A 72,089-nucleotide genomic window follows, 5' to 3' on the forward strand; every position below is an offset into this window, starting at 1 on the left:
AGGGAAATTGGAAGGGGAGGTGAACCATGAGAGACTATGGACTCTGAAAAGCAACCTGAGGGTCTTGAAGGGGCAGGGGTGGGAGGTTGGGGGAACAAGGTGGTGGGTATTAGGGAGGGCACGTATTGCATGGAGCACTGGATGTGGTGCAAAAACAACGAATACTGTTACGCTGAAAAGAAATAAAATAAATAAATAAAATCTTTTTTAAAAAAATAAAAAACAAATGAATCTCTGTATATTCAGTGAACAAAGAAAAAAATGGTAACCGTTTTTATTTGGCCTTTGATTACTACAAATGTGTGACTTTCATTGCTTCCCCAACATCCACTCTTGACCTTTGTGATTGATACACAAATGTTTGTTTTGTTTTGTTTTGTTTTGTTTTTCCCTGTTACCCATTTTCTACCACAGTGAGCATTTTTCCCCTACTAATTGGTACCTTTCCAAATGTAACAGCAAAAAATGTCTCATGAGGTTTTCACTTGTTGAGTTTCTAAAAAGGATGTGACTGAATTCTTTTTGACCAAATTAGCTGAGTGCAATGGTACCAGGGGGAAAAGCAAGGAGATTATCAGAATGCAAGTCTTACGAGCAATTTGGGGATAATATCTGAAGTGAAAACCTGAAATGTGAGATCTTTGAAGATCCCAAAGACAGAATTCCAAAATTCAACAGTAACTATCTATAATGATCATCCTCCAGACCCTGCCTGGGCTAAGGGTACTAACAGGAAGGTTTGTTATAACCCATTTGGCAATCCTACTGGGTAGGCACTGTACAGAACGATTTCACAGATGAGGAACTTGAGGCTTGGGGAGAAAACAATAAATTCCCTCAGTTAACACAGTCCATCAGCAGTGAACAGGGGCTCAGGTTCAGATCTGAATCACCTCCTTCTTGGCTCCATGTTGTTCTGGCACCATGATCACAGCCCCTACTCTCCACAAACTCAAGTGAAACTCTGGATTAGGGAAGACCGTGGGGATGTCCACATGGTGGTCTCACACTTCACATGCCTTAAAACATGTTTTATGCTTATGAAAAGGCCTCATGCTTATGAAAAAACCAGGAGCTCCTGAACAGATGTGAACTTGCATGCCCAAGCTTCAGGGCTGAGGAAGGAGAAGCTGCTGTGTTTTCTGCTAAAGAAGGATTTTTTTTTCCTCCCCTTCTCTGTATAAACAGCAGGTTGTTTTCCTAGTTCTTAGCTGAATACCAAGCCTCAATAAAAAATGTTTAAAAATTTAAATTCTTGTGTAGAACATTAAGAATTCAGCAAATGGATCTCAAAAACACAAGAGTGGGGTGCCTGGGTGGCTTAGTCCTTAAGCATCTGCCTTTGGCTCAGGTCATGATTCCAGGGTCCTGGTATCCAGCCCTGCATCAGGCTCCCTGCTCAGCAGGAAACCTGCTTCTCCCTCTCCCACTCCCCCTGCTTGTGTTCCCTTTCTGTGTCTCTTTCTGACAAATAAATAAATAAAATCTTCAACAACAACAATAACAAAAACACAAGTGTGTTCAGGTCCCGTGTATATACCCCCAGCATTCCAGTTACTTACTTAAGCCTTGCCTTCCAACGGTGTTTAAAAGCTGGTGGTTATATAAGGTTTTGCATTTGATTAGCTCTCTGCTTTTGATCCTGCTAGAAACAAAGCTAAAATGACCTGCTCACAACACTGTGTTTATCTGCTCTCCTTTCACAGAGGTCTCCAGACCCAGGGCAAAGTCTGAAAGCAGGAACTGAACTATCTACATGATTGAAGCCAAAATCAGAGGACATATGGCTTTCTTAGCTTTTCAGTTTACTATTTACATACAGATATTAAAATAAAACATCAAATATCTATACCTTTTCCTACTTCCCACATTCCCTTCAGGATGCAGACAACTGGACAGAAGTTTAAGAAGAAAATACATTTATTCACTCTTCTCATTCATTTTGGGTTTACTAACAATCCAGAAGTGTCTCCTGACTCCATACCTAATGTTTGCTTAACACAATGATTATCAATATCTTAATGAGAATCTGGAAGTAAGATGCTGAAATGACTTCCAAGCCATTAAAGATACCATTGTAAATAATGTAAAAACTATATTTTGTTGTGATTATTTAAAAATTGGTAGCCCTGCAAAACTTGACAGTAAATTCCTCCCATCTGGGTAGTCATGGCCCTTTGCAAAGTCAATTTGCTGTTGTCCCATAAAGAAGTGGATACTCTAGAGTCTTTTATTATCTCTGGAGTCTTGTTTGTTCTTGTGACTTGCTTTGACCAACAAAAGGCTAGGGAAATGACATTATCCAACTTTCAAGACTATACCTTGAAAGACCTTGCAGCTTTTACTCTGTCCTTCTTGGACTGCTATCCTGGGATGGCAAGAGTAACCAAAGAAGTTGCTCTAGCTTACTGGATAAGAAAATGCCATATGGAGCAGACAGACCCGTGGAGCCCCAGTCAAAAGTCAGTACCAACTACCAGCCACATGAGTGAGGCCACCTTGGGCCTTCCAGGCCAGCCAACCTTCAACCAAATAAAGCTGCATAAGTGAACTCCAGGGAAACCAGCTGAGGAACCACCCAGCTAACCCACAGAATCATGAGAAATAATAAATCATCGTTTTAAGCCATTATGTGTTGGAACACTTTGTTACACAGCAATGGCTAGCTGACACATCTGTGATAATGTTCCAAATGTCATGTACAGATAATAATTCTGCATTGCCTTGGAACCAATCCCAAATGTAGGGACTTTCTAAATGTAACATCATATAAACATTAGAAACAGGTAAGACCTAAAGGGCAGAGACTCTCCACTTGGGTTCAGGGAGAAGAAAGAATGGAATCACTGAAGGCTTACCAGAATCTCTTGGTTTTGTAGGGATTAAGCACAGGCTCTGAGGCCAAAGTGTATGGACTTGAGTACTAGATCTGCATTATTAGTTGAATAACCTCAGCCAAGTCATGTTACCTCTCTGTTCCTTAATATCTTCATCTCCCAATGGGGATAGAAACAGCATCTCCCCCGAGGTCTGTGAGTATTGAATTAGAAAATATTCATAAGCTATTTTGAAACATACATGGCACCTATTAAAAGCATAGTATTAGCCTTTATTATCGAGGATGGAGGAAGCCTATGTACTTTTTAAGAGTGAATTTAATAATGTAAGGTGATAGCTAATGTTCATGGACCCTGTTCTCCTACACCCTGGCTTTGAAAACCCTAGCCTCTACATTAAGTATCATTCATGAGGTATCTTTCTATCTCTGTTAGGAAAGTTTGGGACAAACAAGAGATTCCACTTCTCCATCTATATTGGGGCAGTGAGAATGGGTCTTTCAAGATTAGAACTTTTTCTCCTATATTCTTTTTTTTTTTTTAAGCCATAATACTTTTTCGGAAACAATACTATTTTACACATATGAAGGTATGAAAACTTCATTTTTATCCAAGGGATCCTGAGTTAAAAGGCTCTACATTGATCAAAACAGATGGAAGTCAACTAAACCATTTATTATTTTCATGTGTCTTAAACTCTTAAAAGAAATCTCTTACTGAACCAATGGTTACCACTTTTAACAGCAATTGCTAACATCACAGTGGAAAGTGAAGCTTGCAAGAAAAAAAAAGTGTCTATGTTAATTTGTTTTCATTTAACTAAATGGAATGAAATTCTTGCAGCCAAAATTTCTTCTGATGCTGAGCCTAGTACAACCTGAATAATTCTCTAAGGCTATGTTATCATGACAACTGAAATTAAAAACGTTGGCTACATTCTTGACTGGACTGTAGATCTTTCACCGATTCTGAACACAACTTAGATACAAATGTTATTTTACATTCTTGACAGAATCCATTCCATGTGACCACAGGGGCTGAACATTGCTCCCCTTCCACTTCTTTTCCTCTCTCATGCCTCTTCCACTTCAATGTAAACATCATGAAGCCTCAACTATTTGACTCCACTGTGGGTGCTAGCCAAACTTAAATGACAGTGATAGTGTGCTGAGCATAGCAACCTGGAAGTTTGTGCAAGAAGAAAGAAGTCTGGCTATAAACTGTAGAATGTGCTTTAAAACAGAAATTCAAATTGCAAGGGCCACTCTGGAGTGTCTTTAAAAAAAGACTCTGGGGGGTAATAGTAATCATTATCCCATAGTTCAAATGACATCATAGAATGAAGGAGTCTGCTCCGTTATGAATATATTATGCACCTCTGATTGTTTTTAAAGTCTAATGTGAACTAAAAACACATTGTAGCCAGCACATTTTCTTTTAATTTTTAAATTCATGCATATCCTAAGAGAAATGAGATCCATATGCTTATAAAAATTCATTTACACTTTGCACTTCACGCTATGTGACAGAGTCTTTTTATACGTGTCTTAATGTCTTTGTTTACTTTTGAAAGCATCCGTTCTGTGAGAATAAATTCCAAATAATTTGGAGTCAGAACCCAACTGCCATATTCAATCAGTAGGCACCTTTCACATACAACTGATAAGGCTACAAACATTTGGGAAAAAACCCATAGACTCCCTCTGGAGCAAAGAAGCATTGTTAAATAAAAAGATCTAGAAGGATGTGTAAGAATGTTACTAAAATAGTAAAATCTAAAACTACACTTTAAATATTCTTTTGCCACACAAATTTGAGCATGTGTGGATTTCTTCTACTTAAACTTCAACAACGTATGAAGATCTCACCTACACTTCAAGTTCCAAAATGGACACCTAAGGGGTCCATTTCCTCTCCTGATGTCCTGAAAAGTCTCTTAGGAAATTCCTGAAGTTACTGAGGTGAAGACTTCTGTGTTCTTTGTGTCCCCATTGCAGCCAACCAGAGGGAGAAAGCAGGAATGGGGGTGGCTTTATCTTTATAAAACTCATTAATTCAGAAAAGAGCAGGAAGACAAAGGCCAAAATCCAACATGGCTGCCAATAATCAGCATGCTACAGTCAGCAGGAAATGCAACAGGCCTTTTGGCCCCCTTGAAAGAAAGAGAGTAGGACAAGGTCTCTGTTTCTGGTCTGTTGACCTGACAGGAAGCATGGTCACATGACATTGATCTAAGCACACTTGGCACACAGTAATGATGGCAACTTGGCTGGTCATTAGTCCTCACTGGTTTAGCTATAAAATCATCAAGTACTCTTAAGGTTTTGGTGAATGTCCCAGGGTTACCAGCTTTAATTAGTAGCTGACAGTGGCACTCCCTTTGATGCTCTTGAAAGTTTCAGGAAATTCCAAGACCAGCATTAGCAGTCTTGACTGCCTCTGTATTTTTCACAAATCTGATATATAGAAAATACAGTCTCCAGGACTGTGACATGAATGAATTCACTATAAAATATTGATGGGAATGAAGAAAGGACAAGAGAAGAAAGCCACAATAAAACTAATCACAACCAACTGACCCAAAGCAAGTCTCTACTCTTTACATATAATTGAATTTAATCCATAGAAGTGCCCCGGAAGTCCCATTAAACAGACAAGGAAACTGAGGCTGTTAAGTTTTGTCTAAACTTGCTCAAAGCACCACAGCTTCCAGGTGGTACAACTCAGATTTGAACCTAGCTAGCTCTGCCAACTTTTAGCCAGCATGTACCCCATCTCTTCCCAGACTACTTTCGGCAGATGGAGTGATCCACAGCTGGTAGGATGAGTTCAATATATGTAAAAGTTCAGGTTAGAAGTGACTAGAGAGGAAAAAATAATTAGAGAGGCTCCCCCTCCTTTTTTTAGGATTTTATCCTAAAATAAAAAGAAAAGTAAGAAAATAAAAGTCTTTTTCCTTGCTGTCTGCTGCCTCTCTGCAACACAGTGACCATTACTGTAAATGTGAATTGTGACTTGACCTGATTAAGAACCTCAAAAATCACTAAAAATGGGTATGTTGCTTAAAAATTCAGGTTCAAACCCAAATTAATCAAATCAAAAAAATCAAATCAAAAAAATTGGACAAATACAGATAAAAATCCATTGTATTTCTTAAAAATGTCAGTTTCGAATAGGTTACTTTTTCCAATTCATACTTATTTGTTCTGGATTCAGAGAATTGGATATATGTATCTACCAGAGTCAAGTCAGAAGTGAAACTTATTTATAAAGGGCACTTGACTTCTCAGCTAACTTATTTGATAATTCCCATGTGGGTGAGCCAAAAAATCTATTTTCACCACACGCCCAACTGCTCCTCTTTGTTCAGAATCAAAGCGTCTGGTCACCAATTACAACAATCATATCAACAACAAAAGCACTCTTCTTGTAAACAGATGTTGTTCACAACCTGGAGAGGTTCACCAAAATGATGAATTTTTTTTTTTTTTTTTTTTTTTTTTTTTTGTAGACAGAGTGTTAGCTTTGTTTTCCTCTTTATCTTCATGGAACAATGTGTGCTCCCCCTGGTGGCCAGAATGATACTTTTGGCTTCTTAGATCATCACACTAATCTTTTTACACCTTGCTTTCTTTTGCTTTCTTTTCTCTTTTCCTTTCCTTTTCTTTCTTTTTTTTTTTTCTTTTTAACGTTTCATGGGGTTCCAGGTTCTAATTCAACTCTTCAAAAAAAATCTACTTCTTTCAATTCATTCAAATATCTCACTTATTTTTTCCTCCAAGAGATTTCTTGTTAAATCCAAACCAACTAGTTAAAGAATTTTCACTCTGTTGTGTGTTGTTTGGGGTAAAAGAAAACCTTAGGAAGCTAAAACCACATCCACCAGCGACCAGGAGAACTCCCAAAAGTGAACATTATGTGGCTGGTCTAAGAAACTGGAGATAATCCATTGGTCAATATATATCACCAGAGAAAAAGGAAATAAAATGGTACAGGATGGAAATGTAATTTAAGAGCTGAATGAACACTCGATCAGCTTATTTCAACCTTAAGAAGAAAAAAGACAGTGGAGGCAGCCCAGGTGGTTCAACCGTAGTGCAGCTGAAATTCCATCAGCCATGAAAACTGTAATTGGGATTCCACTTTTGGATTTGGCCAGCCCAGAAACAGATGTGTGTTCCAACCAAGATCACAGACTGCTTCTCCTGGAGAAGAGCTCTTTAGAGTGAAACAGGGGTTTCAACCAGTTTCAACTCCAAAGAAGAGACTTTCCTAAATTGAGTATAATTGTTCCAAGTGTTTAGAATTCCCGAGTTGGATTCTGACTAAATGTGTGGTTCTTGTTGTAATGCCTTGAAAAAGAAGCACTGTGATTACTCCTTGCTCTGGCCTTAAAAAAGAAAAAGCAAAGAAGAATCCAAAAACAGAAGTTTTGTTTTGTTTTGTTTTGTTTTGTTTTTTCTAAGTGGAAATCCAATCGTTTGGCTTGAACTATCTCGACCATGGGACATTTCTTCAGTGAATGAAGCTGTAGTTCAGACAGCAAGGTCAAGGTGAAGACCAAATACCATTTTGCGCATAATTCCTGCCTATTAAAAGAAGAGAATCAAGTGTTTCTCATTATGTAGCCTGTCTGGATGCACAGTCCTTTCAACTGAGCTCCTCAGGCACATTTTGGCAAGATTCTAAATTCATATTATCCAGCATAACATGGAGCAGGTAGAGTTTCTTTTGAAAAGAAACTGAGGCCAATGTAATTCTAGCTAGAGTGCTTTAACAGAGTGCTTTAATCCAAACCACCATTCAATTAAATAAATCCCATCCTCTTTAACAGGAGTCAAGAAACAAGCAAATGGGGAAACACAGTTGTCTACAAGTGAGGTTCATCTGTCAGGAAGCTAATTCCACGGGGATTCCACGTGAATTGGGACAGGTAAGAAGCAAGGTTGTGCCAGGATTGGATATTTACATTTTGTTACTATCCAATATTTTTTTCCCACCCCTTTTGCTTCTGTCTCTCTTTCCTGACCTAGAGAAACAGATTCCTTTCAAAGGAAAGGAAAATTTCATTTGCCAGCCCCTCCGAGCTTTGAATCCCTTCTGTGATCTGGAAAACAATCAGAATATCTTTAAGAAGGACAAAACTCGGTGTCTCTTGTCTCTATGTCTCCTTCCCTTTGGTTTGCTTCCTTCCCTCCTTGCCGAAAAGCAGCCACCTTTCCCAGAGAAGTTATTACAATCCACTTGAAGCACTTCCTCCAAAAATGAATGCAACAAAATCCTGCCTTTATTCATTTAAAGCTCGAAGCTGGCCCCCTTTACAAATACTGTTTTCAATAAACCCTGTTGATATGCATCCTTTCAGAAGAATAAAGTGAATACAGTGGAACTGAAGCTGCTGGTATGCAAAGATCAGATCTCCAGACCCTGTCTCTGTGTATACAGTACAGATCCTTGGTGTGCACTGTTAAATAGCACACATACAGAAACAGATTCTGCTGCCTGCATTTTTTTTTTTCTGGGAAAGATTCATAAAAGACTGTAACAGTGTTCACCTTTAAGGACAGAGAAGAAGACAGGAAAAACTTTCGCTTTCCTTTTCAATGTTCCCGTACTGTTAGAATTTTCTAACAATGTACATATATTACTTTCATTCTTTAAAAAAAAAAAAAAAGCAAAGGGTTACTTGAATGATTACATCTTTTTTATTTCCTCTTTAGTGCTTCTCTAAATTAAAAAGAAATATTATTCTTAAATTAAAAAAATAAAAGGCAAGAAGAAAAAGAAATTGCTTTTGGGAATGATTTTTTTCTTAAATTATTCTACCTAGCCTGGTATTACCTAATTTTATCCTATGTCCCCACTATCTCCACAGATCCATAAGCACAGACACCAAAATTGTAATATTCTGATGGGATCTTCTGAGAAAAAAAGTTTAAAATTCTGGGTCCCCCATCAACGGTTAAAATGACTGTCCTATCCTTTGTTAACAGCAAAATCATCTCCAAAGGGATGAAGCAACACCAGTATCAGCTTTCCTCAAGGCCAGGTCACCATGGGTGTCACTGCATTGGATGGTACATTTCATAGACAAGACTGTGGAGGCTCAGAGGTCACAGCTTCCTTCATTCACACTACAGCGGAGCGGGGATTTAACCCAAGCTCCCTGGGACTTCCCATGGCCTGAGACCTCAAGGGAGAAGGGATATCCCTGCATATCCCACATGCAATGTCAAAGCCTTCCAGTTAGCTCTCAGACTGGATGCAGCTCAGGACCCATGAAAGCTCACCCCAAGGCCAAGGAACTCTGAAAGGTTCATCTCCAGCCACAGGACACGGGGAACCATCGGCAACAGATTTAGAACATGCCACCCTTTGCAGGTAGCTTTTACCATGTAGGTGTCTTCCATCCTTCCTGGGTGGCTTTTCCCAGCTTTTTTACCTTAAACTCCCAGAGCACAAACACAAAAGTGGGAAATGTCAGGGAAATAGGGATGATGGCAACTCGGAGACAGGCTAACCACAGAGTCTTCTCCTTTCTTCAGAAAGCAGAGGGATGCCTTCTTCCTAGCCCAGGCAAACCCATCCCCTCCAGGCAGCAAGCGAGGACTCATGAAAATCATGAGCATGTAAAGCTTATTTAAGTACATGAGGACAGACCGAGAGGACTTATAACTTGAAAACATGCTTCCTTTTCATACATTATTCCTATTACCTTTTTGACTAGTTTCTCTGTAGGAAATGCTGGCACAGAAAATTAAGGACCCCAGACTCAAAGTTCAAGCCCCAGTCCTGGCTCTCTGATGAGATGGTGCCGTGTAGTTTTTGTGCCCAAACCCTGCAATTTGCAGTTAGCTGTATGGTTCAGAGAAAGGAAACCAAATAGCTAGTCCTCAATGTTCCTACCTATAAAATGGAACTTTTTTAAGGCCAGATCCTTTGAAAACCTGGAAACAAAAGTTTCTATATGAAAAAAAGCAGATATCATTTTGTAATTAATACCTTCAGTGGGTATGATTGCAATGAGATATAATAATTTCCCCCACTGGTTCCCTCCATTAGTCTGAATAGGCCACTCCACTTACAAGCAAAACCTTCAATTCAAAAATGCCTTCTATCAGTTTGAAAAAGCCAAACATGAAAAGGAAAAACAAAACAATTAGCCAAAGACCCCTGTGTAGTTAGAAATCCCTAGATGATTTGGCAGCCTGGCATAATTTTCTTTTGCTTTCAGAATGTGAGAAATGTTCTGGGAAAGTCCCCACTGTTGCTCCCTGTCTTTTGCCCACTTTATTCTTCTAAGAATCAGCCTCCTGTTAGTATGATTTCTGCACAGTTCGTCTCTTCCCTGGAGTGCCCTGGGACAGAGCCCTGAAAGCATGCCTCCTTCACCTTCTCCTCCACCTTCTGCCCAACCCGGGCTGCAAGTGCTTGTGAATAAACCAATCAAATAATTTCATCTTAATAGTGTTCACACTGGGAACTGAGGGGCTAGAGTCAGTGAGGCAGACTTACACCACACTGCGAAGTGGACACAGACTTGCTCACCCTTACAAAGCGTTCTCCACATGCTTTCCTTTATTCAAAGGCAGCCACATTAAACAGGTGATGTCACACTCTCACCAGTGACATTTTTATGACTACAAACATTGCAGTTTACGTCCAGGGTCCCGCCACCAGTACGCCTGAACTCGGAAGCAGTGAACAGCTCTCGTGTCCAGCTCTAGAAGACACTTTCTGACCCTCATCCCCTTGCAAACCAGAAACCAGATTGCACCTTTGTACCGGGAAGCAGTTTGTGGTTTAAATTAACAAATGTGCTGACCCCTGAAAACCAAAAACAGTGCTGATGCATTTACCTTGTGTCAGATTCCCTCCTATTAGGTATGGAGGGGTGGGAAGGAGCACCTCCAGGGCGGGCAGTTCTCTAAGCAGAGAAAATACCTATGACCCCAATGCTCCCTACTCTTACCCCAGTCTTCTTTGGAGTGACATCATCTCAGAGAAAGCAAAGAGAAGCTCAGCCACTAGGCACTGAGAACACAGATTATCAGATCATATCCTGGGGGAGAGAGAGAGAACAGGGTAGTTCATCCCTGTTTTACTTGGATTCATTAATATAAAAAATATTAAAGGCCATGGCCTCTCTGTCCATTTCCTAGGTTCCAGACCTCTCCGTTAGGGCTGGGGGGCTCCAAGAGGTGGAAACTAAAGAGTCCCAGCAGCAGAGCGAGGACTGTCGTGAAGCCCAGTCTGGGGCTCTCCTGGGAAGTCAGACAGGTCAGGGGAACAGTAGGAATGAAGAGAAACGGAGTCATTTACTGTAAAAGACGTTAGAGAGAGAAGGGGGCAGGACCCCAGGAAAGGAAGCACGGTGCTGCAACATGGGAAGGAGAAAGGGAAGCGGGAAGACTGCAGGGAGAGAAATTAAGAGGACAAAAGGGAGGCAGGGGAACGGGAAGAAGGAAAGTAATGTAGGATAGGAAGGAGGGAGGAAGCAAAGACAGAAAGGACGCAAAGCAGAGAGAGGAAGGGAAGAGAGAGGGAGGATGCTGAACAACCCTGGGAGAGGTAGGAAAAGACACTTGAGGCTGGCCGGGCGAGGGAGGCCACGTCGGAGCAAGGATCGGGACGAGGTTGCAACAGTCTAAAGCCAAAATTCAGAAAAGCCTAAAAACTCTGGCCGGTGAAGGAAGTGTGGCCGCCGGGCCGGTGAGCCAGGCGAGGCCTGGGGACCGACGGGGAGGGCCCCGTCCGCGGGCTGGCTCCAGGCACCTCCTCGGTTTGTCCTGGCTCCCGCGCGCGCCACCGAGACTGCAACGCCGAGCTGTGCGTCCCCCTCCGCCCGCCGGTCCGCCTCTTGCTTCGGGCTCGGGCTTGGGGTCCGGGAAGCGCTGCCCCTAGGACGTCGAGGCCGGGATGGGCAGTCCGTGTAAACTACTCAGGCCATCCGGGGCCTTGCCGCTGGGGCTGGACGGCTTCCGATCGGCCGCTGCGGGAGGAAGCATAGGGGCGTCGGGTCACTGGCTGGCGCGGCTCAGAGTGAGAGACCCTGAGGCCTGGGACGTCGGCAAATACGGGTGACAGCGCGAGGATCCGAGGTTGACACTATAGGGGTTTGGAAGAAGGAAGCAGGGACCCCCCCTTAAGGAAGCCGCGAGCGAACACAGCCTTGGTCGCGTTGCAAACGCTCCCTGACCGCAGCCCGAGCGTACTTGCTTTTGTCCCGCACCCTCTCAATAAAGGAGGTGATGGGCGCACGGGTCCGTAAAGCAGCGGGGCCGGGGAGGTACTCAGATCCCTGACCCCCCACCACCACGCCCCTCCTCCCACCGCCACCCAGACCGCAGCCGAGCGCTCGGGCTTGGGGAGCTGCCAGCGTATCAGGTCCAGTGTCCCCCAAGCGGCTCGGGACGCTCACGGTGGACAGGGGGTAACCCAGCGAGAAGCGGGTCACCAAAGCCACCCCGATGGAGGGCCCGCGTCGGCCTGGATCCCTTCGACACGGGAGGCGGCCGCACTTTAAGTGGGTGGCCGACTTCGTTCTGCCCCGCGGCCCGGGAATCCAGCTGCTATCCCCACTGCGGGCAAAGCACTCCCTGGGGGTTATGGGCCTCCGGATTAAGTGACAGTGAATTTGCCAGATCAGACGGCATTCTGCACGTTGCTCTATTACTTAGGGTTTTGGGAAGGGGCCCGAGTTTTGCCTCTGGAAACCAGCAAAGTGATGCCAGGATTGCGCAACCTGTTTCTCCTTTCCCAGTCCCTGGCTGTTCGGCTCCTCCTGCAGGAAGCTCAAGTTGTTTATACCTAAAGGAGCCCATTTTCAGCTTTCTTCTTTTCCCCTGCAAGTTATCCTTTAAAAGGGGGAGCTCAGAGCGCTTCATTTTGGGATCGGGATAATTCTGGACTTTTTCCCCCTGCAGCTGCCGGTGCACCACTTCCAGGCGCAACTTGCAGTGACCGAGCGGAGCTGCACCGGATATCCCTGTTTGAAGACCGACACAAGCACGCGCTCAAGAACATCTGGTTTCGCAGAGGTTTTCACCGGGATCTAAAGACCTTTCCAGGGCAGAATAACCACTCTGCTCTCCCCTACCTCTCAGCTTTCTTTCCTAAACACCATTGTGGCTGCTCAGCCAACAAGGTCTTCTGACCCTTGCTTTCCACCCTGTACACTCGCTTCAAGGTGAGGACCTGTTTAGAAAACATCAGAGGAGAGGAGGTTTCTCAGCTATGGACCGGCTGCCTCCGACACGAGGGAGAAAATGAACTAGTAGGAAAATAAAGAGGGGGGAGGGGGCAGAAATTGATTCCACCCCACTTTACGGGGGGCTACTCCAGCTGCTGCGTTTTTAGTTCCGTCCACACCAGCCCCTCGCCATAGGACCTTTCCTCCACTCCTTTCCCACCCGCAGGGACCGGAGCTGCGTGAGTGGCTGTGTCTTGGGGGTCTTGGAGGCTTGAGCCCCCCGCGTTAGGCGCCCTGCCGGTTCATTTAATCTTAGGGGACAGGAATGATGACAAGGGTTTTCAAAATATTGGGACTGCGCTTGCAGGGCCACTGGGACCACGGTTGGGTCGGACAGAGACGGAGTCTGGGAAGTGGTCTTCAGAGGCAGGTCAAATGAAACTTGGTTGGCTTCCGTGGATCTCTCAGGCAAGTGCCAATAACCTAGTGCTCTCTGGCAAACTACATTTTCAGGATCGATCCCTTAAAAACTAACCCTAAACAGAGATAAGTGGAAGGAAGGAAGGAAGGAAGGAAGGAAGGAAGGAAGGAAGGAGTTGAGTTTAACAAGTATAAACATATTTTCTTTAAGGAAAATGCAATATCTTCTAGATTTGATATTTGAAACCTGTCTTTCCAAAACCTCTCTGGGAGGGATTTTAGAACCAGGAGGCTTTGATGGTTTCTGAAAACACTGTCAATTGTAAATACCCGTTGTCTTGCAGGAACCTCTGGTGGGGTCTGTCACCTGTCCAGAGGCTGGGAAGGAGTGTGTGGAAATGGTCCTGCCCTGACTACGAAAAGCAAATAAATGAGTACTGAGATTCCAAAAATATCAGGTCCCTTCCAAATGTAGATGAGGTGGAACTTTCCTTTTCTTTCAGGCCCCAAGAATTAAAGTTTCCTTTCATAGATGGAAAATTGAAATCATACTTTGTTGCCTATAAAATAGGTAGCCCAGCCTCGCTACCCTTCACTAAAATAAAATTAACAAATAGCGATGCATAATTTGACATTGTATTTGGCTTCCTTCGGGGTAAGAGTTAATGTTCATTTGCACCTGATTTGGAGGATGCACTGAAAGGGATGTGAAGATAGATACAATATTGCACATGTGTTGTGTGTGTATGCTCTAGACAATCAAAAGTATTTGCTTGCTACTGAGCATGAATAATATTAAACTGCTCTCAGTAGAAAACTTTTGTTACTTGGGGTGCCTGGGTGGCAAACTTGTTAATCCCGGAATTCTGGGACCAAACCCCACAATGGGCTCCCTGCTCAGCAGGAAGCCTGCTTCCTCCTCTCCCACTCTCCCCGCTTGTGTTTCCTTTCTTGCTGTGTCTCTCTGCCAAATAAATCCATAAAATCTCAAAACAAAAAAAAAAAAGGAAGAAAGAAAGAAAGAAAATTTTTGTTACGGAAAAAAATTCAGTAAATGCTATTCCCACTATTCTTAAAAGGTGAACAATTAATGATAGCAAATTGTCTTATGGGATAAGTTTCGTTGAAGACAATTTAATGATTAGAAAAATTAAAGGCAGTGAGACTTGTTACTTTGTAATTTCTCAAAGCTTGGGGGGGAGCAGGGAAGGGGCAGGGGAGGGTCTTTGAAGTAAACTTTTCTGCCAGTGAGAATACAAATAGGCATGTAATTCTCATGATTTTTATGTTTCTGTTCAAACACTAACACTTGCATGCCAGCTTGAGCAATTTATTCGATGATCATTTACCTAGATCTTTAAAGAACTGTGAGGGTCAGGAAATTAAGATATTAATTTAATAACTAAGGTAGCTAATTATTGCTGTGGATTTTAAAAATGGGTGGGGCGTTTCATAACAAGAAGCAAATATACTGGTAAAAGGGACATGAATGTAAGGGCCATCGAATGGCCCTGTATTTCTTTTTTTTTTTTTTTTAAGATTTTATTGACTTATTTGAGAGAGAGAGTGAGAGAGATCATGAGCAGCAGGAAGGGTAGAGGGAGTAGCAGGCTCCCTGCTGAGCAGGGAGCCCGATTTGGGACTCCGTCCCAGGATCCTGTCATGACCTGAGCCAAAAGCTGATGCTTAACCGACTGAGCCACCCAGGCACCGAGGGCCTGTATTTCTGAAAGAAAGTATCTTCTAAAGAAAATCAGCCACTAACAGATTCCACCCCCGCCCCCACTGGCCCCAATTCACTAGAATTAGTTTAGAATACTGAACTGTGTGGTTTTCCCTTTGGACTGTTACCTACATGTTATAATTTGTTTCTAATGTAGAGTCTGAAATGCCTCAGGACGAAGTGGCACTGTTAGCAAATGATGGCGTTATTCTGAAGATAATGAGTCCCTTTTCTTAAGTCTTCTTCCTCCCTGAGATCAACCCCGGTGGGGGGTGGATCATTTCAAGTTGTGGATGTACTTTTCTAATTCAAATGAACCTGCTTAGTTAAATTATTTGATTTGTGTAATGGAGAAGATTCCATTTCTATTCCTAATTCAGCAGATAACTTCCGTTCTTAAGGAAGCAGTTAGATTTGAGGCCAAGAACAAGACCCTGGCAAAAGCGCGAGGAAGGATATATGCCTGGGACCCACTCCAGCACTCCGAGACCCTGAGCAAAAGCACTTCTACAGATGAAAAAGACCCCTCCCAATCTGTCCTGAAATGTAAAGCTTAAAGGAATGCTAATTCTCAGTTTTTGTAATTTATACCCCAATATGTTTATGTTCTAGAAAAACTGAAAAGCGGAAAAAAAAAAATTCCCTCCACTTGACTGTTATTGATGGCATCTTAATGGCTCCTCTCTCTCTCTCACGCTCTCTCATCATGCTATTGCATCTTACTGAAACTACATGGAAATAAAGTTTTTTGCCTGGTTGTCACGTAGAAGGAATCACCACTCTGTACCCTGATACCCAATGCCACCTGTCCCCTATGTCTGGCTTTGCAGGTGTGAGGAATATCAGGTAGTTAAGACCCTTTTGTAATCTAAAACATCCCTCTGCCCCACACTGCCCTCAAAGTTTATGCTCTGTCTCCTTCACAGCCAGGGCTGGGACCCCCTCAGGTGACACCTTCCTTGTCTGTAGGGTTGCAGAGGTTGCAAATTTCTGATGAGGAGAACCTAAATGCAGGAAGGTTTGAAATTAGCAAATCCAACCCTTGATCACCAATGAGGAAAATGAGACTCAAGAGCAAGTGAGCTTTTCTCAAGTTGTAAGAAAAAAAAAAAAAAAGAATGCAGAGGGCAATGTAAGAAGATGCCCCTCACACTGCTGACCATCAATTAAATACCTCCAATCTGTTAGTGGACTTACCAGGGAGTGTTTTTATGGAGGGAGAAGAGGAAAGAGAACTTCCAGCTACATTTCCCACAGAAAGAAGGACCCCCAAATCACACAGAGTTCAACAGTCTAGACTTGGGGATACATGATTGAAATGCTCTCTCCATTCCCAAAGCGTATGTTTAAGAAAATGAATCAAAGACCAGGGCCGGGAAGGGAAGGGAGAAACAAAACAGAGAGGCAGTGCCTAGAAGAATCCAAATGTAGTCCACCACAGAAGCAAAGCTCTACAAGCCACGGAAAGGTGAGCCTGGATGGTGCTTCTGAATCCTTCTGCAGACGGAGAAACTGAGACCCAGAAAGGAGCAATAACTTGGTCAAGGACACAAAACGAGGTTCAAACCTAGGAGTCCTGTTCACCAACCTGACCCTCTTCTGAATTCTCTCTCTGTACAAGTCAGGAGGGCCAGTCCTGGAGACTCTCTCAACTCTGCCTGCCTTTCTAGGAACGGGGCATACACCTGTTACGAATCAATGGGCTCCAAGAAGCTACAGGCTTAGGAAGTATTTCTGCCTGGGACCCACTCCAGCATCCCAGCTCTCCCCTCTTTCTGTCCCTCTCTGTCTCTTTGACTCTCTCACCAAGTCTCACGCTTACACTCCTCCCTGGCAACCCCCCCACCTTCTAACCTTAGAGCCATTCATCCAACCCCCTCCCCGTCCGTGCCCCTCACCTTCCCGGCTGGGATGCTTGAAGGTCATCGCTGCGGCCAGTTCCCCGCTGTGCACGGTGACGCCGGCCCCGGGGGGAGCCAGAGGAGGCGCCTGCGCTGGCGGCCACGGCGGGCCCGGGGCGAGGTAGCCGCCGGCGGATGCGCTGTACACGCCGTGCTGGTTGGACGCCGGGTAGGCGCACGCCGGCAGGAAGCCGCCTACCGCAGAGAGGCCGGAGGCGGACTGTAGGGATCGAGAAAGACAGAGAAGACAGACCATCAGCAGCAGGCAGTCCCGCACAAGCAATTACTGAGCTAGGGGATCCTCATTTCCCCCTGCAGTCCCCTCCATTATCCCCACCCAAGGCCTGGCCTCTCATTTTTCCCGCAAGGACTCTGGCAAAGTGATTTCCACGCAAATTGTTATAAATAATAATAAGAGGTGAAGGGGATCAAATAATAATAAGAGGTGAAGGGGATCATGGTGTTCACCAACTGGGATTTAGAAGAAGGGAGTCCTCTCCCATCTGTGTTCCGGGTTCCACCTTTTTTTTTTTTAAATAGAATTATCTTGGCAAAAAGCAAGGCAATCCCCTGGAGAGCCAGCTCCCCCCACACTAGTGCACTTGAGACAAGGAGAAAAAAGCAGCGCGGACGCTCGCTGGCTGGGCAGCCAGACACACCAACACATTCCCTGGCCCCAGGGAGTTTTCTCTTCTCTTTCCCTCTCCCCTCGTCTGCCAACCCTCCCACTCCCTCAGTTAAAGACACCTCCTTCCCCTGCCTCTCAGTTACCTGAGTGTATTTAATGTCTGCCTCCAAGGCAGGCTTCTCAAGGCCATTCACTGCTGGAGTGGCCGGGAAGGCCGGGCGGTTCACGCTGGCCCAGTCTTCCATCTTGGGGGAGTAGGTGGCACCTTCGCTCCCAGCCAGGGCCCCTGCAGGGACACAGGATGGATTTGAAGGGGCATCTCAATCTGCGCTGGGCACACGCGCGGTTCTCTGGCCCAGACGTTTCCACACAAGCCTATAAGCGCTACGCTATTTGAGCAGGCGGCGGAGGGTCCTCAGGCACACCTGAGATACTCAAACACTCAGCGACCAGGGTTAGAGGGGCAGTGGGGAACTGGGTTTCGCTTTCATTCCTAGCAGGGCAGAGGGAAGAAAGGCCTGCTCTGCGCTCCTCCCAGCCTTTGACCCGCTTCCCGCGAAACAGTGAGTTTCTGGCAGTAGACGTTCTGTGGGGCCAGGGCTGGGCACACTCAGCCACGGTACATTTCCGCTGTCCAGAAACGGCGACCTGAAATATCCAAGTTCAAATCCCCAGCAGGCTTGTGAGAACTACATGGGTTTCTCAGTTTCAACATGTATCTGGAAGGCTATGCAGAACTGCCCCCAGAGACATCCCAGGTCTCCCAAAAGAGGCAACAACCCAGACAACCGCCTGTGTCCCAGGCACATGTCTGCTCCTGGAGCACATGTGTCCACAGGTAACTGAGAGAAGACTCGAGATTTGAGTGAAGACCCGATGAGATCACCTCCCTGCCAACTGTTCACTGATCGCACCATGGGGAGCTCTGGCCCAGCAAGTGGCCCAGGGCTTTTGAGCCACCCGGAGAAACAAAACTGCCCAGTCTCCGCCTTGGAGGAACACCCCACTACCACGGACACTAAGTATTCTGTTTCCTTCAAGCTTGCCCTCCTCCGTCTTGGGATAAGGCGAGTTTTGCTTCTTAGGCATGTCCTAAGTCTGCTCACCCAAGAGCATGCAATTCCCTGACTCGTTCTTGGGAGCAAGGGACACTGTGAAGAGACAGGGGACTTGGTCCCAGCCCGCATAAGTTCTTTCTGAGCCCTGAATCAATTCTCCCAAACCATCCACCCTCCCCCTTCACTCTTCTTACCCCTGCCAAGAAAGAGGAACGAGGGTGTGCTGGGTTAAAATTGAAGGCAAAGTGCAAATCCTTGCAACTTTTCACCCCAGGATGGCTGCAGCCCAGGGGCACTGACAAGGGAAATCCCAGCTCCAGGAGCTGCAGGGCTGCTGGGCCTGGTGGACATACAGATCATTCGACAAGACCCGCCAGACAGCTCCCCTGTGCCTTTTGACTCAAAAGAGCCTTTGGGCCTGGGAGGAACAGAACCCTTTGGGAATGTTGAGGGAACCCAAAAGATTGGGATCGTAAGAAAGGGTCGCAGGATTGACTCTGTGGTTTGTTTGGCTAAGATCTGTTGATAGGGTTTTGCATACTTTTTGCAAGAATGAAAACGCAATTTCAGGCCTCCGAATTTGTGGTCGGCGATTGCTCTTCCATCTGGGAAATATTTTCCATATTTGTCATAAAAAGTTCAAGATGTCCAAGGACTCCCACAGAAGGCCCAAGACCCTCAGTCTCCCTGGCCAGCCCTGAACCCTCCCTTGAGCCAAAACCGGTCAGAGGAGGATGGCATGCCCGCCCCCCCCCACCTCCAATCTCCAATTCGGCCCCTTCCAGGAACACTACAGAGGGTCACCGAGACTGACCTGTTTGCTCCATAAACGTCCGAATGCCCAGGATGTTGCTGACCGAGTGTGCCGAGGGCCATGAACGGGGTATGCTGACGTGGCCTGCTGTGCCCGGGACCCCGTGGTGGCTGGCCACCTTGGCGCCCGTAGGCGACACAGGGCTGGGGTAGGGATACTGGTAGATATGGTTGTAGGGCAGCGCCGGCTGCGGCGGCGGCTGCTTGCTCGCCTCGTAGGGCCCGGGCTGTGCCAGGCTGCCAATCTTATTGCGCAGGATTCGGCTGATGGAACTCACAGAGGGCACGTTGTACTTGTCGCAGACGCCGTCGGCCAGCAGCCGGTCGCGGATCTCCCAGGCAAAAATGCCAGGGTCGCCCTGCTTGTAGTCCCGGATGTGCTTGACCACGTTGGGGGTAGTGACGCGGGGTTTGCTGCCCCCGATGGCCCCAGGTAGAATGGAGCCTGTCTCGTTGTAGCGCGCCAGGATCTTGCTCACGCAGCCATGGGATACGCGAAGCTGCCGGCTGATGTCACAGGGTCGGATGCCCAGCTGCGCCAGCTCCACGATGCGCAAGCGGATGGCGTTGGGCAGGGGGCGGCCGTTGACAAACACGCCGCCCAGCTGGTTCACCTCGCCATACGTCTGCTCTGCGGACGCGCCGGACGAGAGTAAATAGGAGGGAGAGAAAACACCGGCGGGTTAGCCAAGAAGAGTGACCACACCAGGCGAGGGGCCGCACCAGGCGCGCCTTGGAAGGTGATGGGCGGGAGGGTCCTCAGAATCTCGCAGTGCGAGCAAACCGACCGGGTCCGGGCTCCAGGAGTGGGCGCCCGCATAGGCACTGCGGAGGGGGACGCCGCGTGCTTCAGCCCTGCTTGCCCTTTCTGGACTTTTGACGCATCTAAGTGGCACATCCCCTCCTGCGACACGCAAGCTTCCCCACCCCCAACCTCCCATGGCTTGGGGCGTGAGGAGAACGCGACTTGTCTGGCACCCGGGACCTGCTCTCCCAGGGAGAGAAGGCGAGAGGGAAGGAAGGCGCCGGGACCCAACCCGCCTCGTCTGCCCGCCCGCACCCCGCTTGCCGCTCGCCCCTTACCCATAGCGCGCGGGCCAGCCAGCTGCCTGGCGCCGAGGCGACCGGGGCTGGGCCCGGCGCAGTCCGGGAGAGCTCGGGCGCCGCCGCCGCGGGAGAGGCATAGAGGGAGGGCTCGCGCGAGTCGAGAGCCGCGGCGGTCGGGCCGCGGGCTGGAAACGCGCCGTGCGCCGCCGCCGAGCGCGCAGCCGCCCTCCCCCGGGCCGGCCGCCGCCGCCGGGCGCTCCCAGGACACTCTCCACGCCCGCGACCCCAGGCCTAGAGTGAACTTCATCCGATTAGGAGAAATTCGTCTGACCGGGAGGCTGCAGCGTGCGGAGATCAATTTGACGTGTCCTCCACGTCAATCTCGGCAGTCACGCCGGAGACGCGCGAGTTGGCAGCTCATTGGTTCCCGTCACTGCACCCCGGCGCCCCCCTCTTGGGTCTGAAACTCTACCCCCTCCTCCTGGTCTCCTCCCCCCTCGGCCCTTCTTTGCAACCCATCCCCCCTACACACACACACACACACACACACACACACACAAGTGCTAACCCCAGCCGGACCTGGGATCTTCCACTCTTTTTGGCTCCCCTCAAAGCCGTTACACCTCCACTTTTGAGAATGATGAGGTAGTCGTTCCAAACTGATGAGTATTTATTGGTGTTACTATTAGTACTAGTACTAGTTTTGGGTTTAGTTGTATTACTACTTCCAACATTACCGCTAAGATATCAGAGGGTAAAAGTTGATCATAACAAGGTCCTCAGTGCATGGCTGCCTCTACCGCCTTTCCTCCCTGGCAGGGCATGGGGAGAGTGATGCCAGTGCCTGAGCGCCGGGCAACGTACTGCAGGGTGCCTTTCGGGGAGAACTATTTGCGGTTGAGCAGACTCCTCCGTGTCTCATTTCCAGACGACACCCCAAACCTGATCTCAGGAAAATCTTTACAATATTTAATTGCCACCCACACCACTAGGATAGTGGTGTGATATCAGTGATGTGAAAAAGGCACATTCTAGATTCTGTCTCTCTGCGGACAGGTCCACCCACCCCCACTCATTTCTGATAGGTGGCACAGGATGCAAGTCGGGAAGTAATCGTGAATTGCTGCCCCCAGGAAGAGGGATCCTTCTCTCCAGACCACAAGGTTGTCTTGGTGGCCTGGCCTGTAGGACGTCACTCATCATAGCTTGCCCTCTAGGCCTAAAGGACGGTTCCTTTCTTCCAGGCCAACAACCCCACATCCTTCCCTGACCAGGCAACCTAGCCTCATCTTTCACCCAGCACCCTAGCTTCCAGGGGTTCTTGTTAAGTTACTAAATCGTCCTTTCACCCTTATATTTAAGGGGGAGGTCTTGCACAACCCTGAACTATTTGGCCTTAGCATTACCTGTCAACTCTTCTCTATTTTTAACTGCATCAACACCTGGTTCTGGACTTCCCAGTCTGTGTTGCCAACCATGGCAGTCCCAGAGGGAGTCATACAGTGGGGTCCAAGAGATAGCAGGTGCAGAGGGAGAAGGCTCCCAATTTTGCACCAAACTGACAAAAAGGCTGGGACCTGGGAGTTCTGAGCTTGGGGGCAGTGAGTGCCAAGAGCATTGATGGAACTGGCAGGAGCAGGAAGGGGCACCTAGGAAGAAGCGTTCAGTTCTCAGGATTTCCAGCTCTCCTCAGGAAACAGGAAGATTCCCCTGTCCTCCGTCCCCATCCCCAGAAATTCTAGAGCTTGGGATCTGGTGGAGAGCTGCGTACTGAGCCTGAACAGCCATGCTGCAGGAGCCACACGTGCTGATGCAACCAGCAAAGCCGAGGGAGCAGCGGTGATCCTCTTGCCTCCGCAATGCAACCAAAGAGCATCCAACAGCTCCTAGTCAACCTGTTGAAATGTGTCAATTAGGAGAGCCTGAGCCATATACCCTGGGCTCTCCAGATAGAGAGCGAGGGACAAGAATTATCCCTGGAAAAAGAAAACCCAGGTTCAAAAGAGGTGAGGACGCTCCCCTCCTGCTGCATAGAAAGCATAGTGCAGTCTTGGGCTCTGGAAGAAGACAGTCAGCACTCTGGCGGGAGGTGGAGGGTGGAACTATTTGGAAGACTAAGCCTGTTCAAGACCGTGCAAAGTCGAGTTACTGAAGCGGGGAAGGGGGCGGTTTGGATTAAGGTGGGTGCACAGAGAGAGGAGCTCAGGCAGAGAACTGAGCAAACACAGCATGCCCAGTATCCAGAGGCCCCGCCGCCATATCCTGAGCACAGCTCCCCCCCCCACCCCCTTAGTTCTCTCCGGGGAGTTTGAAACCTGTTATTCTCCAATCTAGATTTTCATTGCCTGGATTTCAAGTCGGTTGCTGGAAACCAAAAACATTGGTTTCTAGACCTGAGAACTACAGCATCCATAACCCAGTGCACCCCAAAGACCAGGTGAAGCAGCTAAAGCCATTTTTTTCTTATGTAGGAGAGAAGACAACATGCACGCTCAGAGACGAGCAAATAAAGTCAGAGGTGGCACAGTGAGAGCTGGTTCACAACTGCCCCATCAGGGGACCATCACCCCACCTCTGCTAGTAGAGCGCGGAAGCTGGCAAGGATGTGCAAAGAGGTGAAGTCCAGGAGAGCATCTTCTGCTCATTGCCCTGGGCGAAGGCCGTTGGGGCTGGGAGGAATGTTGGAGGTTTGGGCCGGGGAGTTCTTCATGGTGCCAGAGTCCGCCGGCCCTCAGTTCACACTCCATTATCTCCCTCTCACCCCACCCCACAGGAGCCAGCTGCTTGCTGCTGGGACCACACAGCGCTAGCCACAGCCGGCTCACAGCCTGGCCCCCGAAAAAGCTTACAGTTTGTCGCCCCCTGTCGGCCTTCGGCTGGACTCTGCAGTTTCCCGCGCGGCTGGGCTAGAGGCGAGTGGTCCAAAGGTGGGATTGTCGAAGAAAAGGAAGGAAAGCCAACGTCTCTTCCACTTCCCTTGGATGCAGCATGGTTCCCTGCACGACCAAAGGGACGCCAGCATGGTCGGCGCTGAGCCCGCAGAGGTAAAAGAAAAAAAAAAAAATCTCAGTTCCCTGTGTCTGTTTGCCGGGCTGGGTTTGGCTTGGTTGTTTGGAGCGCCCCAGGCTCAGCCTGCAGCCAAGTGAAGAACGGTTCCCAGGGCGCAGGAGCTGCCGAGCTAAGGGTGCGTGCAGGGACCTGTGATTTGACGGGTCCAGCTAGGGCTGGACGTCCTGAGGGCCGAAGGACGGATTCAAGTGTCCCCGAACGGCCTCGGGAACTGACCCAGAAGGCAGAGAAAGGAGAGGCAGACTGTGCCAAAATCGTGAATTAAAGTGAGGCAGGAGGAGAGTGCCTGCCACCCGCCCCTCCACCCTCCCGCTCCGCCCTGGGGGCTTGGAAGCTGGCGGTGACAGGAAGGGTCGTTCAGGGTCCTGCTAGGAGTGACGGTCACGCCTACTTTATGTTTCCTGCGTCGCTTTAATTTTTGGTGGGACTCTCTCAGGGAGCCCTTTGGGTGCAAACGAAACGTGCCAGTCGAAATAGGCTACGGTGTTCCCGGGAGCCGTGTATTTCGTAGTCTTTGGAAGAAACCTAAACACGCTTATGAAAGCCCGATTCGGGTCCTGCTGGGCTGAAGAAGCAACCTTGGCTTGCTTTTCGGTTCTGCCAGGAAGGACCCGAGGGAGGGAAACACAGGCAGCATCCCAGGAGGGCCCTGGGCAGAGCCTGGGCCTAACGACCAACAGCGGTAGCCAGCAGCCTCCCGCCGGGAACGCAGGATCAGCGCAGGCTCGGAGTGAGCAGGGTCAGAATCCTGGGTCTTCCTTCCGACAGCCGCGCCTCGGGCCTGCGGAGCCCCCAGTTGCTCCCGCCGTGCCCTGGTTCAGCCCAGTCCCCGAGTTTTTCTCTATGATTTTAAGAGCTCTGTCAAACTGGATCTCTTAATTTTATTTTTCAGAAAAGTAGCGCGGACTATAAATGTACTTTAATGCACCAGGTTATATTGTGCTCCTCCCCCCCCAAAAAAATTTGCAAAGTCGATCCCACCCATCACACTTTAAAAAATACTAATGGTAAGGAGATATATGGGAGGAAACGCTGACCCCGAAGAGGGAATTGCAAACTCTCCGCGAAAGTTTGAACAGCAAAGAAGCTCGTCGGAACCGGGAACGTGAGATAAAGGCAATGAAATACCATTCTGAGTGTCCGCTGTAGTGGTAGGGGGCAGGGGAACGAGAGGAAGGAGGATTCAGGGCCGAATTGGCTCCTTTGCTGGTGGTCCCCCGCCGAATGCTGGGCTGGTGCGACCTCCCCTCCAAGAAGACTCACAGGGAAGTGGGGTGGAGGAGTTGCGCCCTGCACCTGCCGCTCGACTTTAGAATACACACTGCAAAGCCAAACGACGGGTGTTGAAAATGGTGCCAGTTAGCATTAAAATAAGAGCCCCAAGAAGAAGCAATACCGTCTTCGACCCCGGTCCCGCCGCTAGTTTCCACTCGGCCTGCTGGTGACCAAGGTGGGCTTGAAGTTCTTTGCCAAGCCTCGAATTTTATTTGCTATCCTGGAAATGTTTATTATCGAAAGCGGGTCAAGTCGGCAGTGGGGGCGTGGTGGGGGCGGATAGCGAGTCATGTCTGACTGCACGGGCTGCTGTTAGAAAAGAGGAGAGAAAAAAAATTTTTTTGTCACTTTCCTAAAATGAAAGAATAGATGCGTATTTTCCGCGTGAATAACAAAACAGTCCCGGGATTCCGTTCAAAGAGGTAGGGGGAAAAAATCGAAAAACATCTGCCGTAAAACTCCCACAAGAAATAAGCACAGATAAATTGAGCATGGTAAATGAAGATCTAAGATACTTTCTATCCTGTGATGCAGGAATCTAACTACTGCATTTGCAGCATTCCTTTTGGAGTAGAAACATTTTAAATGTCACATTTGTGTGATAAAAATAAACTATGGAAAAACCATGCGATTTGCAGGAAGGAATGGTTTCTTTGAACCTTCTGCAGGAGCAGCGTCGTTGTCATTCTTGCATGTGTTCAAATAGGTACCAAATCCAGGGTTTCCTTTACGCTTAAATCTCCCCCGTTTCCCTGGCCATGGTCATGTCAGATAAGCTTCAACATCCGTTATAAAATGACCTGTACTGTTTAATTAGATCTATTTCATTTTATTCCATCAACAAAAAAATCCTGCACAGGGCTTCAGGCACTAGTCAAAATACCACCTTTGCAGTGAGCTCTCAAAAATGTTTATGTGACAGTGCTAAAAGTCTAAACAGCAATATTAAAGTGGAAATATTTGGGAAACTTTAAATGTCCATGGGGCATATCTCCTGTAAAGAGTATGGTACTTGGAAAAGGAGAGATACAGGAATAGCCACATGGGTACAAAAGATAGAAGTGACAGTTTTGAAGAGAAGCGAGAAAGCAAGAAGGTGATGGCATGTCTGCCCGGAAGACGGCTTGCATAGGCAGCAGTGGGCAAGGGTTTCCTGCAGCCTGAGAGGATGCCCCGGTGAATCAGACATGCTCTGTTGCAAATACTGACACATCTGAGACTTTCACATTGACCAGCCTAATTGGAACCAGCTTGAAGTGAGCTGCCCTTGAATGCTTTGGAAATTTCTCATCCTCCGTGGGCATAGAACCTGGATATGAATGAGGCTGTGGAAACTGGAGGACAAGAGGAGAGCCCTTTCTCCTGAATTAAAGACAATGCCCAGCCAGTATGGTTTACCTGAATTTGTCTGGTTTCTTATAAAAGATCAGTCCTCTTCAATCTTCTGTGTGTGTGTGTGTGTGTGTGTGTGTGTATAATTCAAGCGCTGGAAACTGGGTAGTGAAGAGGTTTTGCAGAATGATTGTTGTAATAATAAGTTGGGCACAAAAGAGAAAGGAATGCTGAAACCTGCTGTCAGATGATTCTCAACTTCCCCTTAGGCAGATGGACACTGAAGCAGGAGTACTGTCCCCATTTTGTTTATGTATTTCTTGCATGCTTAAAAAATTATCATTCATAGTTAGATGTTACTTTAGTTTTTGTATCCTCTGTACTATTTAGAAACGTTGCTATTTTGGAATAAAAGTTTTGTTCCCTGGTTGTGGGTTTGTCTGTAGCATAAGCTTAGAAGTTTTGAAGGCCTCTAGAACTGCATATTCTCAAAGTATGCTCTCCACGTTCATTTAATTTTTCATATGCATATTCTAATGCTATTTTTCCCTAGGATGCCTCTTAAATCATTTTCCTTGTCAGAAATCAAGTGTCCTTTATGATGAGCTTTCTTTCAGGCACAAATGGGATTTTTACTTGTAACTTTTTACTGGTGGCTTGTAGCTAATCATTGTTTGATAACTTTTTCTGTCTTATTGCTGCGATATCCCAATGCCTGCTACATATACGTATATATATTTAATATGTCCGCAGCTTGGTGATGGTTTTGATTTTCTCCCCCCCTCCCCCTTGTGTATGGGCTATGGAGTTTTATTGAAGACCCGTAATGCCTCCGGTTTTGATTTAGTGTTTTGGAGTTTGTGATCTCATTGCCCGGTATGGAAAATATTAGACAGGGTCTGCAGATTGTATGCAGGGAAAGACCCGCATCACCATCATGAGCTGAGTGCTCGTCCCCGGTGCGGCAATAAACTGACTGCACAGCCATCTAGATTCAATGCTCAGTTTTTATGCCTTTGAATGAAGACCACTTCAGCCAGTCCCCTTATGCAAAAAGGGTTCTTGAAGACACTGCTTCTCCAGGCAGCTGCACATTAGAATCCCCAGGGCACGGGGATTGGGGGGGGGGGTGGAGGGGGGAGCTTTAGAACATTTGATGCCTGCGTCCCACCCCTAGAGATTCTGGTGTATTGTTGGGGTACAGCCTGGACGCCAGAATTTTGAAGAGCTGCCCAGGTGACTCTAATGTGCATTAAAGTTTTGGAATCTCTGCCTTAGGGAAGGGACTATAGAATGTGACACATCTTGCTTTTTCACTGTTTTCCAGGATCATAATACATGAAAACATGTTTAAATTCACATCTAAAACATCCATCCTGTGCATTTTTATACAGCGTCACTCTGGCTCTTGGAAACAGCTGAAAAGGAAGACCACTGCCTTCTCAGTCTGTTTGCTGCTCTTAGGCTTGCTGTTTTTTAAAAACAAGAACCCTCCGTCTCCCTGTCCCACACAGGTGATAACAGCCTCCTGGTTAAGTGTAACCATCTGCACAGTGAGCTGGGGGCGGGGGCCACCCTGGAGGGAGCAATTGACAACCATGCCTGTTGAAGAAGATGGACTTTGAGAGAGGTGGCAGGGAATCAGAAACGTTACCCCAAAGGGAGTCAGAATGATTGCATTGTCCAAAGAGGCTGGAGCCGAGCTAGACTTTTAACATTGTAAAGTAACACTGTATCTGAGACGCCTAACAAAGCAGGGCAGGCAAAACCCTCAAACTTCTGGTAGTATCTAAGGAACACTGAACCTTCCCTTGAAGTTTTTCTGATCATTGCTCTCATGGTCAGCATTATTTACCTGCTTTTAGGGTAGGACAACTTTTTTACAAAGGCTCTGGTAGTGTTGCATTTTAGACCTCTGGGCTGCTTTCCCACAAGACTGCTGTCTTGGGGATAACAATAGAAATGTCAATATCATGAGGGGAGGGTAAAAAGAGAAGGAGGGAGAAGGTAAGAGAAAGAAGGAGAAATACTTCATGTATCTTAAGTCTCAGAAATCAATTAAAAGAAAACTCCTTTTCATTTCATTTATTAACCTCACATTGATAATAAACATTAAAATTTAGCCTGCTTTATTTGTTGATTTTTATTATTTTATAAGCTTATGCATATTTCAAAATATAAACTGCATTTCATTTTTAAACAAGGTCCAAGAAAAGCTGAGAGTAAGTCTGTTGCTGTAGGATCTAAATGTCTTTGACTTTTAAAGTGCAGGTTTTAAAGAGCCTTTTTAACCTATAAATTTTTGTTTTTAAGTCAGTGCTACAACTAAGAGAACAGATACACTAATTCCTGTGGGGCTCTTCAGCCTTGTTTATTTTTTTAAATCTTATTCGGGCATCTCTTGAGGAGACCTTAAAATGTACATTTTACAAAGTATCAATCTTGTAAAAAAAATCTTTATATTCATCTACTTTAATAAGATTATCCTGTTTATACTGTGTTCTAAGATAATGTTAAAATAATTTAAAGGTACATGAAAATAAATAATAAGAAGAACAATAAAAACTAAAGTGTCCTTAAAATGATCCAGCATTTCTCAGCAACAACCAGAAGCTTAAAGGCTCCAGGATTGTAAAAAGGCAGTAACAGATGCTGAACACGGACAGAACTGTAGACCTACAAACGGATATGCTGAGAAAATGAATTCTGACAGCGTTTCTAAGCATTGAGACGTTGGCAAAGTGGATAACTGAATTAATAGCCGTCCGACTGGGAAATACTCAGCATTTGGAATATTGCCTCTTGACAGGCCAGGAGGCGAGAAATTTGCTCCTCCGTAATGGGGCAGGAACAGAGGTGCCGTCCATTTCTCTTTTTGTAATAACACTTCTGGTGGAGCCAAGACTCTGCCTGGTCTCATGTCTCTTCTGTAATTACATTTCACAAAATACAACCCAGGTCATTTTGCAAGGAGCTGGTCTTTGCATGTGTGGGACATGTGTTCGTGTTTGCAATGTCAGCCAACTGATTTGGGCAGAACGAATCTGGCACTTTCATCTTAGTCTTTCTTTAAACTGGGGCGTAGGTAACTCTGGAAGAGGGGCGGCAGAACTGGCTGGGCTTGGAGACCAGCAGAGCTTTAATTTGGATGAATAGCCTTAGGTGCAGTTTGATGGCGGTTTAATGGCCCCATAGGCTTGAGGTGCTGCTGTCATTTTAGGCTGTACTCACCCTGCCCTTCATCACAGAGCGAATGGGGATTTAATTTGATGGCTCTCTGTTCTCACTGTGCCTTTAGAGCCTTTATTTGTGTCTCTAATATTTAAGCTGATGGGAAGGTTGGGGAAATTTATGATCATATGTGATTAGAGCTACTCTTCATGGCAGGATCGTGTGTTTTTAATTGTGGAGTTGGTGCAGAGGGTCTATACCTTCTCTTTAAGCCTCGCTATCTATTGAATCAAAAATGCGCGTGCACCTCCAACTCAGAAAATGACCTGGCTACGGAAAGCACAATATTGATGAGCCTGGGCTTTTATTAGTTCTAAAGTCCCCGTTGGAATCCAGGCTTTACCACTTACTGAGACCTAACCCCCTGGGTCTCTGTGGGCTCACCTACAAGAGAGGGTCATAATGAGGATTAACTGCTCCAACTCTGGGAAATGCTTCACAACAGGAGGTGGTTAATCAGTGGCCATTGTTCTCATTACATTATTTTTCCATATTTTTAAGAAACTAATACATTTTAATTTTTGTCTCTTTTCTGGGACATCTGTTAGACATGCAGTGGGTGATTTGCTAATAGAAATATTTATAAATCAAGCTGTGTTAAATTGTGTCTTCAGAAGAAAACAGCTTAAAGCATTTTCCCGAGTTTCTGCTTGTTTGCCACATTCTTTTGTGGTTCGGAGGCACGGGACTGGCTCAGGGCAGTCCCCGCTGGGGAGATGGGGTCTACTGTCAAAGGAAGGCAAGTAACAGAGGTGTCAAGTAGCAGTTGTAAACTCTCTAGTTTGAGGAAAGTAAGGATGAAGGAAATCAATAGTTGGCCAGAGTTTTCCAGTCACATCGGAGAACTGTGGCTTTTGTTGCAGCCAGTTCTTCTGGAAATGTTGGGCCCTGTGCTAACAGGATCCTGGGCCTGTTCTGGCTTTACCGGCTGTAATGTCACTCTCTTCCTTTGTCAGAGATAAGAAGATCTTTTACTTCTGTGTTTACTTTCTTGCTCTTTTGTCCTGAGTGGAAGGTTTTTTCCCTTGATTATCTGCCTTTTAAACATGTTCTTTCTCCCAGAGGAAGTGGCCTTCACAGGGAATAAGCCTAGTGTCTTATGAAACAAACCCAAGGTTTTGGTGTTAAGGGATTGTCTCCTCACAGAGACCCCTGCTTTAATGGCATGTCCCTGGCTGAATGAGAGTGAGGTGTGAGTCCCCTACCTACCACAAATTACCATTTCTCCCCAGAAATTCACATATCTCTTGAGTTGTGCCACATTTTTAATTTTTTCCCCATGCCCTAAAGTGCCTCAAATCCAAGATTTTGGTAATGTGGTACCTTCTGTTTTGTTTTTTTTTTTTAAGATTTTATTTATTTATTTGACAGATCACAAGTAGGCAGAGAGGCAGGCAGAGAGAGAGAGAGGAAGGGAAGCAGGTTCCCTGCTGAGCAGAGAGCCCGATGTGGGGCTCGATCCCAGAACCCTGGGATCATGACCTGAGCCGAAGGCAGAGGCTTTAACCCACTGAGCCACCCAGGCGCCCCTGTGGTACCTTCTGTTCTTAAGAAGGTCAGTACCCTTGAGATAACCAGGCTGCTTGTTATTTACACCTCATTCACAGAGGCAGAGTGCTTTAGTGTTCTGATGGCCTCTGTTTGCTGAACGGCAGGTGCTTTATGTACTGCAGTGGGCACTGCCGAGTGCTGCCCAGATGCCTCACCCACCATGCCATCCAGCTCTGAGACATTCACGCTGCCACTATGAATGCTGATGCCGGCAGTTTGCACCTAAGCCCCCTTCCCATTGCCCTGGGCTGATGACAGCCGTCACACCCACACAGACATCCCCTTGCTGGGGGCAGCCCACCTCTAATGACTGATCATGTGGAGATACTAAGTCTCAAAGAAGGGCACCTGTGAAGGACTATCTCAGTGCCAGAGCTCAAGGGGGACTGTGAAGGCTTTTGTTGCCACAGCATCACAACCAGTCCTCTCCCCTAGCTCCGCTGCAGACCCTCGTCCCTCAGAGGTGTCAGTCCCCAGGACATTCTGCAATAAAACTCCCACCAAAAATTCCAACTCCAATTCCAACGATGGAGCCCAACCCATGACATATATTACCTCGTTTGCCGATCGTGTGGGTTTGTTCCAAAGATGAAGGGTGAAGGCATGGAGCAAATATCATTGCCACCAAATCACACAGGGATGGAAGCCAGGGTGGTTTCCAACCGCCCCACCATCCCCCTGCCCAACTGAGGGAGCTGCGCTAAGCAGCTGGCAGGTCTCAGAGAAGGGAAGTTATTCGGGAGGGAGCTGGGGAATCTCTAGCAGGGCCATCTCAGATTAACATCAGGGCTCTTAGAATCTGAGAAGCAAGAGAAAAGCACTAAGCATGAAGGCATTGGGGTGAGGGGGGCTCGGGGACAAAGGCAGTGGTTTAAAACTGTGGTCTGGCTCTGTTTCCAATGTATGTAAGTTTCTGTAATGGAAATACAACGGAACTCCTAGGGTCTCCACAAATTAGAATTAAGGACTATGAACTGTGTTGGTGGGCTTGTACCAGCTCTAAAAAATAGTTTCACCAAGCAAATTAATCAACTAGCTTCGATTACAAGGGAAACTTATATCTACTGAAAAATAAAATGACTTTCAGACTCTTTAGAAGGGTTGCATTAATGGGTACTTCATTTGCGAAAATATAAAGTTCTTTCTACAATTAACGCAAGGGTGGTAATTCAGGGCTTAGGATCAAGATGTAGTTTTTGTCCCTTATAGACTTTATGTTCTGGTCACCTGTTTCTTAAACTTGGTTAGGCATCTCCAGCTGGTGCTTGGCCATGGGATAGAGGGAGCTGCCAGTCATGGGAAAGCACATCCTCCTGAAATGTTAATCTCGCCTAATGATTTTGGAAAATAACATTATTTTTATATCAAAACAAGCATGGACCCTATGTTTCTAGCAGCATCACTTACAATAGCCAAATTTGGAAGCAGTCCAAGTGTCCATTGACTGATGAATGGATAAAGAAGAATATATATATATATATATATATATATATATATATGCATTTGCATATATATATTCATTTGCACATATATGCAATGGAATATTACTCAGCCATAAAAAGCATGAAATCTTGCCATTTGCCATGACCTAGGTGGAGCTAGAAAGTATAATGCTAAGCAAAATAAGTCAGAGAAAGACAAACACCATATAATTTCACTCATATGTGGAATTCAGGTAACAAACAAGGGGCGCCTAAATGGCTCAGTAGGTTGAGTATCTGCCTTGGGCTCAGGTCATGACCCCAGGGTCCTGGGATTGAGCCCTGAGTTGGGCTCACTGCTCAGTAGGAAGTCTGCTTCTCCCTCTCCCTCTCCGCCTCCCCCAGCTTGTGCATATGTGCACACTCTCTTTCTCTTCCTTTCTGTCAAATAAATAAATAAAATATTTTTAAAAATAAGTAATGAAACAAATGAGCAAAGGAAAAACAAACAAACAAACAGAGAGACAAACCAAGAAACATATTTTTAACTATAGAGAACAAACTGATAGTTACCAAAGGGGTGGTGGGTGGGGGAATGGAGGAGATAGGTGATGGGGATGAAGGAGTGCACTCATCATGATGAGAATTGAACGATATATGGAATTGTTAAATCACTACATTGTACACCTGAAACTAATATAATACTGTATGTTAACTATACTGAATTAAAATGAAATATATATTTGAAAAAAAAAACAAAAATTTTCTTCCTAAAAAAAAAAGTCAAAAACCAAAAAGCAAGCATGGATTCTTCATGGCATAGGATACAAAATTTTTGCCCATTTGAAGAACAAAATAGATGTCACCCTGGAGCCTATGGGCATCGGGAAGAGTGCTGTGGTGGAAGTCTCTGAGCCCCACTGCAGGCAGAGCGAATCAGAGGTAAAAACATAGTTCTGAGGTGGAAGAGGTCACAGATGGCTAGGAGCCACTGGGTATTCGGGGAAGGAGTTAGTTTCTGAGATCAGCCTTAAAGGGTGAGTGGATTTTGACAGGTGGAGGCCCAGAGAGCTAAGGAGGAGCAGGAAGGGCCTTTCCAGGAAAGATAAGTGAGCAAAGGGAAGGTCATGGGAAAGCAGGGGTGAAGATTAAACAGTTTGGTTTGGGAGGGAAGCAGGGCCCCACACAGAAAGTGGTGGCAGGGAAAGCAGGATAGGGCATGGAGGCAGTGCAGTGGAGGCCTTGGAAAACCAGTCAAGAGGCAGCTGTGGAATTCAGGGGCCCCAGGGGGAGAGACTGCTGAGCTGAGCCCCAAGTCCTAGAGGAAAGAGCACTGACTTCAGAACCCAGACTGTGCAGACCGAGGGTGACTCCCAGCTTGCCTACTTTCCTCCTGTAGACAGGGCATCAAACCTATGGTTTTGCCGTCTGGAAAATGGGATCACAATAGAACCTGTTTCTTGAGGATGCCAGGAGGTAATGAGATGAGGAAGATAAGGCACTTAGTACAGTGTCAGCTGCATAGCAAGTGCTCAGTAAGTGTTATAGTAACAATTATTGGTTATAATGATACATAACACTTTTAATATAACATATACTGGCTATGATGGTTCCCAAGACAAATGAGTGAGAAATCAAGAGAAAGCCAGATGACCTGGGAAGGCCAGAGAGGAAAGCCACGCAGGCAGGCATTTTGCTCTGCTAACTGTAAAACACTCTAAATAATTCACTAAGGCAGAATTTCTGCAAGCCTCAGCCTGCTGGCCTCCAATATATTTATCCCTGGAGAACAACAGGACGTCATTTTAAAAATCCTTTTTAGTTGAGGTATGTTTTCAAAATGTTCTCCCCCACCATCCCACCCCCACCCCCCGAAGTCCCACCCCAAAACACTCAGAATGGGAGCAGCCACTGGAGAGCAAAATGGTGCTTTAGGGATAACCTGGAGGGTCCAGGGGCGAGAGGGAAGCAAAAGCATCATATCCAGGGCCTGCCTGGAGATTGATGAGCCAGGCCTGTGGGTGGGACCACTTACACCTACCAGTACAGTTCTCTTCCCTGAGGGCGTTACACACCTTTGAAACCATGAACTATCATTCTTTAAAATTTGACTTTGGGGTCGGGGTGCCTGGGTGGCTCAGTGGGTTAAAGCCTCTGCCTTCGGCTCAGGTCATGATCCCAGGGTCCTGGGATCGAGCCCCACATCGGGCTCTCTGTTCCACGGGAAGCCTGCTTCCTCCTCTCTTTCTCTGCCTGCCTCTCTGCCTAGTTGTGATCTCTGTCTGTCAAATAAATAAATAAAAATCTTTAAATTAAAAAAAATTTGACTTTGGGGCATCTAGGAGGCTCAGCCAGTGAAACAGCTGACTCTCGATTTCAGCTCAAGTCATGATTTCAGGGTCCTGAGATCAAGCCTTGCCTGGGACTCTGTGCTGAGTGTGGAACCTGCTTGAGATTCTCTCCTTCTCCCTCTGCTCCTGCTCACCCTCCCACTCCCAAGTTTGTTCTCTCCAGACAAACAAGCAAATAATTTTAAGTTGACTTTAGTTTTTGTCAATAGATAAGACATTCATATGACCCAAGTGTCTAAAAGTTATAAAAAGCATCCCTTTGAGAAGCCTTGTTCTTATCCACATCTTGCCCTGTCCCCTCTCTGAAATGTACTGGGACACATTCTTGTTATTTGTTTTTGTGTCCTTTTACGCAAATACATGCGAAGAAGAACACATCGTCTTTCCCCCCTTTCTTCCACAAGAGGCAGCGTGCCAGGCACATTGCTCTGCATGTGGCTGTTTTCACTTATCTTGGAGATCTTCTATGTCAGTGCATGAAGAACTTCACGTTCTTTTCTTAATAGCTGCATAGTGTTCCACTGTCTGAGTACCAGAATTTATTCAGTGTTTGAATTATGTCCAATCTTTTGCTATGTTGTGGTACACAGGTATGCATCTGTGAGATAAATTCCAGAAGTGGAGTTTCTGTGCCAAAGGATATATGCATCATAATCTTGATAAATACTGCCAAATGTTCCTCCATGAGAGTTGTGCCATTTTGCACTTCCCAAAGCAACTTTTTTCACCCAATCTGTTAGGGGTTGGATGGTGTATTGTTTCAGTTATAGTTTGCATTTCTCTTTATATGCACGAGATGGAACATCTTATCACGTGTTGAAGGCATTTTGCAGTTCTTTTTTCTGTGAAATATCTGTGCGCATTTTTCTTAAAGATTTTATTTATTTATTTGACAGACAGAGACCACAAGTAGGCAGAGAGGCAGGCAGAGAGAGAGGGGGAAGCAGGATCCCCGCTGAGCAGAGAGCCTGATGCTGGGCTCGATCCCAGGACCCTGGGATCATGACCTGAGCCGAAGGCAGCGGCTTTAACCCACTGAGCCACCCAGGCTCCCCTGTGCGCATTTTTATATTGGGTCGTTGGCTTTTTGCTCAGTTTCTAGGAAATCCTCGCATATTAGGGAGATTCACACTTTATCTGTAATGTAAGAGGCAGATTTTTTCCCCAGTTTCTCACTTGTCTTTGACTTTGTTTATGGTGATTTTTTTTTTTCACATAGAGATTCTTGACTTTTAGGAATCGGATTTTTCCTTTTTCCTTTAACTTTATGAGTTCTAGATTTTTTGTCACCATTAAAAAAACTTTCCTCCCTCCATGATACAAGCCTTTTGTGCTTTCTTCTGGTACTTTCCTGGCTCCATGTTTTACGTTTAATCTGTGACCCACTGGCATTAACATGAGCGTGTGGTGTGAGGTGTGGGTCTGTCTTTCTCCGGAGGGCCACTTTGAGCTGACAACTGCACAGCTCATCAAGCTCCTGGCTTGATGATGACTGAAGCTTCCTTACCCACGCTCTGGGCCTCTGATAATGTCATCACTTACCATTCCCCTTGTGTATACACGGTTGCCCAGTGTCTCCTAAAATGCCCCTCTGACCATGCTGATCTTCAGTCAAAGGACATCCAGTGCTCTTCCAGACCTCCTGGGCAGCACCTACGCTAAGTAACCCCATTGGTTCACCTCCACAAATGGCCCAGCTCAATGTCACCAAAGAAAGAGAGAAGTTCCTGTTTCACAGCCCCAACCAACTAAGTCATTCTGCCCAGTGGGCAGCCCCGCAGTGGGGTCCTCCCTTTCCTGGGATCACTATGCTGCCTCAGGGAAGTAGCAGAGTAAAATGGTTCAAACTAACAACAGGAGTAATATCATTTATTAGTTAACCTTGTTATGCCCAAGACACTGCTCCAAGTGCTTTATATATATACAAAACATTTAACACACAGAGCCTAAGCTACATGTGTTCAAAAAAATATTATTATTCGCACTTCTATCTTCATCTTGCCTTGTGTCCCTATATGAGCTCTCTATCTTTTGATGCTACTCTGTTTGCTGTATCTTAAACATGTTAGAGTTCAAAAATTGTCTTCAGGCCTTTCACAAAAGGTGAAAAACTGTCCATCGATAAGACTGACAGCACTTGAACCCAACAACCAATCTTATCACAAAAAGAGGAAGAACCAGACCATGTCTGCCTCCATATGTTGCAGTAGGAAGCCCCAGGCCTGAAGAATGAACCTGAGTCTGATCAAAACTCTAGATCAAATTGCCAACTTACAGGACATGAAAGATAAAGATTGTTATTGAATGACCTCATAGGGATGCAATTAGTCAAATCCAAAATGTGAGAAACACTACACATGTAAGTGACCTAATTTATTCAATAAATAGATGGTGCAAGTGGTGCCTGGGTGGCTCAGTGGGTTAAGCCTCTGCCTTCGGCTCAGGTCATGATTCCAGTGTCCTGGAATTGAGCTTTCCCCTCTCTCTCTGTCTGCCTCTCTGCCTATTTGTGATCTCTGTCTGTCAAATAAATAAAATATTTAAATAAATAAATAAATGGCAAGTTTTAAAAAGAGAAAAAATATAGGAGGACCCGGCTGGCTTAGTCAGTAGAGTATGTGATCTTAATCTCAGGGTCACAAATTCAAGTTCCATGTTGGGCATGGAGAATACTTAAAATAAAAGTAAAATAAAATATTAAAAAGAGAGAACATAAAATAAATAAAAATAAAATTAAGATACATCAAAGAGCCCAAAGAGTTATATCAGCCAATAGAAAGAGTTGACCTTCACCAAATCCTGATTCAAAGAAAACAACTGCAAAAACTCATTTATTGACCAAACATGGAAATAGGCACACTGACAAGATATGAAAAGATATTAAAGTTATTGTTAGTTATCTAGGTGTATAATGGTGTTTTGATTCTTAAAAATCCTCATCTCTTAGCTGTATATACTAAAACATTTACTGATAAAATGGCATCAGGGATTGACTTTACCACAATCTAGCAAGTGTACCTATACTCTAGTACATTTCTTACCATGCACACTACATCAGAAGCTGTTCAGTCAGGATGCAGGTCCTAGTCCTTTCACTGGGCCTCAAGCATTGAGTTTCCAAGAGGCATTTGCTGAATTTTTCCAGCACAGAATTACATGAGCATAGAGCATAACTTGGTTTCCCAGTGCCCCTCAGTATGAGCGTTACCTCTAGGCAAGTTGAGTCACATGAATCAGATAAGACACAGGTAGTATGATGAGAGTTGACATTCTTAGTTTTTCATTGAAGGCATGGTCAAACCTATTTTTTATACCCAGTATCTTCCCCACAGGAGTGGGAAAATAGTGGTAACAAAAGCCACCTACCCCTTTCTTAAGTGTTTGAGGCATAGGAAAATAAGAAAATTTATGTGGTCAATTTCAAATGGTTCTTAAAACTTGTTTTGTTTTGTTCCCAAACATGGCTGAACTCAAATGGTTCTCCAAAGAATGGCCAGTCAACCATTCTGCACCTCCTGCTAAATGTCAACTTCTTGCTCACCTGTAATTTATAGACCTACAATTCCTGTTCATGTATAACATGTAGATCTAAATTTTGAGACTAAGTCTATACATATAATATGAAGCATACTTTTCTAGTGTTGATTTAATCACCACATCACCATGGGGGATACTAAAAAACTTATCCATCAGTGTTTCCTGCATGATATCCCTGGGCAGAATCTTTCCTAGACCCACTCCCCATTTGTCTTTCTTAAAGAACTGGCCTGGTTTGGGGCACCTGGGTGGCTTAGTCGGTTAAGTGTCAGACTCTTGATTTTGGTTCAGGTCATTACCTCAGGGTCGTGGGATCAGGCCCTGTGTCAGCCTCCAACCTCAGGGTGTAGTCTCCTTGTCCCTCTCCCTCTGCTCCTCCCTCTGCCTCTCTCACTCTCTCTCTTAAATAAATAAATGAAATATTGAAAAGAAAAAAAAAAAGAACTGGCCTGCTTCTCTCCAATGCAGAACTCTATAACCCATTCTGTTTTCCCCAAAGTCTAATGTTCAACTACCACAATTATATTGGATATCATCACTGGAGCATTTATTTCCTTTTGTAGAGGTGTTGGGGGAGCAGAGGGAGAGGGAGAGAGAGAATCTTAAGCAGGCTCCCAGCTCAGCACAGAGCCTGATGCAGGGCTCGATCTCACAAACCTGAGGTCATTGCCCAAGCCAAATTAAGAGTCAGATGCTTAACCGATTGAGCCTTCCAGGTGCCCTCTTTTCTTCTTCTTCTCCTCCTCATCCTCCTCCTCCTCCTCCTCCTCCTTCTTATTCTTCTTCCTATTCCTCTTCTTCCTTCTTCCTTCTTTCTTTCTCCTTTCTTCTTCTTTTTTTTTTTTTAAGTAAGCTCTAGGCCCAATGTGGGGCTTGAATTTGCGAACCAAAATCAAGAGTCACATAGTCACGTGCTCCACCGACTGAGCCAGCAGACCAGCCTGGAACATTTATGTCATAATCCTTTTGTGACCTTGCTATTTTATTGGTATTATTGATATGGAGATATGGAACCCTATTGTATATTAACATAAAATAAAACCAAGATTCTGTCAAGGGAAGCTTGACATGTGTGGTAGCAGCCAGACCCGGCTGGGTATGATGGTGACAAAGTCAGGTGTTGATGTGGTAGAAGACAAAGATGAGTGATGGCTTGGTATTTGGGGGAAGTTTTCCCTCTATTGATAATGGTCCTGGGTAAAACAGCTTTATCTGTGAATACGTTTTTTCCTCTGCAATGGGACATCAACCATCTCATTTCATGTGCTTCCCTCATCTCTTGGCTCACAGATTTTTTATGGGCCATGGTGAACAGACAAGAGAGCACCATGTTGTTCCTGATAACCACAAGCAGATTCTGCCTCCTGCTCCACAATGAAGGAAGGCAGCTCAGATACAGCAAGGCCATGTGCACCATGGCCTTCAGGGTCATCAGCCCTTTTTGATGCTTTGCCTCACCTGCATGTGAATTGTCCTTGGTCATCACCACTCCCACACCAGAGCTTCCCTAGCCAAGAGCACCCACTGAGAAAGAGCTGCCCAGGCTGGGTATCTTGGGTGTCAGCTTACCCCGTGAGTGAAGTGTGCTCCTATAAGCCTGCTTTGCAGCAGTCCCAGGAGCACTGGGGAGGAAAAAAGATGTTCTTTAATATTCCCAGTTAGGAATATCCTGCCTTGCATTAAACTGACAATTCAGGTCATGAAGTTCGTAGAATTTGAACTCTTAATTTCACAAGAGTTGAAAAGCTTCCTAACATTGAAAAAGACTGATAAGAAATAAAAAATGAGAATGAAGTGCTTTTAAATTAAGTCTGCTTAGAGGGAACATGCCTTCTGTCCATGTGCCTTTTTTGTGCCAGACATTATTTTAAGCATTTGTAAGTAATACCTTATGTGAGTCTCACAACAGCCCTTGGAGTTTAAACTAATGTGGAATTAGTTTCCTATTGTACAGATGAGAATATTGAGGCACACAGAGGCCGATGTGTCCCTGGACACACAAACGAAGGAAGTGGCTGAGCCAGGATTTGAAACTGGCATTTGCCTCCAGGGTATACATTTATTCCCTATGCTATGCAGATGGAAGTATTGAGAAACAGACACTCTGTTCTCAGTTCAGGAGGCTTCATCCCTCCTTTGAGATCTATTACACAGTCCACTCAGAATTTCCTAGGACTGATTTCTGGCCAGCTATCTAGGTCCTGAATGTCTCCTGCACACCCTCTGGCTTCCCACCTGGAGATGTGTTGACTGCTCACTTGGACCCTCACTGGGAGGTGGCTGGTGGGAAGCTGGATGATGGTAGGCAATTGGGAAATTTGACTAAGGCTGGTTTCAAAACTAATTGGTAGAGGAGATGCTTGCTTGAAGGTGATTTATAAAGTGAAAACCTGGGATAATTTGAATATTTCAATTATACATCCATTGCTTTTTGACTAGAGGCATGGGTCCTGCGGACAACAGGTCCCCAAAGCCCTAAGATTGATTAAGAAACTGTGTCTGTATATTTTATTGGGAGAGTATCCTTTGTTTTCATTATATTGTTAAAGAACTTAACTAAAGAAAAAAATCTAAAACCATTATTTTCTTTGTTTTTCAAACTTGTGGATAAATGAAAGTTTATTGTTAAATAGGCTTGGTGACAAGTAAAAAATCACTTGAGGTAGCACAGCAAGTTTTATTGTTCTTACCAGGAATCAACTTAGCCTCTCCAAAGACACGTTGAACTTGGAATCAGAAGACATTGGTTATGGAGCCGGCTCAACCACTGACCAGCATGTGCCCCAAGGATAGTCGTTACTGCCCCTTCTCAGCCAGCTTATCTGTGAAGGAGCATAACAATATCTACTTTGCCTACCAACTACAGTGGTTCCATTGTGGGTCTAAAAATTATAAAATTGCCTTGAGAAGTACTTGGACACCAGTGAATGTCCCCCAGAGTCAGTATATAATGCTACCCTAAGCTTTGGAGAGTGATGAAAGACAAGCAGTCATCCTAACTCACCGAATACCCCATAGATCTTTTCCGTCCCTGAAAGGTGGGCATTGGAAAGAGATTCACTTGTCCTTTCGTAGGTTGGATGTTGGGAAACACCACTGTTTTCCCAGGTTGCAAGGACTCTGGCCTCCCCAGGGACCCAAGAGCTGTGATGCAGAGAGGGGAGAGCCTTGGTGCTAGGGCATGTGAGAGCCTTGGTTTCCTTCATCTTATGGAGTCAATGGCTTGGCCAGAGCTCCATCTCAGGTTATGAATCACACTGACCAGGCAGGAGTAAGGTGGGGTTACAGTACCTGGGCTGGGCCTAATGTTGCCCAGAAATTGCTAACTGAACATGGCTATTGCTTACAAACTCAGGCTTCCCTGGCAACAGCAGCTACTGAGATTCATTCATTTCAAGGGCCCAAAATCCAGTGATCAATCAAGCCCATGTTGAAGAGCCCCCTCTTAAGCCCCATAAGGCTTCAGGGTCTCTGTTTGAAAAAAAAATGTATATTCTTTGGTCTGGTGGCTTTGTATCACTGAGTCTAATGACTGTTTCTATTTAATTTTCAGATACTTAATTACAGTGGAACACTTCAACACCATTAAATTAAAACAAGCTACTAGCTCATTCTTGATTGTGGCCTGGCACACTTCCAAATGACGTTTACAGCAATATCAGATATTTAATTCATACCACACATTTTGCTAACTTCGGAAAAAAAACAGGAAAATGCCTTCCACAGATTCATTTGTGAACTAGGAACACTTCCACCAGGGAGAGGGTTAGGGCAGTGTGTCCCATCTGCTAATGAGTTTTTAGTGTTTCGGGGAGACCAGAGTCCCTTTGCTTGTGGTATAATGATTTTCCAATTTGGTTTTTAAAAAGGACTGCTTATATTACATTTTGTGAAAAGTAATGAAATTACACATTTCTTGTAATCATGGTCTTATTTGCATGGTCACGTGATCGAGCCTATTATTTGGATTTGGCAAATGAGCAGACATGCCATTAATCCCCAGGCTTTCGGTGTGGAAAGCAAGCTTTTCAGGTACCATGAACCCTGCAATACACAGGTATGGTTGTATGAAGGGAGTTAAAGCCAACATAAGGCCCCTGTAAGATAATATTCTTTGGGAATGGATGTTAAGAGTTAGTTTGTGTCTTTACAACATCAGTCATATGGGTATTGTTTGCATCTGACAGTTTTTCTTTTAAGATTAATGTGCTTATGAAAACCTTGTGCGTTACTCTACCAGGCAAGCTTGAAATCCATCAGCATTACCATCGGAATGACACAATGCTGGGGGAGCAAACCAAATGACAAACAGAATCTGGTTTTCAGAGGCCAGTGTGTGTTGAAGAGAAATGATCTGAAGCCAAATTTGGCCTCCTTCCATAAATTCCTCTTGCTGTACTATTGGCACAGTCCACAGAGGGTGGGGGCTGGGGGAGGGCAGATGAACATGGAAGGGGGGACAGCACCTCAGGGAGAGGGGCGTCGGAAAGGAAGCATGATTGATTGGAAAACTTGAACTTTATAGCAAACAATAATCATATATAAAACCAAGTTGGAGAGAAAAACTTCATGAAAAATGGGACTTTTTCTGGATCATTAGGGAAAGTCGTTTCTAACATCACCATTTGACATGCAGTTGGTGATACGCAGTTGAAATACGTGATGGGAAAGTTCAACATCTGCTTGGATTGGGGGAATAGGAACAGAAAAGGGGGACAGTGGCTTAAGGGGAAGAGGACGGCAAAGGACCTCAATTGTATAAAGAGCCTCTACATTCTGCAAAGGGACACATGAGCTCATGAGAAGAAGCTAGGTCTCTAGGACACAAGGAAATCAAATTGATGGCCAGCTTGAGAAACCATGATGTCTGTGGAAGCAGGAAATGTGTCGGGTGCTTGCAGGGCTCAGGATGAACAATGCTATACAGATGGAAAAGGAATGAAAAGCCAGGCAGACAGGCTGGCAAAGCCCCATCCCAGGCATGAGTTAATAGTCCACTAAGCTGGGAAGGGCGAAGGGATTCTCACCCATTCCCTCCCATCATTTGGCTACCATCTTTCTTGATTTCAGATAGTTTCACTTTGCCCCAGCTTGGCCAGATCCTGCTTTCTCATCTCAGAAAGTGGGTGGCCAGAAATGGAAGCAAGCAGCCCTCTGAGTTTCCTCGTTCTGCAGGCTTTCTCAGTCCCAAATCACTTCCAAATGCAGCAGCCCCAGTGGAGATCGGCTGCCTGCAGCCACCGCACTTTGGAGATGTGATGAAGCGGCGGGACCCCAAGGCAGCCTTTGTCAGCAGAGCAGGCTGTCACTGCCTGGGGGAGTGAGAGCACTGCAAACCCTCTTGGCCCAGGCCAGCCCTCCCCAGCTCACACACAGCTTCAGATGGGTGTTGCCTGGCGTCTGGCTTGGGAGAAGCTGCGGAAGCCCAAGTGTCTGAACCGGACGGTAGATCAAGAGTGAAGAAGATGGAAGTGGCAGAAAGAGGAACCAGAGAGCACATTTCATCAACTGCCTGGGACATTCCTAGACATCGCATCTAGGGAGCCCCTTCCCAGCTCCAGGCCTCAGCAAAGCTTGTGTGTGAGTGCAGTTCAGACTGGCTGCCCTAGAAGCGACTTCTCAACAGTCTGCATGCACAGCTCTGTAACTTTCAAGGAAAGGAGAGACGCCGGTGCCCGTGGGCTGCAGCCCTCTCTCTCTACTCCCCAGCTGCCCCATCTGCAGGACAGATGATGGTCATCCTTGTGTGCGTTTGCTGGGTGGGCTACTTAGCGTGTCCAGAAGGTTTTGAAAGCAGAAATTATTATAATGCAAAAATGTCTTCGCCTTCGCTTCTCATGTAACTGGAGCGTATTCCTATGACAATCCCCCCACCACCACCACCGGCAATTTCTTTCCCATGGAGGTGGCTCTCTTCAAAGCCAGCACTGCAGGGAGAAGCAATGGTCCGGAACTGGGTGAAACCTCTGTCAGGGTCATTTTATTTTATTCTACACGTTTTTGGGGAGGGTGGCGGCCAGGCGAAGGGATTTAGTGTTCCAGGTTCCTTCCTATCACTCACCCCCAACCTTCCCCTGAGCACATCATTAACAACCAGCACCTCTATCTTCATTGGCAAAATGGGAGCAACACAGTGACCACAGAGGCAGAAGGTCGGCTGTGAGGGGTTTACAGGTCACTGGGTTTTAAAATCAGCATCATAGACCTAGTCTACTGACAGAACACAGGATGTTTTTTCCCTACCTTTACTGAAATATGCTTGACATTTTAACTTTTTGTGTAAGTTAAGGTACACAACATGTTGACTTGATACATTTTTGTATTACAAAATAATCACCACCTCACCCCAGAACATGGGATTTCTTAAAGAGTAAAGCGCGAACTCTTGAAAAATAGGTAAGTCAAGGGCATTGAGATGTAGTTAACTGGAACATCTTTTTCATGATTCTGATTTGGATATCTCCATTCTGTTCTGGTGACTTAAAACTTCTGAGAATTCAGTATTCTCATTCTCAACAAATAAATCTTTCATTCTCAACAAATAAATCTTGCTTCCTTTTTCTACCCAGTAAGCAGGTACCATAAACCTGTCCATTCTTCTGTGTTGTCATGGAAGGGTCCAGAGGGGGTATTATTCTATACAGGTCCTGAGAGGGCACCACCCCATTTCCCTTCCCTGCTGAACATGCATTTTGGGAACATTTATAATCCATGAGAATGGATTACACCCCCATTCTTGAGGTATTCTCAGCCTCAGTGAATACTTAATGTAGATATCCCCTGAGCAGCTGGAATGGGGGCCAAGTCACAAAGCCAACTGTGAACAAGTAGAGGGACAGCACACAAACATTGCCGGTGGAAGGGTAGATTGATTGGTACAACCTTTGGAAGAGGAATGGACAGCATGGCAGAAGGTCTATAAATGGGCCTCCTCTTCGACTCAGGAGATTGTCTTACACTGACTGTACACCATCCCCCAGAATACTGGAGCTGCCCACTAGGTTAGGTATAAGAATGTCCAGATAGCATAGCCCCTAGCAGTGAAAGAATGATGCCCAACCCAGGTGTCCAACAACCCCAGATCAAACTGTAGTATGTCCACTCAGTGGAACAACATACGACCAATAAAAATGATATCAGAAAACTAATATGTGACAAAGAAATGAGAACAGTGCTGGTTTTGGGGGTGTGGGGTAGGGGATGAACCAGGCAGGAGAGAACTTCATAGATTGATGGTAATGCCCTACACCTTGATAGGAGTTTGTATCACACAGGCATATGTGTTTCTCTAAAGTCCATGAATGGTTCACCTAAGATTTGTGCATTTCACTGCATGTAAGTTTTCCTTAATGAACTATAAACAAACATTGGTCTCTAGTTAATTACATGTATGCTGAGGTGTTTAGGGGTAAAGTGTACTGGTGTCTGCAACTTATTTGGAATCTGCAAAATAAAAAGATTGATGGATGGATAGAGTGATGGATAGATAAATATTTAGCAATACAAATGCAGGAAAAAGTTAATTATAGAAAAGATGTTAGATTCACAGTTGTTCACCATCTGTAAATTCTTTCAACCTTTCTGTGTATTTGACAATTTTTATTTAAAAATAGGGGGAAAATGGCAGATAACTATATTCATAGTAAATTATTAAAATATGTTTGATTTAATTCTATTCTTGTTGAAATGTTAAAGGAATTATTTCCAAATATTGGTTTTAGAAATGATTTGCTTTAAAAAAAAAAAAGATTAGCTTTTCTTGACAATCTTTGACAATGTCTGCATGTCAGTTTGTAATCAGAAGTTGCTTCTTATAATCCCATTTCTCCTACTGCTCAAAGTGAAAACTGAGGCCAGGGTTGCCAGCAACTGACTTGGACAGATTCCACACCACGTGTGCTCTGAGGACCACTCAGGACCTTCAATGACAAAGGTCAAGACCATGGATTTTGTGATCACAGCCACAAATAAATGTGTCCTTTCCCCATGCTGTTCCCAAAGCCTCACAGGCATGTTGCTAATTGTACATGTTATTTTCTTTGAAACCAAACTACAGGTGGCTTGAAAATATTCATCTGAGGTGACACGGTAATACACTTAACACTTGAATTCCAAACAGCTCCATATGTTACCAGTATGATTCCAGTTCTATTTCTCCTTAATTTTTCCTAGGGGAACAGAAAGCTGGAGTGTGGAGTACTGGGCAGGTCTAGAGCTACTAGATTAGATGGCTCAGTGAAGTTCACCCCTTCAGCAGGTGAGGAATGGTAGGTCGTCATAGATCTCCTAGGATACAAGAAGAATTTGCACATGGTGTCATTTTTTTTTAATGAACACTGAAGAGGACATTCATATTATTTTTTAGCCTGATATTTCTAAGAGGACTCTAACCATTCCTCTTCTCCTTTCGGATTACTGGTACAATACATATACCCTCTCATTCTAACTTTTAAAATGTTCTGACTTCCATATGGTAAAATTCCATTGTATTGGTATATGGTTGAGTGAGTTTTGACAAAATGCATAGTCATGTAACCACAACCCTAGTCAGGATATAACTTCTTTTTGTTCGAGAAACACACATAAATATTGGAAATCTCTGGTTGTGGCAATTCTTTCAAATATTGCCTTTCTACTCATTTTGTACCTGGAGAAATAGAAGCCAGTGATGGTCTTGGAATGTCTTTGCTGAAAAACAACACCTGAAGTACTGTCTTGAGAATGAGCCTCATCTTCTTGAGACATAGTAAGACTTCAGGGAAGGCAGTTAATTTAATCAAGGTGTGGCATAGAGGAGAGTCTTTGTAAGTGAATGAAATTAAATTTTTTGCAATACAAGTTCAAAATCAAAATGATGAGCACAGCTGGGTGCTGTTGTGGGGCAAGACTGATGTTTGACGAGAGCATGAATGTTAGAACCATACTCCTGGGGTTCCAATCTTTTTTTTTCTTTTTACAGCTTTATTGAGGTATGATTGATATGCCAACGCCCCCCCAAAATCAAAACTTGTCTGTATTTAATGTGTACAATTTTATGAGTTTGTCTGCAGTCAAATCTTGCTCTGCCACTTACTAGCTGTGTGACCTTGGGAAAAAGTGCTTAACCTCTCTGTGCCTCAATGTTCTTATCTGTAAAATAGGTTATAATAGCGTCCACCTCATAAGGGCATTGTAAGGATTAAATTAGGATTTAGGCACATAGAGGACAGTTAAAAATTATCAGATCTTATTATCTTCCTCATTACTGTCAAGAAATACTATTAGGTATACATGCCTGGACCCAACCACATTGAAAATGACATTGGGAAGGGTCAGGAGAGGGAAGTTTGCATCGGACTTTAGGCAGCTTTTTAATGGAAAAGTCTACTAAAGAGAGCACTGGTGGAGAAAATCCCAAAAGTTTTTGCTCCGGGCAGACAGGAAACCCAACGGAGCAGACATCCCTTTTATTTATTTATTTTTTAAAGATTTTATTTATTTGACAGACAGAGATCACAACTAGGCAGAGAGGCAGGCAGAGAGAGGGGGGGAAGCAGGCTCCCCGCTGAGCAGAGAGCCCGACATGGGGCTCGATCTCAGGACCCCAAGATTATGACCTGAGCCGAAGGCAGAGGCTTAACCTACTGAGCCACCCAGGCACCCCAGGAGACATCCCTTTTAAAATCGCTGACAAACCACACATGCCCACTCGCCTTGTGTGGGGAAAGCTCTGGCAAGGCAAGAGCTCCAGAATGTCAGGACAACTGTGCCTACCTAGGGACGCCTTTCTTCCCACTCCAGCAACCGGAATGAGGAGACTGAGCAGGGTGCCTCTCAGGCAGGAGTGCTCTGAGCTGCCTAAAAATGCTGGCTTTGAATGAAAAGCAGGTCCCTAACCGACACATTACACTCCTATTCAGAAGTGCAGACTCGCTTACCAAAACGCCCCAGCTTAGGAGATGAGGGGGAAGTTGTGCTCATCGCTTATCACATTTCTCTGAACGCCGGAATCTCAAATCTCACTAGGGTTTCAAAGACAGTTCCAGGAAATCATTCTCAGCACCTGCTTTGTGGGGCTGTTTGTAGGTTGGCCTGTTCTGTCATCACTCCCAGCCTGGGCCCCCTCAGCCCCTGTCATCCTCCGAACCCGGTCCCCCATCTCTCACCCACCAGCCTTGCTTCCCACAGAGCCCACCACGCACCACAAGCCTCACATCCCAGCAATTGCTCTCCTTAGGCAGGGGCCCAGGACTCCCAGCCCTGCCTCTGGATCCCAACCCCCTCCTTCTTATTCCTTCCCATAATGCAATTCCATTCTCCTACTGACAACCCAAGTCCCCCTAGGCCCTGCGCCCTCTGAATCCCTCTCCAAACTGAAGAACAATGTGGAGGAAGGGATGAGAACTGCAGTCCAGGACCTGGACCTGGAGGCCACCTGGGGATGGCAGGAATGGGAGCACCCAGAGTCTGGACGCACCAAGGCAGAGGGGCTGCATTAGATAGGTTTTCAGTACTATGTTTCTTTCTCCTAAGTTTCTGGATTGGAAGACTTTCTCACTGAGGAATTTCAGTTATTGTCTCACCTAACTGTAGTTGTTAGGAGTTAATTGGACTCTTAGGTAGTCAGGGCCAGGGTCCCCAACAAGAAAACAGGGAGCCAGGACAGCTAAGACAATATCAAACTGGTGTCCTACTCTACAGCTTAAACAAGGCCACAATAGCATCCTGTTGAGCAGATTACATAGAAATAATTTTTGCAAAACCTCCTAAAATGAAACAATTAACCATAAAACAGCAGTCACTATCACAAATTGAGACAGTCTCCAGATGTCAGTCCAAAAGACCATCAACACATGAACAATAACCCAATAGGTATACAGGTGCATGTCCAAAGCCTTGATTGGCACACCTGAGCAGTCAGTCCACAGAGGGCCCACTCTCAGGATGCTTAAGATAGTTCCTTGAAGGAGCTTGTTAAAAACCCCTGGATTCGAATACCAAATCGGCAACCCTCTCGGGTCCCCTCCCTCTCCAGGAGCTTTATACTTTCACTCCATAAACTTTGCTTTGCTGCCCACCACTCTCTCTCTTATCTAGCTCTTCATTCTTCAAAGTGGTGTGACCAAGATCCATGAGCACTAAGGGAACAAAATTCCTGTAGCATAGCCACATCAGACAAATACATCCCCATAGTCTAGAGATTGAGAGAAGGTATGACCTTGTGGGGGCAGGGCGGGGGGTGGCTTGTGGGTATATGTGTGTGTACATGTGTACATGTATGTGTGTGCTTTGAGTTCGTTTACCAAAGCCCATATTTGTTTTAAATTAAAAAACTGACCTCTTAATAAGGTAATCAGAAATTATCCACCAATGTGGCATTGTGGCAGTTTTACTTTATTTGACAAATGCTTTCAAACTGAAGGCAGTGTTTAAGCAAAAATGGACCCCCATTAGGTAGAGCAGCTCAGGTTTTTCATGATGGTTTGGATGAAAGCAGACTGGTCCAAATTCCCAGTTACCCATTGGGCATCTCTTCCCAGGTATCCTAAGGGACTGAGAACTCCCTAGAAAGAATGACTCCATCCCTGCTGTTCTCTTATTTGTTGCTGTGTAACAACCACCCACCACTTAGTGGGGTGAAACAATATCCATTGTTGACCCACTGATCCTTCTCAGGGGTTCTGTGTGTCAGGAATTTGGACAGGACAGAGGGAGGGTGGCCTATGTCTGCCCCTCCACATATGAGGCCTCAGCAGGGAAGGGTTGAATGACTGGAATCTTCCAGACGTGTAGTTACTCCTGAGTGTGTGGCTGGGCTGGGATGAATTCAAGAACAAGCCAACTAACAGGAAGGCCCACAGAAGGCCTCTCTTGGTGGCTCAGGCTTCCACACAGCATGGTGGGCTCAGGAGGTCCAGACTTCCTACACACTGCTCAAGACTTGGGTATTCTTATGTACAGGCTGGAGGTTGCATGGCTTGTCAAGACTGCACCTCAAAAGTCCCAGAACATCACTTCCACACAGTCTGTAGATTGCAAGTGAGTCACAAGCCCACCTAGGTTCCAGGGAAGAATACACAGACCCTACTGCTCCATGGGAGGGTGTTTAAAAATCTGTGGCCATGTTTTACAACCAACACACCTGCCCTTGTGAATTTAACAATACACTGAATAAATACTTGTAAATAATCTTAAACATTAATGTAAATTATTAAAATCATAAGAAACGCTAAGTGGGAAAAGACCATATATGGAAGTCCCCTCTGCTTGCATGTTGATATTCCATGTACACGCCATGCTATTATAATCACTTTCTATTTAAAACAATCTCTACTGGTGAAATATTCAGTAGGGTCCAAACTTGGGCTTGCTTTTGCTTTCCTTGCCTTCTTCTCAAGGTATTAGCTGTGGCGGGGATAGTCAGACAGGTCTCTCTCAACTCCTGCCTATCCTTACATGGTGTGACTGAGGGGCTGTGGGCCAGCTGGTATAGCTGAGGGATGGCTCATGGTGGCCACCTCTGGAGCATTGCTGGTGTCCTCTGCCAGCGTCAGCCCCTGGGGAACTCATGGTCTCCCCCTGACTCTCTACTAGTCAAGGGGTCTCCTGTTGTTGGCTCATCCACTCTGACTCTTGCTGCCATAACTTTCAATATTAGAGTCAAGCACTAAATCGTCTTTCTTGACCAGACAAAAGTTGAACATTGACTCTTTGTATGGGCATTTTTGTAATGGTTCTTTTTATTTTTTTATTTTTTTTTTTTAGATTTTATTTATTTATTTGACAGAGAGATCACAAGCAGGCAGAGAGGCAGGCAGAGAGAGAGGAGGAAGCAGGCTCCCTGCCGAGCAGAGAGCCCGATGCGGGGCTCGATCCCAGGACTCTGAGATCATGACCTGAGCCGAAGGCAGCGGCCTAACCCACTGAGCCACCCAGGCGCCCCTGTAATGGTTCTTTTTAATTAACATATAATGTATTATTTGTTTCAGGGATACAGGTCTGTAATGGTTCTAACCCATCCTGACACAGAATTGGAAGGACGTCCCAAAGAGCAGAGCTGCTGATATATTCACAAAGATCACCCCTATTACTGGAGGTATGTTTTCAAAACAGATAGATACCCAGACTGAAGACTCTTCCCAGTAATAATCATAACAACACCGTACATTGTATATTATACCATTTGAAATGTGATTTCTCCTACAATGACTTATTTTGTTTTCACATCCATCCTGTGATGTGGAAGGGGTGATATCCTTCCTGACAAAGAAACCAAGGCTCAGAGGGGTTCAAAGCCTTGCCCTGGGCCACACAGTAGACCAGGCGAGCAAGAGAGAATCAACCCTTTGCATTTACAGTATATGATAAAAATGTCACTGCAGTGTTGCCATGTCTCATAGCCTTCCTTATTTGAGGTGGCTGAGGTTACCAGAGCTTAAAGAGGGTGCAAGGATGGTGGCAAGGGTGGCATGACCCTTTAATCCCTTCAATCACCACCATCAAAACACGCAGAGCAACTAGAATAGAGAAACCCAATCCCATGAACCCCTCCCTCCAGCAGCGTCAGGAGCTGCGTGGTACCAGTTTCTGCTCATGCGGAAGCAGCAGGAAGTGAAGGAGCAACTAGAGTCTTAAGACAGAGGTACTCCCTTAAACCACCAGCTAAACTCAGAGGTGCTTGCCTTCTCCACGAAGCTTAGTTAATGTTCACAGGGGCTGGAACAGTTACAACCAGCACACTCTCAAAACCAACCACCCCACACTCCCTCAGGGCAAATCTGAGAGTAGACTGTAGAGGGGGGGATCCCACCTGCACTGGACAGTTGTGGGAGAGACAAAGGAAAGGGAAGGTCCAGGAAAGTGTGGGGGACACACAGACCCCAAAGATCTCCAAAAGTCATCCGTCAGGTTCGTTAATACTGCCCACCAACCATAGAAGAGGTTTTCTAGAACCGTTTTAGAAAAGGGACCCTAAATCATGCCTCCTTCTAAAAGTTCCAGAAATAAAACTTTTAAGTTTTAGTCCCCTTTTAAAAATGGGAACCAAAAAAATGACCCAAGTCAAATCCTATAGAAAATTATTATAAGAAAAAAAGAGAAGATGAAGAAGGAAAAGAGTATGTGCAGATGACTTACACTTCAAACTGCCTTCCTGATCTCCTTTTAATTTACATCAGGGCAAATAGAACTTTACAATAATTTATAATGATTTTTAATATAATGATAATGAATGTACTTTAAAAGCCCAAAGGAGGGGCACCTGGGTGGTTCAGTGGTTAAGCCTCTGCCTTCAGCTCAGGTCATGATCTCAGGGTCCTGGGATCGAGTCCCACATCGGGCTCTCTGCTCTGCAGGGAGCCTGCTTCCTCCTCTCTCTCTCTCTGCTTGCCTCTCTGCCCACTTGTGATCTCTCTCTGTCAAAAAAATAAAATCTTAAAAAAAAAAAAAGCCCAAAGGAAAGATAAATAAAAATTAACCCCAGGACTGTGGAGTTTCTCCTGGAACCACAGAAAGTTAACCAGATTCTCAAAAGACATGGTTTCTTGAGAAGTATATGTGACCATGTGTAAGGCATTCATCCTGAGTCTCTTCAGGCCCATTGTACGTCACACCACACTCAGAAAAGGAAACAAGTCCCATTCTTCCAGGACCAACCCAATCAGAGAGAGAGGTGTATGTGTGTGAATGGAGGAAGGAGATTGGAACAATAGAGTGATATGGTTGTCCTTATCAACAACACTCTGCTGAACGATGACACAAAGATAATCCCCCCAACTGAAAACTGGCCTGGGGGAGTGGTGGTACTTTGGACAAGACAAGTAAAATTAGACAGGCTGCTAGTTTAGAGATCAATGTCAGCTTACTGGCGTTGAGAACTGACAGATGCAGGCAGGCCTGTTTGCCAGGCACTCAGCAAGCTGAAGCTAGGTCAGACGTGAGTTGGAGCTAGAAGCAGTAAGAGGAACCCCTGCCTGGGGTTTATGACTCTGAGTTTGCTGTTTTTGATGCTTGATACTACTTTTGGCTTTGTGGTTTGTAAGTGAAGTCCTGTGGGACATGGGGCATGTGCCAGGGGCTTGGAGCCTCCTCCCACACATAGCTCTTCAGCCCCCAGCTCCCTGCCTTCCTCAGATGGGGTCTTGGCCACCCATTCTCTGCCCTCTGGCTCTGGTGACCCTCTGCACGTGGCAGTGACCTGGTCTCAACAAGTGGGAGGATCTGGGGCCCAGGCAAGGGGAGGTTAGGATCAGATGTTCCACCCCATGGTGTCTCAGGGCAGGGCAAAGTGGCAGCCATCCTGCCCCAGACTGGCGGCACCACACACTTTGGCTGGGTTGCTTGGTCGGGCCTTTTGCCCACTGCCAATCCAGCATGTCCCAGCATCATGGAGGTTACAGTCTCTGGGGGTTTGCCTAGCAGTTGTGGACAGGGAAGTGGGCCAGTGGGAAGGGGGCACCAAGTTCTGTGCTCCCAGTTGGGGGTCCTACATTTTTCTCTTGTACTGGGTGCCACAACTTCTTGCCAGCTCTGCACACTCTTTGGTCTGTACCAGTCTGGAGGTTCGTCACAAGGAATCCATAACTAAGAGTTGTTGAAATATTGACAAGGTTCTAATCAGCAACTTCTCTTCTTAAGCTAGAGCAGATTTGAGCTTGTTCAACTCGCTTGGTTTCCTTGAGGAGGAAAGAGAAGGATGGAGCCACAGCCTGCCTGTTGACCCAGGACAGAACCTGTGGCATAAGATCTGGGAGAAACAGCTGGTGCTAGCTGGGGAGGGCAAACGATGGTCTCCTCCAGCTGTAGCTGATGTCAGGAGGCATCGGGGTGTACAGACGCCTATCCTTTTGGTGATAGGGGAAATGTTTTTATTGGAGTGGAAGGAGAAACCAGATAGGAAGGGGCCAAAATCATGTCAGAGTGAAGTCATATTTGGAACAGAAGGCATGAGAGAGAGCAGGAGCCAAGCAAAGATTCTCTGAGACACAGAAAAGGTAGAGGAACAAGACCTGGAAGAGAAACAGCCTCAGAACAAAAGGAAGGGGTGTGGTGGACACCATGACTTGGGTCCGGGTCGGAGAGCTGCTTGCCCTATCCATATACTTGCCTAGGCTGCCCCATGTCCTGTGTCCCCACGCCCAGTGGCCCATTACCATGGAAGTATAAAGCCTGGCCACTAGACCAACTCAGAAGAACTTGGAAGGACCATTTTACTGTAGAGCTCCCTGTGGGCTGGTGGAGGCTATCCTTGGACTTGCATCAGGGCTCTACTCTTTCCTCTGCCTGCTCCCACTTCCTTTCCTGACTTCCCACACAAATCCACCCCAAGGGCACTCCTGAGGAGACACCCTGCCTGCTATCTTCCATCTTAGAGCCAGCTTCCTGAAGAACCCTCCCGTGACAGCTTTGATCAAGGGACATAGGGTACATCTAGGCATTGATGAGAGGACAGCCATCTAAGATGTTAGGCTCAAGCACTGAGCCATTTGTTTCACTCAGCCTACTGACTCTGAACAGCAACCTCCCTAAACACTGCATTCCCAGATCTCTTCTACTAGTTTGTGATAAGCTTTTGGGAAAAATTGGACCATGGGGTCTCTCAACACCCCCAGAGTTGATCATGCTGGCAGACCTGGGTCAATTGGAAAGGAAAGCTATATGGAATCAACTGTGTGATACTGAACTTTTTAAGTTTAATGGCACTGAAATTTCATCTTAAAACAGCGGCAGTATCAAGAATAATGCCAACTTCAGGAAAAATAGAAAAGAAGTAAAAATAAATGCAAGACTACTCCACATTTGACTCACATCCAGAACTCACACACCAGGCCTGGACCCTCCTGACTCACCAAAAGATGGCACAGAGCCTGCTCAAGCCATATTTCTTTTTTAAAAAATATTTTATTTATTTATTTGGGAGAGAGAGTGAGAGTGAGCAAGAGAGCACAAGCAGGATGAGAGGCACATGGAGAGAGAGAAGCAGGCTCCCCACTGAGCAGGGAGCCCAATGCAGGGCTCAATCCCAGGATCCTGGGATCATAACCTGAGCCAAAGGCAGATGCTTAACCAACTGAGCCACCCAAGTGCCCCGCAAGCCAGATTGCTCATCACATTGCCCACTTCTGAGGGAATTCTGGCACTCCACTTTGACATGTCCCCTTTCTTGAGACCGAAGAGCAAGGAGAGATGGTGGGGGCTTCATTGGAGAAGGGGAATATTTCCAAGTGAGTTTTTGTTAAAATGGATAAGCTTTCGTCCTCTAGCCATTTCTTAGAGTTTACCATCAACACTGAGGAAGAACAAGATGCAAAAATGCTGTGCAAAACAGTAAAGTCTCCTTTTGTCTCTATATTGGATTTACTTATTAAATTTATTAATTTCCAAAACATAAGACATGTGATAAGTTCTACAGTCTATAAGAAAAAGATAAACTTCAGAGAGCAAAGGACGATAGCAGGGAATACACCTGAGACATATAGCAAATATACAGTGAAGTGTTACAACCCACAAGGAAACAACGAGACAGCAATATTTCCTTAGAATACCGACAATTTATAAATGGATGAGACCCAGTGCTTCAGGTGGAGGGTGAAGAGAACTTTTGCATAGCACGGTGGGTGGGTACTACCTTTCTGAAGAGCAGTTTGCTGATATATGTCAAGGCCATAGAAATGGACACAGGAAAGACAGACTTACCAATTTGTCCTACAGAAAGGATCACCAGGAACTGTAAAAACTGGATCATAGGGACATTTCCTGCAACACAGTTTGTGGTGGCGAAAACTGAAACCAACCAAAGTGTGCAACATTATGAACGTTTCATATATTGGTGAGATCATTCATGGTGTGTCTAGAACAGTATATGATACAATCACACAAAAAGGATCTAGTATATTTAGGAGGTAAAATAATAGTGATTAAAAATGCAGGCTCCAGAATCATACAGCCTAGCTCTTAAAATCTACTTCATGTACTCACAGGCTGAGTGACCTTGACAAGCTGGTTAACTTTTCTCTGCCTCAGTTTCCTTACCCACAAGACAAAGCCAATAATACCATCTTCACAGGGTTTGGGCAAGGAATCAATGAGATAATGTTAGAAAATTCTTGACAAAGAATTTGACATAGAGGATGTACCCAACAAAGGCCACGTAATAGCATCACTGTTATTTATCAACTTGGAAAGATGTTCACTATAGTTAAGTGACTGAAAAGGGAAACACTGGGGATCCAGGGTGGCTCAGTTGGTTAAGCATCTGACTTCAGCTCAGGTCATGATCCCGGGGTCCTGGACTCAAGCCTTGCATCAGGCTCTCTGCCCAGAGGGAAGTCTTTTTCTTCCTCTCCCTCTCCCCTTCCTCCCTTTCAGCCTGCGCTCATGTTTTCTCTCACATTTTCTCTCAAATAAATAAATAGTCTTTTAAAAAATGTAAATACTAACTCAATTACAGACCAAGAGCTTATTAAATAAAGATGAAAGGAGGAAGAGAGATGAAAACCCACATGAAACTTGCACTGCTGTGAACCTCTTTGGAGAATACTGGAGGCTATGTGGAACATTCTGATACAAATAAATTTTTTGCCTGTGTGATCTCAATTGGGGCTTTCTTATTTTCTCTGGAATAAATACTCACTTTCCTATTCTTTGCCTGTGTTGGGGTTTCCTTATGTCAAGAGTAGCTTACACATTCTTAGAGGAAACTGATGGTGAGTCAGGTGATATTTTTCTGGAAGAGGTGGCATCTTAAACAAGCCCTTTATAAACAAACATCTTTCAGAAGCCCATGACTCCTGCCCACTGACCTGTGAACAGGTTAGAATATGGGCCATGCAAACAATTTCGTCCTCTATAGGTGGCACTAACCATCCAGAGATGACAGCTTGGAGAAGCACAAAAGAACTTTGATCCAAAGAATGACAGAGGAAACTCAAGTTCTTCGAGGTGGCTGGTCTGCCTCGTGGAGTAAACACCCAGGTCTGAATCAATGCGGTTAAACAAGGTCAGTCAACAAATAGCGGAGAGGGTCTGGAATGAACAGGTAATTTTTAAATGAGTTCCATCCACTGTTTGTGGAGGCTACATAACACTGTCTTGTAAAAAGAGTAGAGCTAGACCCTAATCCTTTCCTTTCTGGAGCCTTATTTTTTCCATTTCCACACTTCAAGCCCTGTCTCTCCTTCAGTCTCACCCCCTTGGAATATGGCACCACCATTCACCCAATACTCAGGCACAAAAATCAGGAGTCTTTCTCAACTCCTGTCTTCTCCTTTTCCCCCATATCGGGTCCATCAACAATTCTAAGTGATCCTACCTTCCAGACGTATCCTGAATCTGACCACTTCTTATTACCTCCACAACTGCTGCCCAGGTCCAAACCAACATCATTTCACACATGGACCACAGCAACATTCCTGACTGGTTTTTCTAATACAGCAGCCGTAGTTAGCTTTCTAAACTATGAATTGCATCATTTCACCAAACTCAGGGGCTTCCCATTGCACTTAGAGTCACAGTCAACTCCATAATGTGGCCCCCAGACCGTTGTGATCTAGTTTACACCTCCCTCCCCAATCCAGGCTTTCACCACACTCACTGTCACTGTCCACCTTGCCAACTTGCCCTTCACTTCCTTGTGCCCCGGCCACTTTGGTCTTCCTTCTTGCTGTCCTGGACAAACCAAATTTGTCCTTGCTGTTCTGTCTGCTGAGAATGTTCTTCCCCCCTTATCTTCACATGGCATACTTCACATCATTCCAATGTCACTTGTTCAAACACTGTATCTAAAATCACTTCTTGTATTAGGTTACATTCAACTGCAAGAAACAGCTTAAATGCTACAGACCTTTAGTAACTCAGTTAACAAGAAGACTAGAGATGAGCAATTCCAAGTCTGATTTGGTAGCTCAGCAATGCTTTCAAGAACCACCCTGCCGTCCCAACTGGTTGGGTCAGTGTAGGGTCACAATAGGCTGCCATAGCTCCAGCCTTCAAGTCCTTTTATAACCACGTTCAAGTCAGGAAACAGTGGCCTTTCAAGGCAGAGATTCCTCTTCAGATGCTATTTTAATCAATGAAGGAAGAGAAAGCTTCCATAGAAGCCAACACACTAGAATTCCCCTTCACATATCTTTGGCTAGATCTTAGTGAAAGAGCTACCCCTTAATCAGTCACTAGAAAGAAAAATAAATTTTTATGTTTGCCTTAAACTAATTATACTTCCTTCTCTAGGAAAAAGAAAGTTCACTTCCACTGAGCCATTTTGATACTGTAACAAAATTCAGTTATATAATTGAGAAAGAAGAGGGGGAATGGATGTTGGTTAGGCAGCCACTGGTGTCAGGACAGATGCTCACCTCCATTATTGTCTATCTCGGTCTTGTGATTTGTTTTTCCTTATGACACTAATCACTACCTGAAATAAATTCTGTATTTATCTGCTTGCTTGCTGTGGGTCCCCTCACTAAAATGGGACCTGGCCTTACTTGTCACTACTATGTTCCTGGAACCCTGAACAGTGCCTGGGACTCAATCTGTATTCACTGAATAAAAGAATGAGAGCTCAATAAATAAATGGTTAAAACTTGGGATTTTTATTTAAGCCTTATTTTCCTCATTTTTAAAATGAGGATGATTTGCCTACCTCTTTGGAGACAATAAAATGAGATCATGCAGGAAAAACTCTCAATCCAGTGCCGAGCACTTTCAAGTGCTCGACACATTTAGTTCTCAGTGTTATTCTGTAGCGGCAACATCAGGCAAGTACAGGAAAAGTATAAGCATACATATTAATTTCATATACTTTTTCTGATTAGGAAATAATGCTCTTACAAGAGTCAAGCATTTAGGCAATGTATGGCTTAAAAAGTGAAAGACATCCAGCCATGGGTATATGTTTTTCCTAGCTATTTTTTTCTCCTAAGAATATACTCGTATAATCTTTACATAAATGGGGAATACTATGCATGCTGCTTTGTAAATTCATTTCTGCACTATCTATTAAATATTTTCCCATAAGCATTAATGCAAATATATATTTTTCTTCTTCAATATTATGTTTGATATAAGATGGGAGAACTATTTTTGCTGGAGACCCTGGTGACCTGCCCAAAACTCACCTTCTCTCAGGCCATATACATGGTTCTGGTGTGTCTACACTGGTGCTGTGGTCTTCCCTGGTACAGTAGATTAGAAGCTGTACCTTACTGTTGCTTTCATGTTTTTCATTCTATGTTGGTGCTGTTAAGCATGTCCTTTATTGTATAGTCTTCCCTTCATGCAGATCTATGGGAGAAACAAGAAGAAAATTTACATCTCCTATGATCAGACTCATGTTTGTAAGAATTCTCCACCAGCCCTTTTCCTACACAAATATAATTTATTTTTAATCTATTGGAGACTGTCCTGGAAATGTAGCTTTATGTCCTTGGCTTTCACTTAACATTAAATGATAAAAGTTTTTGCAAGCCTTACGCAAACAAGATCATCAACTCCTCAAGCTGTAAGAAACTGTAGAAAGTATTTTGTTCTGGACCATCATGCAAATTTTACAAGATGAGGCACCTCAGGGTTGAGTTGTTTGAGTTTCTCCAAAATGTTTTAATACTTCAGTGATTTGCAGTCTGATTAAGCATTGCTTTGTGTACACATCAACCAAAGGTGAGAGTCTCTTTATCCCACAGAAACTGGGCTGCCAGCAGAGCTCTCCTCGCCCTTGGGTGACTTCGCTGACAAGTATGTTATCCTTACACACCATTCTGTCAACAACCCTCTCTCAGGAGGGGTTCAAGACCTAGATAGGATCTGGACACCAAAGCAAACCTGTCAGACCAGCGTGGATCTCAAGAGAAGCTGCCTGTTCTGTGCCCTTCTTGAGGATCTAGGTGTTTTGTCGAGCTGGCATATTTGTACTGCAGAGGCAGGAGCAGAAAGAGTGCAGCCAAGTGTGGGACTTAATCCCCAGCAAGATCAATCATGGAGTGAAGCATCTATTTTTCCATGTGGAATGCCATCACCAGGTACTACTTTGGAAACACACCTTCCTGGTGAAATCTGAAAGAATGCAAGGTTAAAAACCAAGTCCTCTGCTCTATAGCCATGGGACTGGGACCAAACCCTTCTTTGACTTTTAGTTCCCTCTTTTATAAAGATGGGATCCATGGTGCCCACTTGGTAGATCTGGGACACCCCCAGCACACATGTAAGCACTCAATATAGAGGAGCTGTCGTGAATAAACTTTCCTTTCTCCCTCTGTGAAAAGTCCGAGACACATAGTAGGATCTCAACAGATATTTATTGCATAAATAGGAGACCCAAGTAAATAAGGTCACACAATTTGCAACCTAACAACTGAGTCTGCAACAATAACAGTATTAATGGTTATTACTGCCACACATGATTCTAGAAAAACTAGATGCCAGGTCTCTTGACACAGAGAATTTCAGATTCTCCTATTCTATCATGATTTCCATCCCCCACCCCATTTTTTTTTTCAATTTAATTAGCAAGATGATTGTTTTGGCTTTATTCTCCACCTGGGGATGAAGATAAATAAACCCTTTCAGACACAGCCAGCTGTTGTGCTAAGTCTCCTTATAATACAATACTACTGGGGAAGTTCTTTTTCTCATTACAAAGTAACAAGAGTTCATTACAATTTGGGAAGTAAAGTAGAACAGAGAGAAAAAGAAACCAAAGTGCTTCCACCAAAAGGCAACAACTCTGAGGATATTGGAGTTATTTCTGTGCACACTTTGTAGTTCATTGTGAACCTATGTGGCATCCAAATTTATTTCCAGTCTTTTTCCCACGAACATGAGGTACTGGAGTTTTCCAAAATATTCCCTCATTATTCAACCTGTTGCCAATGTTTCACAATTTTAAATAGTGCTGAAATGAATATAATCACTTATAAAAATTTTTTTTCTAGTTAGGAAAGTATTTCTTAGGCTAGATTCCCAGAAGTGAATTGACTCTATGAACATTCTTTGATACCCATTCAAAAGGTATTCAGGAATCATTCTGCAATATTTCACAGTCCTGGATATTCTCATAATAATTGGTAGGACAATTTATTTTCATTATTCATTTTCAAAAATGTTTATTCTATTTGCCAATAGGGCTGAAATAATATAAAATATTTTTTAAATACCTGTGGTTTTTTTTTTAATGGGTTATCATATTTGTCCAGGAATTTGGGGATGGGGCATGTTTTTTTTTTAAAGATTTCTTTATTTGAGAGGATGGGGGGAGGGGCAGAGGGAGAGACTCTCAAGCAGACTTCCCACTGAGGACAGAGTCTGACATGGGGCGATATCTTAAAATCCATGAGATCATAACCTGAACTGATAGCAAAGTCGGATGCTCAATCAACTGAGCCCTAGGTTGTGGGATGATTTTTATTAAGTTAAATGACACTACAGTTTAAAGATTAACCTTATATTAAACAGTGAGAGATTTTTCAATGTCTTTTTATCAGTATTTTCACTTTGTTTACATGTCCTTTGGAGAGTTAAAAGGGTCTTAGTTTATATTTAGACAACTTAGTATTCTCTTTTTCTCTGAATTCTTATTGGATTTATCCATTCAAAGGTTTCTCCCACGCAGAGATCAGAAATATCAGCCTCTTTTTTTTTTCTACATTTTCAATCATTTACTTTTATGCATGTGGAGGGTTTTGGTTTTAGTTTTTTGTTTTTTTTTTTTTTTTGCTCTTTTTAATTGTGGTAAAAATATATAAAATAAGATTTTTCCATTTTAACCATTTTTTCAGTGTAAAATTCAATGACATTCATTATAGTTACAATATTCTACAAAGTATTTCCAAAACTTTCTCATCACCCATACACAAACTCTGTACCCAGCAAACAGTAATTCCTCACCTTGTCCTGCCCACAGCCCCTGATAAACTCCAAACTACTTTCTGTCTCTAAGGATTTGCCTATTTTAGGTACCTCGTATCAATGAAATCATACAATATTTGTCTGTCTATTTTCTGGCTGATTTCACTTTGCATAACATTTTCAAGGTTTACTCATCCTGTAGCAAGTGTCAGAACTTCATTACTTTTTATGGCTGAACAATATTCCATTTCATATACATACAATATTTTATTTATCTATTCACTTGTTGATGGATATTGGGACTAATCGTCTGTTTCCATCTTTGGTTACTGTGACTAATTCTGCAATGAATTCTGACATGTAAGTATCTATTTGAGATCCTGTTTTCAATTATGTTGAGTATATTTCTAGAGAGTGGAATTGTTAGAACTGATAGAGGAATTCAGCAAAGTTGCAGGTTACAAAATCAATGCACACAAGTTAGTTGCCTTTCTATACACTAACAATGAAGCAGAAGAAAGAGAAATCAAGAAATCAGTTCCATTTACAATTGCACCAAAAACCATAAGATACTTAGGAATAAACCTAATCAGAGAAGTAAAGGATCTGTATTCTGAAAACTATGGAATACTGATGAAAGAAATTGAGGAAGACATAAAACAATGGTAAAACATCACATGCTCATAGATTGGAAAAACAAATATTGTTAAAATGTCTATGCTGCTCAAAGTGATCTACACATTCAATGCAATTCCTATCAAAATGTCATCAGTATTTTTCACAGAGCTGGAACAAACAATCCTAAAATCTCTATGGAACCACAAAAGACCCTAAACAGCCAAAGGAATGTTAAAAAAGAAAACCAAAGCTGGTGGCATCACAATTCCAGACTTCAAGTTATATTATGAAGCTGTAATCATCAAGACAATATGAGTATGGTGCTGGCATATAGATCAGTGGAACAGAATAGAGAGCCCAGAAATAGACCCTCAACTCTATGGTCAGCTAAGCTTCAACAAAGCAGGAAAGAATATCCAATGGATAAAAGACAGCCTCTTCGACAAATGGTGTTGGGAAAATTGGACAGCCACATGCAGAAGAAGGAAACTGTACCACTTTCTTATACCATACACAAAAACAAACTCAAAATGGATGAAAGACCTCTATGTGGAGACAGGAATCCATCAAAATCCTAGAGGAGAACACAGGCGGCAACCTCTTTGACCTTGGCTACAGCAACTTCTTGCTAGACATGTCTCCAAAGGCAAAGGAAACAAAAGCAAAAATGAACCTTGACTTCATCAAGATAAAAAGCTTCTGCACATAAAAGGTAACAGTCCATAAAACTAAAAGGCAACTTACGGAATGGGAGAAGATATTTGCAAATGACTTACCAGATAAAAGGCTGATATCCAAAATCTATAAAGGACTTATTAAACTCAATACCAATAAACAAAAAATCCAGTCAAGAAATGGGCAGAAGATATGAACAGATATTTCTGCAAAGAAGTCATGCGAATGGGCAACAAACACTTGAAAAAATACTCCACATCACTTGCCATCAAGGAAATACAAATCAAAACCATAATGAGATACCACCTTACGCTGGTCAGAATGGCTAAAATTAACAAGTCAGGAAACAACAGATGTTGGCAAGGATGCAGAGAAAGGGGAACCCTCTTAAACTGTTGGTGGGAATGCAAAATGGTGCAGCCACTCTGGAAAACAATATGGAGGTTTCTCAAAAAGTTAAAAATAGAGCTACCCTATGACCCAGCAATTGTACTACTAGGTATTTATCCAAAGGATACAAACATAGTGATTCAATGGGGCACTTACACCCCAATGTTTATACCAGCAATGTCCATAATAGCCAAACTATGAAAAGAGCCCAGATGTCCATCAACAGATGAATGGATAAAGAAGAAGTGGTATATAAATGCAATAGAATATTACTTGGTCATCAAAAAGAATGAAATCTTGCCATTTGCAATGACATGGATGGAATGGAGGGTATTATGCTAAGCAAAATAAGTCAGAGAAAGACAACTACCATATGATTTCACTCATGTGGAATTTAAGAAACGAAACAGATGAACATAGAGAAATGGAAGGGAAAATAAAATAAGATGAAATCAGAGGGAGAGACAAACCATAAGAGACTCTTAATCTTAGGGAACAAACTGAAGGTTGCTGGAGGGGATGGGGGATGGGGAATGGAGTAATTGGGTGATGGGCATTAAGGACTATGTAATGTATGATGTAATGAGCACTGGGTGTTGTATGCAATTGATGAATCACTAAATTCTATCCCTGAAACTAATAATGCTACCTAAATTGAATTTAAATAAGTTTTTTTAAAAAAGATGCAATTGTAATTCTATGGTTACCTTTTTGAGGAATGGCTGAAGTCTTCCATAACAACTGCATCATCTATATTCTTACCAGCATGGTAGGACAATTCTAGTATATCTACATCTGTATCAACATTTGTTATTTTTAATTTGGCTTATTATCAACATCCTAGGAAGTGTGAAGTTGTATCTCTTTTGTTTTTTGTTTTGATTTGCATTTCTCTAATGACTAGTGATGAATGTATTTTCACCAGCTTACTGGCCATCTAAGTGTCCTCTTCAGACAAATGTCTGTTCAAGCCCTTTGACCGTTCTTTAGTTGAGTTGTTTGGTTTTTTGGTTGTTGAGTTTTGGGAGTTCTCTATTCTAGGTATCAATCCCTCATTAGATATGTGATTTGCAAATATTTTCTTTCATTCTATGGATTATATTTTGATCTGTTGATCATGTCTTTTGATGTATAAAAAATTCAAATTTGTTGCCTGTGCCTTTGCTGTCATATCCAAAAAATACCTTTTCAAGTCCAATGTCATGAAGCTTTTCCCCTATGTTTTCTCCTAAGAATTTCATAGTTTTAGCTCATATGTTTAGGTCTTTGATTCATTTTGAGTGAATTTTTTTATATCGTGTTGTATTGAGGTCGACTTTACTCTTTCACATGTGCATAACCAGTTTTCCCACCACCATTTATTGAAAAGACTGTCCTTTCCAGTCAAGAGGCAACATTGTTCAAAGTCACTTGACCATGTATGTGAGAGTTTATTCCTGGGTTCTCCATTCTATTTTATTGGTGTGTATGTCTACCCCATTGCCAATACCACCCTGTTTTGATTATTGTGACTTTTCAGTAAATTTTAAAATCAGGAAGTGTGAAACATCCAATTTTGCTCTTTTTGAAGTCTATTTCAGGGACTCTTGAGATTCCATATGAATTTTAGAATGGGTTTTTCCTTTTCTGCAAACAAACAAACAAAAAACTTTGGAATTTTGATAGGAATTGCATTTTATTTGTAGATAGCTTTGGGTTATGTTGACATTTTAATAATATTGAACCATAGACACAAACACAGGTGTTTTTCCACTTATTTCTGTCTTCTTTAATTTCTTTCAGCAATGTTCTGTAGTTTCCAGTGTACAAGTCTTCCACCTCCTTGGTTCGGTTAATTCCTACATATTTTGTTCTTTTTGGTGCTATTATAAAGGAATTTTTTCTATTACTTTCATTTTTGCATCATTCATTGTTATTGCACAGACACAGAACTGATTGTTGTGTGTTTTTGTATCTTTCACTAGTCTGCTGAATTTATCAGTTCTAACAGTTTTTCTTATGGAATGTCTAGGATTTTATGCATATAAGATCATGTCATCAGTGAACAAGGATAATTTTCCTTCTTCTTTTCTAATGTGGATACTTTATAATTCTTTTTCTTGCCCATTGCTCTATCTAGAACTTAAAATACTGTACCGAATAGAAGTGATAGAAGGCATCCTTGCCATGTTCCTGATTTTAGAAGGAAATTTTCCAGTCTTTCGTCATTGACTATGAGGTTAGCTCTGATTTTCATATATGCCTTTATTATGTGGAAGTATCTTCTGATTTCCAGTTTCCTGACTTTATTAAATCATAAAAAAAAGCACTGAATCTTGCCAAACACTTTTTCAGTTGAGATGATCCCTTGGGGTTTTTTCCCCTTTATTCTATTAGTGATGTATTACATTGATCAATTTCATATGTTAACCCATCCTTGAATTCTAGCAACAAATCCTACTTGGTCACTTTTAATATGCTGCTGAATTCAGTTTACTGTATTTTGTTGAGGATTTTTACATTGACATTCATAAGGGATATTGGTCTATAGTTTTTCCCTGTAGTGACTTTCTCTGGCTTTGGTCTCAAGGTAATGCTGACATCATGAAATGAGTTAGTAAGTATTCCCTCCTTTTTGATTTTTTGGAAGGATTGGTATTAATTCTTCAAATGTTTAGTAAAACTCACCAATGAAGCCATCAAGACCAGGGATTTTCTTTGTCAGGATAATGTTACTGATTCAATCTCCTTAATAGTTACGTATTTTCTTCATAATTTAGTCTTGGTAGTCTTTGTGTTTCCAGGAATTTGTCCATTTCATCTACATTATCCAATTTGTCAGCATATAGCTCTTCATAGTACTGTCTTATAATCCACTTTATCTCTATAGAATCAGTAGCGAGGTCCCTATTTTATTTCTGATTTTAGTAATTTGAATTTCTCTCTTTTTTTCTTAGCCGTTCTAGCTAAGGTTTGGTAATTTTGTTAATCTTATCAAAGAACCAACTTTTGGTTTTGCTAATTTTTCTTTCTCATTTTTCTCTTCTCTATCACTGCTTTAATATTATTTCCTTCCTTCTGCTGGCTTTATGGTTAGTTTGTTTTTCTATTTCTACTTCCATAATTTATGAAGTTACATTGTTGATTTGCAATCTTTTTCTTTTTTATTTATTTTTATTATTTTTTACATTGGAAAGGTTTGTTTTCTTTTATTCTTTTTTTTCCACCTTTTTTTTTTCTTTTGAGTACAGTTAACACACCGTGTTACATTAGTTTCAGGTGTACCATATAGTGATTTGACAAGTTTATACATTATGCTCTGTTTACCACAAGTGTAGCTATCAACTGTCCTGATATATCACTATTACAATATCACTGACTGTATTCCTTAGGCTGTGTCTTTTATTCCTGTGACTTATTCATTCCATAATGACAAGCCTGGATCTCCCACTCCCCTTCACCCATTGTGCCCAACCTCACACAACCCCCACCATGACAACCAACAGTTTATTCCTAGTATTTATAGGATAGATTCTGCTTTTTGTTCATTCATTTATTTGTTTGTTTTTTTAAGATTCCACCCCCGTCATGAGTGAAATCATAGGGCATTTTTCTTTCTCGATCTAATTTCCCTTAGCATAATACCCTTTAGGTCTATCTATGTTGCCTCAAATGGCATATTTTCATTATATATATATATATATATATATATATATATATATATATATATATCTCACACCTTATTTTTTATTTTAAGTTTTTATTTTAATATACCACATCTTTATCCATTCATCTGTGGATGGACACTTAGGCTGCTTCCATATCTTGGTTATTGTACAAAATGTTGCAATAAATATGGAGGGGCATATGTCTTTTATAATTAGTGGGGGAATACCCAATAGTGGAATTATTGGATCATATGGTATTTCTATTTTTAATTTTTTGAGTAAACTCTATATTGTTTTCTACAGTGACTGCAACATAACAGTGCAAGAAGTTTCCTTTTTTTCTATAGCCTCACGAACACTTGTTATGTCTTGTCATTTTGATTTTAGCAATTCTGACCAGTGTGAAGTGATATCTCCTTGTCAAATGTCAAAACTTGCATTTCCCTGATGATGAGTGATGTTGAGCCCTTGTTCATGTGTCTATTGGCCATCTGTATGTCTTCTTTAGAAAAATTCTATTCAGGTCTCCTATTTTTTAATCATATTGTTAATTTTTCTGGTGTTGAGTTGTAAAGTTCTTTATATATTTTGGATATTAACTCTTTATCGATTTTTTAAAAGATTTTATTTATTCATTTGAGAGAGAGAGAACATGAGCTGGAGGGAACTCAATTTACCTATCTTCAGGTTCACTAATTCTTTCTCCTGCTTGCTCAAAGCTACTCCTAAACCCTTCTGATATATTTTTTTGTTTCAATTATTATAGTTCTTAACTTCAAGAAATCCTTCTTATGAGATGTGGTATATATACACAATGGAATACTATGCAGCCATCAAAAGAAATGAAATCTTGCCATTTGCGACGACATGGATGGAACTAGAGGGTATCATGCTTAGTGAAATAAGTCAATTGGAGAAAGACAACTAACATATGATCTCCCTGATATGAGGGAGAGGAGATGCAACATGGGGGGTTAAGGGGGTAGGAGAAGAATAAATGTAACAAGATGGGATTGGGAGGGAGACAAACCACAAGTGACTCTTAAACTCACAAAACAAACTGAGGGTTGATGGGGGGAGGGGGGTTGGGAGGGGGGTGGGGTTATGGATATTGGGGAGGGTATGTGCTATGGTGAGTGCTGTAAAGTGTGTAAACCTGGCGATTCACAGACCTGTACCCCTGGGGATAAAAATATATGTTTATAAAAAATAAAATTAAAAAAAAAAGAAATCCTTCTTATGTTTTTTAAAAGATTTATTTATTTATTTATTTATTTATTTATTTATTTATTTGACAGAGATCACAAGTAGGTAGAGAGGCAGGCAGAGAGAGAGGGGGAAACAGGTTCCCTGCTGAGCAGAGAGCCCAATGCACGGCTCAATCCCAGGACCCTGAGATCATGACTTGAGCCGAAGGCAGAGGCCCAACCCTCTGAGCCACCCAGGCACCCCCATTTTTATGTTTTTAATCTCCTCATTGATATTTCTATTTTGTGTATATGTCATTTTCTTGGCTTTGTCTATGACTTCCCCTGGCTCTTTGAGCATCTTTAAGACAGGGTTACCGGTGGAAGAGTCTGTGTTGTGTGAATGGAGGTCTTTCCCCATGAAAGATTTACATGGGGGTCTTTACTCAAATGAAGACAGCCAGAGAAATGTATCAAGTACAAACAGTTTATTAAGGACAATATATTTTCATTATGGGAGAGGGGCAAACCCAGAGGGGGCATCTGCCCTGAGGCTACTGGGATTTTTTCTTTTTATGTAAACAGGGTCTTGGGTCCTGGACAGGGGTGGTCTCTAATGGAGGCTGCTTCCAATTATTTGGATGACTCCTCCCACTGGTCAGGAGGGGGAGTTTTTGGTCTTGCAATGGTTTGTACCTGAAAGCCCCATGAGATGGGGGTGAAAACCACAATGCAAATGCATCATAACGAGTCTAGAGTTTACCCTGGGGCCAGTGGAAAAGGAAAATGCCTGTTCTGCACCTGTGACTCTTCCTCTGTCAGCCCCAGGGCTTAGAAGCCACAAATTCAGGATCTTGTGTCCCAAGCCTTCTAATGTGTAATGTGTAATCTATTTATTACCTCCTTTATTTCTAGCTCATGTTTAACTAACTACCTACTCTGTCAACAGGTGTTTTAAAGACTAGCAAGTCCACTATCTGGCCTTTCTCAGAGACATTTTCTAATTGGGTCATACTTCCCACTTTCTTTGCATATTTTGTGATTTTTTTTTTGTATAAAAACAGACATTTGAATCTTATAATGGGATAACTACGGAAATCAGATTCTTCCCCCACAGTGAGGTCACTGCACCCATGCAGGGAAAGGTGTGGACTTAGAAAAGACCCAAGAATACCTTCAGTTTAAACTTTATTTTTTTCAGTGTTCCAAGATTCATTGTTTATGCATCACACCCAGTGCTCCATGTGATACATGCCCTCCTTAATACCCACCACCAGTCTCACCCAACCCCCCACCTCCCTCCCCTCTAAAATCCTCAGTTTGTTTCTCAGAGTTCACAGTCTCTCATGGTTCGTCTACACCACCGATTTCCCCCAATTCCCTTCTCCTCTCCTTCTCCCAATGTCCTCTGTGTAATTCCTTAGGCTATACAAGTGAAACCATATGATAACTGAATCTCTCTGCTTGACTTATTTCACTCAACATAATCTCCTCTAATCCCATCCATGTTGATACAAAAGTTGGGTATTCATCCTTTTAAATGGAGGCATAATATTCCATTGAATATATGGACCACATCTTCTTTATCCATTCGTATGTTGAAGGGCATCTTGGCTCTTTCCACAGATAGACAACGATGGCCATTGCTGCTATGAACATTGGGGTACAGATGGCCCTTCTTTTCACTACATCTCTCTCTTTGGGGTAAATACCCAGTAGTGCAATTGCAGGGTCATAAGGTAACTCTATTTTTAATTTTTTAGGGTATCTCCACACTGTTTACCAAAGTGGCTGCACAAACTTGCATTCCCACTAACAGTGCAAGAGGGTTCCCCTTTCTCCACATCCTCTCCAACACTTGTTGTTTGCTGTCTTGTTAATTTTGGCCATTCTACTTGGTGTAATGTGGTATCTCAATGTGGTTTTGATTTGAATCTCCCTGATGGCTAATGATGATGAACTTTTTTTCAAATGTCTGTTACTAAGAAGACCTTCAGTTTACACATTAGACTGATCCTTGGCACACAGCCAACTCATAATGATTAAAAAATAAATAAGTAAATCCAAACCAAACAAGAAATAAAAATTTTTAAAACCCCGAAAACTGGGAAAGAATCAAACTCTTTGATGTCTGGCTGCCAAAAGGGAAAAATAAAGGAAGAAAAAAAGAAAACATGAGCACTGGTCCTTTCAATTCCCTGAAATTCACTTCAGCTAGAGCAGATTGCAGCAGTGGAGGTAAAGAGTGCAACAATGGTGGCCTGACTCTGTGTCTGCACCTCCACAGTCAGAAGCAGCGATCAGTGATCAGAACATAGATCTCTGATATTTGGAGGACAAAGTCCTCCCTGGCTTCCACAAGCCACAAGCAAGCTGTTCCAGAAATAAGTGCATGGCTTCCCGCCATGGCCTGAGATGAACACCCAATAGCTAAGAGTTAAAATTGAATAAAATTAGGCAAGATTTACCATCTAAGCCTTCCCCTGGAAGCTCCAAGCCTTCAAATAGACTCCAGAATTCCAAAATAGTTACCTGACAGTTTCTGCCAATGCAGGTGTTGTCCAGATGGACAGAGAGATTCCTCATGTGTCCTGCTCTGCCATCTTCCTTGAAATCACTCCATTGTGTCTTTTGGTGCATAAAAGTTTTTTTTTTTTTTAATTTTGGTGGAGTCCAACCTTTCTTTTTTTTTTTTTTCTTTTATTGATTGTCATTTTTAAGAAACCCCAAATCCAAGGTCATATACTTCCCCCCCCCCATGTTTTCTTCTAAAAATCTTATAGTTTCACTTTTAAATTCTGGTCTTTCATTCATTTTGAGTTAATTTTTGTATATGATGTTATTAAGGGTCCAACTTCATTCTTTTACATGTGGATATCTAGTTTCCCCAGAACCATTTGTTGAAAAGATTGTCCTTTTCCTATTGAATGGTCTTGGCCTCCTTGTCAGTGTGAAGATTTATTTCTGGGCTCTCTATTTTATTCTATTGGTCTATGTGTCTTATGTCAGTAGCACACTGTTTCGATTCCTGTAACTTTGTAATGTTTGAAATCAGGAAGTGTAATTCCTCCAGCTTCATTCTTCTCTTTCAAGATTGTTTTGACTATTCTGAATCCTTTGAAATAACACATAATTTTAGGATAAGTCTTTTCATTTCTGCAAAAATGCCATTGGGAGTTGTATTGAATCTGCAGATCACTTTGAAGAGTATTGATATCTAAACAGTGTTAATATCCCAATCCATGAATGCAAGATGTCTTTCCACTTATTTAGGTCTTCTTTGATTTCTTTATCAATGTTTGGTTAATTGCCATCACCCTGAGAGAAGGTGATACTGGGGTAGAATAATGGGTTCTGAAGACTCATTTG

The 72,089-nt window shown here is 43.8% G+C and overlaps 1 protein-coding gene across 1 annotated transcript; it reads right to left on the bottom strand.

The window, feature by feature from the left end:
• Window positions 1-10,397: 10,397 nt before the first annotated feature.
• PAX1 (paired box 1) lies at window positions 10,398-20,938 on the bottom strand. The gene is made up of 5 exons (XM_047745905.1): window positions 20,656-20,938; window positions 19,574-20,203; window positions 17,845-17,987; window positions 17,071-17,293; window positions 10,398-11,829 (listed from the first exon to the last, which is right to left on the bottom strand). The coding sequence occupies exons 1-5, from the start codon at window positions 20,924-20,926 to the stop codon at window positions 11,738-11,740; spliced, it is 1,359 nt and encodes a 452-aa protein (XP_047601861.1). The 5' UTR covers window positions 20,927-20,938; the 3' UTR covers window positions 10,398-11,737.
• Between the last annotated feature and the right edge of the window lie 51,151 nt (window positions 20,939-72,089).

The sequence above is a fragment of the Lutra lutra genome, chromosome 9, assembly GCF_902655055.1.
Source record: "Lutra lutra chromosome 9, mLutLut1.2, whole genome shotgun sequence".
In the NCBI taxonomy this organism is placed as follows: domain Eukaryota; kingdom Metazoa; phylum Chordata; class Mammalia; order Carnivora; family Mustelidae; genus Lutra; species Lutra lutra.

Bases quoted from the DNA above. Each gene is read 5' to 3' on its own strand.
- PAX1 (XM_047745905.1), bottom strand. From the start codon at position 20,926: ATGAAGTTCACTCTAGGCCTGGGGTCGCGGGCGTGGAGAGTGTCCTGG. The intron at 17,988-19,573 runs GTCAGTCTCGGT...GTGTCCCTGCAG, and splicing joins GACGTTTATGGAGCAAACAG to GGGCCCTGGCTGGGAGCGAA. The intron at 17,294-17,844 runs GTAACTGAGAGG...CGATCCCTACAG, and splicing joins CAGACATTAAATACACTCAG to TCCGCCTCCGGCCTCTCTGC.